The following is a 72,089-nucleotide window of genomic DNA, read 5'->3' as shown; positions in this document are numbered from 1 at the left end:
GGAGCTCAGACATCTGGAGGGAGCTCGGAGTAGAGCTGCTGCTCCTTTGCGTCAAAAGGAGCCAGTTGAGGTGGTTCGGGCATCTGATTAGAATGCCTCCTGGGCGCCTTCCTTTGGAGGTTTACCGGGCATGTCCAACTGGGAGGAGACCCCAAGGTCGACCCAGAACTTGCTGGAGGAACTACATGTCCAATCCGGCCTGAGAACGCCTTGGAATCCCCCAGGAGCTGGAGGGCGTTGCTGGGGAGAGGGACGTCTGGAGTGCCCTACTTAGCTTGCTGCCACCACAACCCAACCCCAGAGAAGCAGCTGATGATGAATGATGAAATGAATGAAGTTAAACATCTTTCCAGTGTGTTGAGGTCATTTCTCTTGTTTTTCAGTAGGTTCACACCTGTTTCGTTGCTCGGCAGAGGCCAATGGGAATATCTTGAAATGGGGCAGAGACAATGATATTAAGATCATTTCTCCCGATTCCAGAAAATGTTTGAAATGTTTTATATTGAAAGTGAAATTCTGACAGCCAACATTACATTAAAAATGTGATAGCTTTTAATATTTTCCACCAGTAGATGTTAAGAAAGATAATATTTCACAATTCTGCGATATTAAACGACTCGTCATGATTGACATTTTTTCAAGGGGTATAGCCAGATGAACAGTTGCTCGATCCAGATTATCAAATCACAGCCACGTGAATTCCATCACCACTCTCAACACGGCCATGCTGACAGCTGCACCCACATCCTGACTGTCAGATGAAATCACAAATGACTTTAGCTAAATCGACCGAATCATATCTGCACAGCTAATATACCGTTTCAAATGATTTTTTATTGCCTCAGTCCCATCACCCCCCCCCCAACACACACACACACACCGTCTCACTTTGTTTCTCTGGCATACTTTAATATATTTGAATTGTCTATCTATCTCTTTTTTTTCCTGGGTTCTTCAAGACATAACGAAGCAACATGCTTTTGATTAGAGTGTATCGGATGATTTTGCTCGAACGAGTGATGACCGTTTATTCCCCCGTAGTCTATCACAACATCAGCGTCAGAGGTTTCCAAGGTGGTAGGGTTCCGTGGGTGGAGAACAGGGGGACTCATGGGAAGGCTTTCATGCACAACTTTCTCACTTTACTTATCCTACTTCTTCCCTGTATGTCATTTTCCTCCCTTTAAATCTCGCTCTCTTCTGTATGTGTGTGAATTTCCACCTCTTTCTTTCTGCCTCTGCTCTTTTAATCTCTCTCTCTCTCTCTCTCTCTCTCTCTCTCTCTCTCTCTCTCTCTCTCTCTCTCTCTCTCTCTCTCTCTCTCTCTCTCTCTCTCTCTCTCTCTCTCTCTCACTAATGTCCTTTGCATTCCTCGAGGCAGACATTTAAGCAATTGGCGGAGAAATGTGACGTCTCTTCCCTGACCCTTATTAGCTAATTAAAATTGGATGTCACCCGAGCTTCAATCTATGACCTGTTGCCATTGTAATTACAGGCTCTGACCCTGTCACCTTACACTTTAACTAAAAAACCCATAATTGTGTAGAACCAGACAAAGGCACCTTGTAGAGAATGTGTAAGAGACAGCGTGGAAGTTTTAACAAGTCGTGATTGTGTGATAATTGGTGTGGTAGAAAGTAAAATATGGTGGGGGGCATACTATATCCTGGCACAGTATGACAAAAAATTGTGGAAGATTGTGTGCTAGGCGGTGGTAAATTGTACTGTAACATGCACTAGTGTTTTGGATAGGTAGTGCATTGCAAATAGAGAGTCCTACAGGTGGCGAGGCACCAGTACAGGTGGGGGGAAAGTGAGCCTCTGCACATTACCTTCTGCCAGAGAAGTCTGCAGGTGGTAGGTGAAAAGAAGTGTTCCATAGGGGCTGTGCAATAATGGGACCTTGAGAGAAATAAGAGTTTGAGAGGGCAAGGAAAAAGAACACATAAAGGTGGAATGTATTCTTCTTGAATTCTGAGAGGGATGAAGGATGCATCCAAACACCAAGAGCCACTGTTGAAGCACAGCTGCAATCTGTTGAAGGACCACCATAGCAGTGCAAAAAAAGGGGGTTGATAACACAAATTCCCTCCTCCATCTGTCCTCCAGCTAACCTCAGCTGGTGCTGAAACAGCCAGCAAAACCAGCTTGTATCACTCAAAATTTCAGTAATCAAAATATCCAGATAAAACTGACCGCCCCCAACCACATTGTAATAAAGACCTCTATTTCAAGACCTCCTTTTGTACGCTGTCATGTCTGCAAAGGGCAGAAAATTTAGAACGAGTTCCTCACATGAGGAAACGGTGTGTCAGGGGTAGTAGGCTACAATAAGCATGCTGTGAACTGCAGGATTTACATCATCCATGTCACATTTAGAATGAATCAATAAAGCATGCCATGAAATGCCGGCTGTCTATAATACACGTCATGTGTCATAATGATAGATAAAGCAAACATGCAGGGGAACAGTACACTTCTCTAATCTGTGTTTACCCTCTCACATCAAATAATTATGACGTTGATTGTTGCTAAAAAGAAGCAACTGTGATCGTTTCACTGGGGATACAGATGAAGGTCACATTTCAGATTGATGAATACAAAGATACTTTGGAGATAAAACTTCTCTTTGGAAAATAGCGATGTGTGCTGATCTGCCTTTATGTTTAGAGGTCATTTGTGGGGCTGGCTGTTTTAGAGGTAACTATTCTATTGAATAAGAAAGGAAAGAAAAAAAAACTATTAGAGCAGCTCAGAGTTTCTGAGTCTTAATAGTTTTTAGTATGGAAACCTGGCCCTCTAAGAACAGCAAACCTCTCAAGAACCCTACATGTTTAAGTTAATAATCTTTCAAAGAACACATAGATTTAGATAAAGGGAAAGGGAAGACAGACATAAAATGAGATTTCCTAACTATTTCAGTCAAGTCAATTTTGTGTGTATAGCCCAATATCACAAATTACAAATTTGCCTCAAGGGGCTTTACGGCAATACAACATCCTGTCCTTAGACCATCACATCGGATAAGGAACAACTCCCTAAAAAAAAAAAAAATCTTTAACAGGGAGAAAAAATGGGAAGAAACCTCAGGGAGAGCAACAGAGGAGGGATCTCTCTCCCAAGACGGACAACATGCAGTGGATGTTGTGTTTACACAATTTACACAATACAACATTGAAAGAGGATAACAGAATTATAAAATACATGACGAATATGATGAGGAGGATGCCAAGCAGTGTCCAGATGCCACCAGAACAGCCCAGGACCCGAGCCAGGTGACCATCGTCACCATGTGAAAAAAAATTAAATACATAAAAAATGGTCACACATCTTAGTGAGAGAAGGATATAACATTAAAACAGGATAACAAAATTGTATGGATTTATAAGATATATAAAAAGAAAATGTGATGAGGGGGATGCCAAACAGGCAGGCACCATCACCATGGAGACCTGGGAGGAGGACAGATTGCACGTGCACACAAGGGAGACTCACATCACACCATTCACACAGAAAAAGAGAAAGAAGGCATCATTCAGAGAGAGAAAAGACGTGAGCGAAGAGAACAGTTTTCAAGTCAATAATTTATTCGCTATAATCTCATCTATAATCTATAATCTATATAATCACATTGCAGATATAATCACAGTGCAGGTTTTTTTTTCTTGGCTATAGAAAAATGTGATTTATAATTTCCCGTTTCATATCAGCCTTATCGTGTTTTCTAAATAACAATAATACCCCTGTCTTTCTCTCATCCTGACTCGTCATCCTGTCAACCTTTTGACCTGGTTTCTTTCTGCATTTTTGTATTTTGATAGTGGATATAGGACCCAACCAAGCATGGTCTATGGTGTTTGCATGTATGCTAAGTGTTTGTGTTTGTGTGAGTGTGTGTTTATGAGTTGTGTTGCTAAAGCTAAAACGTGTGCTTTTTGTGCAACCAAATTCCATTCTGCATGCCAACAGGTGCTACATGCACACAGAGAGTACTCGGTGTATGTGTTGTCAAATCTGTGTGTGCAACTATGTGCATGTGTAAGGGCATGCACTTTACTGTGTCTTTGAAAATAATGTCTATATGAATAAATCATTTACGACAATATAGTACATGAGTGTAAGTGTGTGTGTGTGTGTGTGTCTGTGTGTGTGTGGTAGCATTTTAGCAAGCAAACTATCTAATTATCTGCTGGTGCACATGACAGCTAGGCAATCAATCTGTGTTGGATATGACACCAAACAAACGATGTCAGTCTGTGCATGTGCGTCCATTTATTTTACTATGGTAATTATATGGGAAGCTTATATTTAGGACCCCCCCATAATTCAGCAGCCATGCACAACGCATGGGCTATGCCGCTCACACATACACACAAATTGGCCAATTTCGAGTATTGCTTCTTTTTTTTTTAAGTCTGACCTGCCGCTTCCAATTTTGACCAATTACATTTTTTTCTTTCTTTCTAAGAAGTATAATTGACAGCATAAACAAACAATTTTGTAACTTTTCTTTAATGGAAATTTCAATTGTATGTCCATAATAAAATATTGACTATTAAATAACTTTTGCAGTTTATCTAAAACTACAGCAGGTTACAGGACCCTCTCACACAAACAAATCTCAAAATAAAATAAAAAAAGTCCTCCAGGTTGCTGGGCAGGGCTTTTTTGTACAAATAAAATCCAACTAAAATCAACTGTCATATATCCAACGTTATCTAACCTGTTTTACTTTCCCAAAGTAAACCATCTTGTGGTGCATGCGAGTAAACTTGACTGGCACAGAATCAGATATATCTGAGACTTACCAGCCAGTCAGCGGTCTTGGCTAATCAAGCTGAAAATCAGGCGATTCCGGTCACCGGCCGATCAATCGGTGCATCTCTAACAGAAGTACAAACACATACCAAGCAGTTGTCAAATTCAGACAGATAATCAAAGACTATTACTGCCTCCTCACATGTTCCCCCTACATATTAAGATGAACTTTAATTTTGTGTGTGTGTTTGTGTGTGTGTGTGTGTGTGTGTGTGTGTGTGTGAGTGAGTGAGTGGATATTTTTGTGTCTCTCTCTGTAAAAAGAACAAATACTCCATTAGGGGATCAACCCAAAATGTTCACTTAATTTGGTATCCTACGATATCCTACTTTAAAAGGGTAAAAAACCATCCCCCTCAACTGACTGTTGCTCACCACTTTCTCTTATGTTCTTTTTACCACCCCTTTACAATAATAACCGCTTTTATCTGGCTAGATGTTGTGGTGGTTATGGTCCGGTCCTGTGGTGGGAGCACAGAGTCATGATCCATCAAGGAGTACACAATCCAGAACTTTGTCTTACTATTGTAAAATGTTTTGTTGTTGTTTTGCTTTATTATTTTGTTGTTTGTTTTTTGTTTTTGTGTTTGTTCCATTTTCTTTCTTCCTGTCTACCCAGCTCCATTCAATTTTATCTGATTGAGTTTATCTATTTATATCTAAGAGATTTATTGAAACTCAATATTGAGATGCACTAAGTTACTTTAACAACTCAAAGCAACTCAATCTGTAACTGGCTATTTGATTTCCTGACAGACAGATGCCAGACTTTGAGAATTGGTAAAACATACTCATCTACATTAGTTCTTAGGACCGGCGTGCCCCAGGGCTGCTGTCTCAGTCCCCTATTTTTCAGTCTGTTTCTCCTTGACTGTTGCCAAATATGACAACAACAGCATCGTTAAGTTTGCAGATGACACCACAGTGATTGGACTAATAAGCGACAGTGATTAGAGGGCCTATAGGAGGGAAGTGGAAGATTTAACCATATGGTGTCATGATAACAACCTCTCTCTAAATGTCAGTAAGACAAAAGAAATCAAAGGAAATCACTTTCCTATTTCCATCAATGGGTCATCTGTTGAAATTGTGGACCACTTTAGATTTCTCTGTTTATACATCACAGACACCCTCACATGGTCTCTCAACACCAATTGCATCCTGAAGAAGGCACAGCAGAGACTGTATTTTCTGAGACATCTCAAGAGTTTTGGTATGTGTACCAAAACTGTTGTGAACTTTTATCGCAGTACCATCAAGAGTGTCTTGACAGGCTGTATCACGGCAACCTGCCTGCTCGGGACTGCAGACTGCTTCAAATGACTGTAAAGGCAGAAGCAAAAATTGTTGGCATGGAACTACCACAATTTCATAATATTTCAACACTCGCTGCAAAAGAAAAGCACAAAACATCACTAAGGACATCAGCCACGCCACTCATGCTCACTTCTTCCATCTAAAAAGATTACCGGAGCATCAAATCACATATCATCCATCTCAGTAATAGTGTCTTTCCACAGGCAGTCAGGTTGCTGAACAGCTGATGCACCCATATCCACCTTACATTGTTGTGTTATCGTGTACTGTATATTGTGTATATAATGTGTGAATTGTGTATACATAGTTTATGTAGGTCTGGAGTGTTGTTAGTGTTTTGTTTTTTTTGGGGGGGGGGTGGTGTGTCCTTGTGTCCTTTGTGTTAAGGCTGAGAGTGCCAGAGCACAAGTTCAATATACATTTGAACTTGAATTAATCTTTATACATGCAGCTTGGGTTGTGGGTGGGAAACCTGTTGTGAGGAGAGGGAGGACAAAAAAAAAATTACAAAATGTAAAATCTGGCCACTCTCTACTCTTCACGCTAATGCATGTCATGCTAATGTGTGTCAGAGGTACCGATTACATAGCACTGTGAGCTTGTATGCATCCATGTGTGGAGTGTGTGTGTGTGTGTGGGGGGGGGTTCCCATCTGTATGTGTGTGAATGCATGAGCACCATGTTTATCTATTCTAGGGTTGAGTAAAAGCATGAAAAGAGGAAGCCATCTAAAAAGGTCATATTTCAGTTTGGCACATTTCCACAAATAATAGACCGCTGTTGAGGTGTGTGTGTGTGTGTGTGTGTGTGTGTGAGTGAGAGAGAGAGAGAGAGAGAGAGAGAGAGAGAGAGAGAGAGAGAGAGAGAGAGAGAGAGAGAGAGAGAGAGAGAGAGAGAGAGAGAGAGAGAGAGAGAGAGATCATGTACAAGCGCTGATCATGTGGACATTTAATCTGTAAGTGATGGAATATGATTGATTCACTAGATATATATTCCTCACTTTGACTAACCCTTTACCCAGTTTCACACACACACACACACAGAAATGCATGCACACAAAGACATGGTGAAACAAGAAGTCGCCACGGATTTTCCACATTTTATAATAAACCACTTTTGCGCAGTTTTAGATACACAGTTATCATGGATGGGACATGGGTTTTCCTTGGTAATATCAACACTTTCAACTAAAAAGATGTCTTATCAACTCAAACCTGCTTTAAAAGCAAACTGCTTATCCAGACTGTGGCATTTTGCTCAAAATGCCTGTCATTTCAGTTAGGTACCCAACCGAAATGCCTGGTTTTTGGTTTGCTTTTGATTCACAAAAGGTGTTACTTCATTTTTCCCCCTCTATTAATACCAACATGCTTGCCCATGCTCTACTCAGTAAATGCCTTTATTTTGTTCATTGAACTTCAAATTTGCATTCAGGAATTGGACTAGCACAGCATTATGACCATTGTAGAACTCAGCAGACATGGACAAAATTTTTTTTTAAAAAAACTGTCCAAATAGTAGATTAAAAAAAAATCAATAAAAAGACACATTAAATAAGAGGTGTTAATCTAACGAGAGAACAATAGAATGATTTGGAAATAACAGTTCTTTTTTATGCATTATTCACACCTGGGACATAGACATATTACAATATGATCTGATTATCAGAAAATAATACATATCTAGAAAAGATGACTGCAGGTATACAGACCTGGAGAAAATGGCCTAAATGCTAATGACTCTTTTCAGCCAATGCAATGTTAAGTCAAAAGATTGATTGAATAATAGCTGGATATGGTGGATACCAGCAGTCAGTCATTGGTGTCCGTAGCGGTGCTTTAAGATGGTGGAGGAGGGAAAGAATGAGAGAGGGTTGGTAGACAGTTCAATTACCAATGAGAGATATGGCTTGCGGTAAATAAGCGATTTAAGTGCCTATAGTGGTTTTAGTTTTGATAGTCCAGTATTGCTTCCAGTAAGGGTGAGCTTCAAATATGAGGTAGCCATTTTAAGATGGGTGGGGTCTGAAACTGAATAATCTTGCATACCAGGCCCCCGTGTTCTCATGCTGACGGAGGGTCTGGAGAAAGTCTCATTAACAAAAAAAAAGGGCATTATGAGAGACCTCAGCAAGCTGGAGGCAGCCATTCGGTTGGTTGTGAGTTGAAAATGTGTGCCTCCGGAAATGGCATCCCTAGATTTCCTGTTTGCATAGAAACAAGTTTCCTTCGCTAACAATAACAAATTACTTTCAATTCACAGGTCTACCTTGAAAAAGACTATTTATTTGTCTTTTGTAAAATAAGGCATTCTCATTCCACAGTGTCATATTTTGACACCATTGACAAAGTGTAGCTGTATTGATGTGTATTGATGGGTGGCACCGGTGGCACAGTGGTTAGCGCTGTCACCTCACAGCAAGAAGGTCCTGCATTTGAACCCTGGGGTTGTCCAACCTTGGGGATCATCCCAGATCGTCCTCTGTGTGGAGTTTGCATGTTCTCCCTGTGCCTGTGGTGGGTTTTCTCCGGGTGCGCTGCTTTTCCCCCACCATCAAAAAAGGTCTGCATGTTAAGGTTAGTACTCCTGTCTGTGCCCTTGACCGAGGCATGGCAAGACAAACTGGAGTTGGTCCCCAGTGCTGCACGGCGGCTGCCCACTGCTCCTAGCTATACAGCTAGGATGGGTTAAATGCAGATTATAATTCTCTATGGGGATCAATAGAGTATATCAAAATCAAAAAAAAAAAGTACCCTTTGGTGATTTAACAGAGATGTGGTGGGTGTTCATTGACTCCAATGTGAAATGTAAACCCTGATTCAGGAATATTAAGGTTAGGTAGTGGTTAGCCTGCCATGTCTAAAACAGACTCAGAAGTTGTTGTTAACCTTCCACAGTTCATACAGATGCCGAAAGGTACCTTGCACATCAATATACCAATGCTTTGTTAACGCTGTCAATAAATTATGTCATTGGAGGTGCAGCAAACATCTAATGCTTTAGGTGGGAGTTTTTAAGGTTGTCATCTTGTCCGTGCCACAGTTTTGCTAGCGTGGAAGAAATAAGTTTTCCTTCAGAGGCGTACACAGATAAGCACCAGGTCCAGGCTCAATCCACGGCTCTCCATATCATTATTTTAGTGGTTTTAAGATGACGTCAGCCCACTGTCTCTAATCTTTTCTAAAACAACATTGGTGTTTCAATTTCTCCAGATCTCTGCAGTCTTGACGAAATTAGATCTAGTCATGCGATATTATAGTCTGACTTCGCTTTTCCCAGACCAGGAGTGCAGGAATCCACATGGCATCCATTATAGATCCCTAGAAGGACTGCAGGGGATCCAGCAGAGAGCAGCTTTATCTCCATGGCTACTGAGGTCCATCTCACAAGTCCTGCTGGTTTGTCATATAATGTTTTTGGTTAACATGAACTATGGTAGAGTTTCTGAATTCCTTTCTGAGAACAATCTGTATGATCCGAGTCAGTCTGGCTTTAAGCAGAGTCACGCTACCAAGACTGCACTCCTGTCGGTAATAGAATCACTGCATTTGGCTAGAGCTGCTGCTCAGTCCTCAGCTTTACTGCTGCTAGATCTGTCAGCTGCCTTTGACATGGTTAATCACCAAATCCTCCTCTCCACACTCACTGAGCTTGGTATCTCAGGTTCTGCCTTCTGCTGGTTCAAGTCTTACCTCTCGGGGAGACATTTTAGAGTATCTTGGAGGGGAGAAGTGTCAAAACCACACAGTTTATCAACAGGGGTACCTAAAGAGTCAGTGCTCGGACCCCTTCTCTTCTCAATATGCACCTCCTCACGTGCAATCATCCACTCCCATGGTTTCTCATACCATTTCTATGCTGATGATACCCAGCTCTTCCTATCATTTCCACCACGACCTGACAGTCTCAGCACGGATATCATCATGCCTTGCTGATATCTCTGCATGGATGAACGAACGCCACCTTCAGCTTAACCTATCTAAGACTGAGCTCCTTGTCATCCCAGCCAGTCCATCCTTACAACAACAGATCAATATCCAGCTCTGATAAAACCAATTCATGACCACAAATCTGCCTGAAACCTGGGTGTCATGATTGATGACCAACTAACCTTTAAGGTTCACGTGGCCTTGACTGCTCAGTCGTGCCGATTTGCCCTGTTAAACATCAGGAAAATTACACCCTACCTGTCTGAGCATGCAGCACAACTCAAGTCAAGTCAATTTTATTTTATTTAGCCCAATATCACAAATTACAAATTTGCCTCAGTGGGCTTTACAGCAACACAACATCTTGTACTGGTACAGTCTCTTGTTATATCACACATTGACAACTGCAACGCCTTCCTGGCAGGTCTCCCTGCGTGCACTTTCAAACCTCTGCAAATGATCCAGAATACGGCGGCACATCTGGTCTTCAACCAGCCCAAAAAAGCACATGTCACTCCGCTGTTTATATCCTTCCACTGGCTCCCAGTTGCTGCCCACATCAAATTCAATACCTTAATGCTTGCTTACAAAACAACAAAAAAAATGTCTCCCGCCTACCTGAACTCCCTCATTCAGGTCTACACTCAGTCCCGCTCACTATGCTCTGCCAATGAAAGGCACCTGGCACTTCTGCCACAACAGAGCCCTAAGTCACTAGCCAGACTATTCTCTTCTGTGGTTCCCCCGTGGTGGAACGAGTTACCAAATCCATTCGATCCGCTGAGTCCCTTTCTATCTTTAAGTAGCTAAAGACCCAGCTCTTTCTCGAACACCTTAACACCTGATAGTATTTAAAAAAAAACATACACACACACACACACACACACACACACACACACACACACACACACACAAATTGCTACAATGCACCCTATGCATTGCCTTTGTGCACTTCCTGTTGACACCTATGTCCTATTGGACTTGAACCTAGTTTTTGTGACACTTGCTTGTGTTGTCGTCTCCTGACTAGATCCTTGCTTGTGTTGTACTAACTCTCAGATGTGTTTATTTATCACTTTATCACTTTGGATAAAAGCTGCTAAATGAAGTTGTAAATTGTAAAATTTCTCCCACACTTTATCCAGTACTTTGACTGCCTTGTTTACTGTGCTGACAAGCATGTGCAGTGAAGGAAATCTTAATGCAATTGGGAAAAAATACATATTTTCAAAAGTTACTTTGTTACTCAGAAAAAAATAGTGTAGCAGAGTACTTTGTTGAAGTTGTCACATTTAGTAATACTTTATCATTATTTATATTTGTCCCGGTGTCTCTCCAGAATTTTTAAATATGTAATTAGGTTCTTAATGTCTCATCTTATTTGTTATTTTATACATACGTGTATTGTGCTTTTCTAACATTTTCTGACCATGTTGTATTATCTGAACATTTAACTTCCAACATCTTGTTACCTCAGTAAACTATGCTTTAACTTTGCTTGTTATCTTGATTTTTGCTTTGTACCTTGGTTTTATTTTTATTTGCTTGTTTGCCTATTTGAAAACAATCCAAATTTAAGGAATGCTTTAATAGGCCCCTTGGAGATTTTAAAAACTTGTACTGTGAGTGGAGCAGTGTCAATCATAAAAAATAAAATCAGGGACCCAGTGATGATGAACTATGCAACAGCCCCTGAGGTTTTATAATGTAATTTTGCTGTTTTTGTTTTGTTTTTTATTCATTTATTTATTTTTTTTATTTTTTGCCAGGGTGAGCACTTAGGCTGTGTTCATATGAATGCTAACAACGTTTGTCGCTCCCCGTTTTAGTGCTTAGCCTGGTCAAGTTCACTCAGTTTGGTTATTAATGGGAGTGACAACTAGTCGTAAAGTGTCCTGTTGGAAACAGGCAGTGACAACCAGAGTTGAGTCCAGTTTCTATGCAAATGAGCTTGCATGTATTGACGGGAGTGAGAGTTGACGACTAGTAGTTGATGTGGAGAAATGAACTGCAACGCTCCCTAACGTTTCATTCCTCTTCAAAGCAATGACAGGGGTGGCAGATCAGGTTATGCTTGGGAACAGGATTAAAAAATATTATATTTTGCTGCATTTGCTGCCAGAGAAGATGTGGAAATTCACGTCGAGCCCATCTTCTCTCCACAGAAAGAAGTTAAACTTGAAGGGCCATCTTCAGATGTGTTGACCCTGGAGATCACGTTTACTCCCACACGTTTGAAATGTTAGATTTGCCTTCACAGCTAATACTGCACTATTACAAACTTACTGACAGTGCTGTAAATATGGAAGCAAGTTATGTTATGCGTTCACACATGTTTATTGAATTGAATTTATTGAAGAATAGCCACTTGAGATGTAGCATCCCATTTTCAAGGGGGTCCTATAGACAAATAAAACATCATAAAACACACACAAACAAAACCAGCATTACATAATAAACACACACTGTAAATACAAAGATACAGACAACTCGTTCACCCTCTCCCACCCACACCTCCAGTCCACAGAACAGGAAACATTGGATACAATGACCCGCATAACAAATCAATTACATCAGGATAAAGAACAATTGAAGTGGTTTGTCTTCAAGTAAACACAAATTAAAAGCATAAACAGGTTGTTTTAAGATAAGAAAATAAAGATGTCCTGAAGCAGCGGAAAGAGCTAATAGAGCTTAGAAAAAGATGGAGATTATTCCAGTTGGAAGGAACTTTGTATTGGAATGACCTGCATCCGACTTCTTCGGAAATTATGGGGATAAAAAAAAAAGAAAAACGGAATGTTGCAAAACTGGGTGTGTAGGGGCAACCAGGTGGCTTGGCGGTTGCCTACCAACACGGGGATTGGCGGTTCGAATTCCCGGGTTACCTCCGGATTGGTCGGGCGTCCCTACAGACACAATTGGGCGTGTCTGCGGGTGGGAAGCCAGATGTGGGTATGTGTCCTGGTCGCTGCACTAGCACCTCCTCTGGTCGGTCGGGGCATCTGTTCGGGGGGGGGGGGGACTGGGGGGGATAGCATGATTCTCCCTTGTGCTATGTCCCCCTGGCGAAACTCCTCACTGTCAGGTGAAAAGAAGCGGCCGGCGACTCCACATGTATCGGAGGAGGCATGTGGTAGTCTGCAGCCCTCCCCAGATCGGCAGAGGGGGTGGAGCAGTGACCAGGGTGGCTCGGAAGAGTGGAGTAATTGGCCGGATACAACTGGGGAGGAAAAAAAAAAGGGGGGGGGGAGTGTGTTCAAGGACACAGAACATGAGTTACTCCAGTTTGTCAAGTCCAAAGGTCCAAAGATCCAAATGTGAATGGGGCCTTTGGTAAGCAGGACAACAACAAATACAACGATAGTTTGATCAAGAGACGCAACTTAATGTACTATAGATATGAAAAAAACAAAACAAAAACAAAACAAAACAATGGAAAGTCAAACCCTTCGCCTTGACCTGCACAAAAATGTGAATACCTCTAGGGCCAAAACCCTAGAGAGACTTTAATAATTTAAACTTTTTAAGTAGGTATTTTAGGGTTTCTTTTTTCTCACAGATGTTTAATATACTGCATTTTGTGTATCAATATCAGGACCGCTGCGGGCTATTTAGGTGCCCTAAGCATAATTAATTTGTAGTGCTACCCCCCCAACAAAAAAGAAAACAAACAAAAAACATGCACACAAAGAACAAATGGTACTAATATTAGTACTAGAAGATTACACTCAGTGAAGTGCAGATCCCCACCAGGCATATCTCCCCTTCTCTGATGCTCAGATTTGGTGACAAGCCACCCCTTTTTTAGCCCACTGGGAGAAGGGAAAATATGGAGGCACTGCCTGTGTGTCTTCCCTTCTCCGGTGCTTGGACTTATCTGAAAAACCAGCTGAGATGTCTGGTATTCAAAGGTTTTGAATCACTGCAACCAACCAGAGGTCCTTGATCATACAGTCATAACTGCACAGAAATGATTAGGCTGACAGTTCCAGTAGTATGCGAGATTAGCAGCGGACAGATACATGCACACACAGACAGAAAAACCGGGGTGTTTTTTCTGCCATTGTAAGACTTTTGCACAGTATCCATGTCGATTGAATGGAGGGAGGGGGGTTTAAATATGCAGCAAGTTAAAAAAATCAACCGAATAAAAATGTTTTGCCTGTCAGTCTGCGGATGCATGGCCTCCTCTCCTTGGCAGACCCTCGCACAAATGTGACCAAGTCTAATATAAACTTGCACTTTCCAAAAGGAAAAGGTTTTCTATGCAACTATTTTGGAATAACTCTAACCCTGTCTTTATTTTCCAAATGCAATAAAGCTGGGTTTGGTGACAGGCATGGGCACAAGTCCATGAATCCTGGGATGGCCTCCAGTGCTTTACCTGTGCCCCCATCCATAGGGTTTGTGGTCATGTCAGGAAGGGGATCCAACATAAAATTATGCCAAATCATTATGCAGATTGACAAGACCATACCAGATTGGTCAAGGCCCGGGTCAACAACAGCCGCCATTGGTGCTGTGCCCTCACAGGGTAGTGATGGACAATAAAATTCGCTGTGGTGACCCCTGAAAAACAGGGAACAAGCTGAAAGAAGAGATGATTATCAAAATTATTTTAATAACTTTTGATCATGTCGCTGCCCGATCTGAATCAGTCATAGATGTGAGTTGTGCATGGGTGATCGTAAACAGTTCACACAACTTTATTATAATATGAAAATAAAGACAGAGGTGGCTAATTTTGGTTCATTCAGTGTTCCTCCAGTTATATTGTGCAGAGATCAGCAGTGAATGATTTGCTGACTTGCGAAATACAATCAGTTTCTCATTTACTTTCAAGACACATACACTGACGCTGCCTGATCTAAGTCAGCCTTTCATCTGTACCATAGGAGGAAATCACAGTGTGGGTGGGCAGAGAAAATCAGGTGGGCCTAGCCCGTCTAAGACCAATAATGCTTAACAGGTTCTGAAATGCATATGTTAACCAAAATAGGCCATTACAACTATACTTGCCTGAATGCACCACAGTTTAGTCATAGAAGCCTTATACATCATTAGAGAAAATGTTACAGGCACCAAGATGAACATTAACAGCCACATATTTACACACACAGCTGACAGACGTAACAGCATCATTAATCAAGCATATGGATAGAGGTACACACAGGGCCGCCAACACCGGCGGAACACCAGGTCAGTTGTCCAGGGCCCTGGGTCAAGGGAGGGTCCAATGCCTATAGCTCCCGCCACTGCTGCTACTGCTCCATTAGCCTTCGTAGCACATGATGACCATCAACGTATAGTGCCGCCGGAGCAGCGGCACCCACGCAAGCCCAATCGGGATCGAGGTCGAGGCTAGAAAAGAGGTTTACATGCACACCGCCTGTGTTTGGGATGTTTAAGTTCCCAATATGTATGTTTTTCCATGTAAAGCTAAGATCAGATCATTAAATAAGATCAGATCATTAAATAATGAGTTTTTATCAATTTTCTATGGACAACTTCAAAGCATTAAAGTTGGGATTTGGGAATGATAGCATGTTTAAATTTTGGTGGTGGGGCTACCAGCACACTATTTAATCCAAATATAGGTTAATTTCTTATTTTTGGATTAAATAGATTGCAGGAGAGGAGAGCTCTTTTGCTGTGCACAAATGGAGCATGCCTTGTGTGTGCGTTATGGTCAGTCAGCAACCTGTGCACAGTCGGAACGGGGCTTTGGAGATGATCTTGCCCTGAGCATGAGCAAGACACACTTGAACATAGCCTGGCACGGCAGCCACATAAATCACACACATGTAGCAGGCACACACGTACGCATGCACGTGCACATGTGCATGCGGCAGATGCAGCAACATCAGCATAAAATCCAATTGTACAGCCAACAAAAACTATACCCAATAAAAAATAATAAATAATACTGAAATAGGCAATAGGTTACTACAGTCTGAAATTGTAAATTAGCTTATTTTTGATGATTACAGCAGGTGACAACGGAGTTGTCCTCAGCATAAAAGGAAGCTTTCTGACTGGGTGGGCCTTAGTGCCAAGCAGATGGGACCTACCCATAGCTACATCACAGCCGTGCACATGTAAGACTGACATCTACAATTGACTCAGATTGGGCAGCAACAGCAAGCAGTGTTGGTCAAGCGAGCTAGAGAGCGAATGAAGAATGGGGGCGGGGGTAGCAAAAACAAAATTTTTTTTCAAATGTTTTGAATCACTGCTACCACGGGAGGATCTTGGTCATACCTTCATAACTGCACAAAACATTTTAGGCTGATAGATCCACTAGTATGCAAGATTAGCTGCAAAAATACAGACACACACACAGGCAACCAAACGCATAATCCCCTCCAGGCTACTGCCTAGTGGGGATAATAAATGTATTAATAAAAAAAAAAAGTATGCATGCTTATTATATTATTATTATCATTATTATTAAAATATGATTTGATTAGCAAAACTATATTTTACACTTACATTCATACAGAAAATGAAAAGAAGGTTAATACGCTTCAACTTAATAAGACCTTAAATTCCTTGATCTAAATAAAACATAATACATGATAGATCAACTTAAAATGCTTACAAACCTATAAAAAATTATGAAAAGACAATGTTTAATATGTCTTCTAAACATTGCAACTATATTTTTGTGATCAACAATTTTTATTTTTAAAAACAGGACACAACAAACACACAAACAACAACAACAGGGCGGCCCATTGGTAACAAAGTTTAAAGGACCAAAATAAAGGGGAAAAATAAATTTACAGTAGAAAAAAAAAACATAACATATCAGACATTCCCAAGTGAAAAACAAATAATAGTGGCTTGAAAAGAAAAAAAACAATAAAACAAAACTATATGTAATGGTCATATATACAATGTTTTAAATATGGTTATATATACAAATATTCTATAGTTGTATATATAAACATCTTCCAAAGCTGGCCTGCTCCAGGTCTGATGTTACTGGGTGTGGAGGGGTGCGGGAGGGGGAGAGCCCTTCTTTTAAGGTAGTCCGTTATGGACACAGCGATGCCTGACCATGCCTGCACAGTGGCAGGCTTGGCTCTACTGAGTCGTGCTGTTGTACACTCAAGAGATGCTATGCTCTAGTAGGATGCCATCCAGCACTGAATCGAAGGAAGTTTGGGATTAAACCACAGTGTCAGTATGGTCTTTTTTGCGACAGTTAGGTCTGCCAGCATTAGTGTTCACTGTTTTAAATTGAGAGACAGAGACGTATCATCACTGAACAGACAAAGGCAGGGATCAGGCATTATTGTTGATCCCAATAACTCTGAAAGTGTGGACATAACCTGGGTCCAAAAATCTCTGATCAGTGAGCAGTCCCAAAACACGTCCATTGTTGTGCCTGGCACCTGAGCCCGGTAGTGAGTACAGTTAGGACTGGTAATAAGTTTCATTTTAAAACATTTGATGGGTGTAGCATATGCTTTGTGTATCATTTTATAGTGTATAAATTGATGCACAAGATTTTTAGAGGTACTGCTTACATTAGACCATATAGTTCCCCAATTTGGTTCCAGACCAACAATGTGGAATTCCCTGACCCACACCCCTTCAACTGCCAGTTTCTTAGTAGAGCAATCAAGCAGAGTTATTTATACACGTCACTGTCTCCCAAGAACCCCACCCAGGACCAATCCATTGCTCCATAGGGTGCTCCAGCAAAGGTCCATTCCAGGCCAGGGCACCCCACATGTTTTCATTGCAGAGCTCAGTCTCAAGTAAAAAAAGAAAGAGGTGCCCAGTAAATCATATTCCTCCCTAATATCTTGGAATGAACGGAGTCCAGCATTGTTAAAAATATCGCTGAGAGTGGAAACACCCTTTTGTGGCCATGAGGGAAACTTAAAAGGCTGCCCACCTGATTGAAGGTGATAGTTATTTTATAGCGGCGATGTTTGATAAAATAAATCTATTTTGCCTATCATCAGTTCTGCTTTTTTTCATGCTCAATAAACTTGGTTACATTGCTCCGTATCATAGATTGTTTTTGTGCCCCTTGCCAGTACATAAGTCTTCCAGATAGTGTGGCTTCACACCTGCTGCCTCCATAGCCCGCCAAGAGACCTCAGATTCCTGGTTTCTTCAAACATGCAGTGGCCTAATTTGAAAAGCATAATAATAAAAAGTAAGGTTCGGGACAGCTGAGCCTCCAGTGAGTTTGGTTTTGTAAGATTGTAAGTCTGATTCATGCACGCTTTCCTCCCCAGATGAACTGTGATATGAGGGAGTGCATTTCTGTAATCCGAGGCAAAATGTTCATTTTGATAGTTGTGATTCTGCCTTGTAAAGACACATAAAGAGAGCCCCACCTCTTCATATTATCTGTAATCTTTTTCACACCCAAAAAGTTTTCCTGAACTATTCTACGAAGACTGGGTAAATCTTTACGATGAGGTATGTAAAGGATGTACAGTTAGGGATGCCAGCAGTCAAAATGGTATTTAATGCAGCAGTATTCAATGGAAGAAGAGCAGATTTAGTCCAGTTGATCTTATATCCTGCCATAGTATTTTATATCCTGCAATAGTGACGTCCGAATATTAGATATGAAAAGAAGATAATCATCTGCGTATAATGAAATATAATGTCTAGATCGATCTATGTTTATAGGAGATGTTGTGTCACTCTCTCTGATGGACTGAGCCATGTGTTCTAGGGACAAGGCAAAGAGCAGAGGGGAAAGCAGACAACCCTTTCTGGTTCTGCGATGTAAAGGAAAGGGTTGTGATTGACATGTTCCTGTGAGAACTGATGCTGTAGCATAACTGTATAGCGTTTGTATCATGGAGATGAAGTTAGGCCCAAATCCGAATCTCTCCATGACCAGCCATAGGTAACTCCTATAAAAAGTCTGTAAAAAGCTTTATCAGCATCAAGAGAGAAGAGCACAGTTATCTGGAATGGTATCTAAAACCTCGATAAGATGTAGGCGCCTCCTGACACTATCCGATACTGCTCTCCTTTTCATGAATCCCATCTGATCAAAGTGAATTAACTTCCCAATTACCGCCTCCATGCGAGTAACCAGTACCTTGGCATAAAGCGTCACATCTCCACAAATCAACGAAATTGGGTGATAACTTGAGCATTAAAGTGGCTCTTTACCTGAGTAAGATGGTGACAAGTGAATTTCTCTGGTCCCTATGAAAGGATCCCTATTCAATGGCAAAGTTTATAGAGCCCAATATAAGAGGTCCTACCTGATCCCAAAAGGCTAGATACAGTTCCAGAGGTAGGCCGTCCAAACCAGGACTTTTGCCCTTTTGGAGAGCTTTTGCTACTGTTTCAAGTTCTTCTAAAGAGATGGGACTTTCTAATGTTAAGCTCTCTAAGTGGTCCAGATTAGGCAAAGCTAAATTTTGAAGAAACCTGGTGCACTTTTCCATGTCTACACAGCAGTCTGATGTGTAGAGACTGATGTAGAAATCTTTGAAAACATTGTTGACTGCATTGGGATCTGTAACAACGTCACCTTCTATTGCATGAATAGCATTAATCAGTTTGGAATTTTTTTTTTTTTTAACCGGAGGGCTAATAGTCTACTTGGGCGGTCACCTTCATAATGATATCTCTGTTTGGTTCCATGCAGAATAAACTCGGCCTTGCTTATGGATACATTTCTATATTCTCCCCTTAACGCCTCGAGAATACTACAGTTGGCTTCAGAGTGTGTTTCTCTCTGCGCCTTCTCCACCCTCTCTATCTCCTGCTCAATTTCAGAAAACTGCTTATTGCTCTCAGCTTTTAAACTGGAAGCAAAACTAATACATGTGCCTCTTATAAAACATTTTGCTGCTTCCCATAATGTTTGGGGATTATCACATGACCCAACGTTCTGTTCAATAAATTCACCAAGTTGCGTTTTCATTTGTGATAGAAAATCAGTGTTGCTAAGCAGTCATTAAATCTCCATCTGCGTGCTTTGGGATTACCAATTAAAGGTGTTAAGGTGCATGACACAGGGGCATGATCAGAGATTAAGATAGAGAGCATGTTAATATGGGGTATATTATTTATAAGAGAAGGGCTGACAAATATATAATCAATCCTGGAGGAGGTACCATGACAACCAGAATGAAAGGAATAGGTTTTAATTTTGCCATTACGAATGCGCCAGAGATCCGCTGAGTTCAAGTCAACCAGGAAGGATCTTAGAGCTAAGGATGAGGGAAGAGCTGCATAAAGTGCACCTGTAGATCTGTCAAGCTCTGGGGAGATTGGTATTATAATCGTCAGAAAAACTGCAATGAGGGTCTCGGTAACGTAACAGAGTCACACTGATGGAGGGCAAAAAGTTTTCATCAAAAACATTTGGTGCATAGATACACGCTAATAGACGTTTTGAATAATTAATAGGGAGCAGCACATAGACAAATCTACCATCATTGTCATTACCATTGTCCATAACCACAAGCTGTAATTTCCTTTCCGCTATAACCAGGACACCTCTAGCTTTAGTTGACGTGCATGAATGAGCTATAATGTTGTAGTACTTGTTTTGGAACTGCTGTACGTCCTTCGCTGTCAGGTGTGTCTCTTGAATCTGAGCTATAGAAATGTTTGCGGTGTAAAAATTCCAGGTAACGAGTGCATAATGGGTGAGTTCAGATCTCGAAAGGTTGCAGCTCAAGATATTTAAGTTGGCCATTTAAATGGTGGTGTAGAAGTGTAGCAAAATAACATGTAAACAGTCCACTTTGTATGAGTAGTAAAGAAGACTTAAACTGATAATATGTCTCTTAATAGCTAAGGGTCGCACAATACATTTAACATAGACAAATTGAAAGTTTAACAACAGAACTATATACAAACAGGCAAACCGCCAGGTCCTTGTTACGCCTAAGGTTTCCCTGGAACATGCACTAGCCATTCCGATGGCGCGTGCTAGGTCACTCCTCACAACCCCCCTCCTCTCCTGTCTCGTGATGTTCAACAACCAACAGAAAACAAACAGAAGAAGAAGAAAAATAAAACACACAGAAGAGATGTTGAAATTGGCATAATACACAAAGTACACAAAGAGCTTCAGCACTGTGGGCTATTTAGTACACGATATAAAACGCGAAATAAAACACATAACAAAACATCATTAATATCAACCAACTTATCTAAACAATAGGAAGACTGACCCCCTCTAAAGAATGAACAATACGTGATGTGAGCGATTCAGTCCCTATGGCATAAACTGTCAAGACAACCCGCACAGCGGAACGTCATTCAACCAGCTTAGTTAAGCAATGTGAGGAATAAACAGCACTAAAGAGTGAACCATAGCAACGTCAGTCCAAGTCCCATCACTGCTGAATAGCTACGTTAGCAGGTAGTCACAATCAGTGAAAAGTCAAGACGCTGGAGTGCACAGCGTAACGTCGCAAGATCGTTTAGCTGTGTGGGCAACATTAACTCACGGTGGCGGCGACGCCGTTGTCCGTCTCCCGGAGCAAAGCGGCCCTTTCTTGGCTTTTGTAAGGCTGGTGGAGGTTTAAACGTGTTTTGAAGAAACTTCCCGGCCTATTGTGGCGTCCTAAAGTTGATGGTGTACCCACGATGGGTGATTTTTCAGCTGGGCCGGGTAAAGCAGGAACGGCTGGAGTTCAAGCGAAATCCTCCTCTTGTGGGCCAGGGAGAAGTCCTTCCGTTTGCTCGTCGTTTCTCTGCTGTAATCCTGGAAGAACAGCAAGGTTTGCTTGTTACGCTTAACGGACTGGGCTCCAGCTCCCTTCAGAATGGCTTGACGGTCAGAGTAGTCCAGCAGTCGGAAGCAGCGTGCGAGGTCGATTGGCATCTGCGCTAACTCTGCTGTTAAGTCAACGGGCTATGGGCTCCTTCTACGCCGATAACCCGTTCCCCCAAAGAGGGTATCCACGCCCGACCCTCCATCACTTTCCTTCAGCCCGACCAGTCTGACGTTGGACCTCCGGCTACGGTCCTACATCTGAGTGATATTTGAGGTGGATGAATGGATGTTGAATTTGACGCGTTTGTTTTGTTAACTGTGGGATGAGGATACTGTTGATCGCTTCTTTCACTGCCGAATGGATTAACGTGTCGAGCAACTCTGCTGTTCTAGCGACGCGGTCTTAACAGCGTTAGCAATGGCGTCGTCCAGCTCTTCCTTTGACGTCGTAACCATAGTTTTTTTTTTTTTTTTTAACGGCGACATACTCTCGCCTTTCCGTTTGCCCCTTGAGCTGTCCTTGAGACATTATGCTGCGATGTGTTATCAATGCTGGTCGAAAGACTAAATGGGGAAACAATTAGTTTAGGAGTTGTTGAGGACGAGTTACGCGTGCATCGCAGTCGAGCGCCACCCGAAAGTCTAAACACTACAACTATATATATATATATATATATATATATATATATATATATATATATATATATACTATATATAAATCAGTGAAACTAAATGCGCAGTTGCATTTAACAACTGTTGAAATATATGAAATAAGTGTGCTGTCAATTGTAGAAGTACGTAAATCTATATTTCTTGTATTAACACATAGGCAAACTTAAGGAGTGCATGCGGGTAGTGTATGATGGACAATGGTAACAGCCAATGAAATGCGCTGAGATTGACACGTGGTCTGTGCGTATGTGACAGTGTGCGTTTGTCAATAAAGTTTCGCTTTCTTCGTTAATTCCGGTAAGAGCAGAGCTGACGCCCCACTGTGTATTTATTTCTCCCTAAAGTTAGCATTTATTTTGGTCTAGCACTGGGTATGCACGCTAGAATCGCTGAACAATTCAACTCTGACAACAACAACCATTTACACAGATAAATAGCTCATAGAGCAGAAGCTGCACTCTTTTGTGCAACTCTACTACTACTGCTACTACTACTACTACTACTACTGCAATAACGAGCAGCAAGAACAGTACAATATCAGTATGTCTTGATGCATGCCCAATAATTCAGGTAAGGAAATCACAGAAAACGGGACAATGCTATTGTCAGAATTTTGTACCATAGATTATACCCAGGGTAAGCTACACCTAGTCCGGGTGTACTTTACCCTTAGGTTTAGCTAAGGTACATAAACAGGATGTCATTACAGCCTACTGTTAGTATGATTACTGAGTGACCTATAACATCTCTAGGTTTCTGGCATCTATTCTTAACCTGTTAGTAGGCAGTAATGAACATCACATACAGAACAGTAACAACACAACAACAACAAACTTTATTTATATAGCACTTTTCATACATAGGCAACAAAATGTGCTTTACATAAAATGACAATACGATCGAAACAATTTTAAACATGAAAATGTAGAAAATAGTGTGCACATTGACAGTTGTTAGTGCTGTTATACAGGAATCATAGCAGACTATACACATATCAAAATATGCAAAACACAAACACACTTTCTCACACACACACACACACACACACACACACACACACACACACACACACACACACCAAGAACTTAGCCATAGTCTGTTGTGAAAAATAAGGTTTTTAACCTGCTTTAAAAAAGTGTTCAGTGTGGGGGCCTCTCTCAGGTCCTCAGGCAGGGCGTTCCATCCACTTGGGCATGAATACAAAAGGCAGCTTCCCCTGCTTTAGAATTAGTACGAGGGATGGTTAAAAGACCACTGCCTGTGGACCTCAGAGTTCTTGCTGGTTTGTATCTAATTAGCATGTCTTTTATATACTGAGGTGCAAGGCCATTTAGAGCTTTGTATACAAGCAACAGAGTTTTAAAATCAATTCTAGTTTTGACGAGGAGCCAATGCAGAGATCTAAGAACAGGTGTAATGTGTTCATACTTTTTAGTTCTGGTGAGAACACGTGCTGCCACATTTTGAATTAACTGTAGTTGCTGCACAACTGATTTTGGGAGGCTGATGAATACACCATTACAGTAGTCTAGTCTACTTGTTATAAATTCATGGATCAATTTCTTACAGTTTAATTTTGATAGAAAGCCCCATAGTTTTGAAATGTTTTTAAGATGGTAGAAGACTATTTTGTGGATAAGGTGAGGAACATCATTATGGATGCAGATGAAACAATGGTCTCTTATGATGTCGCATCTCTCTTCACGTGCACTCCTGTTGATAAAGCAGTGGAGGTAGTCTGTATGAAATTACAAAACGACCCCACCCTTAGCAATAGGACCACCCTTAACACTCAACAAGTGTATCTGCACCTGAAGCTGTCTTCAGTCCACGTACTTCACATACAGGGGGCAGTACTAGAGGCAGAGGCATGGGTGTGCTATGGGTTCCCCAGTCTCACCTATAGTAGCCAACTTGTATATGGAAGAAGTGGAAAAGCGGGCTCTGATGTCCTATCCAGGGACACCAACTAGCAAATGTTTAAAGCCCACAAAACACCTACAAATGGATTGAAAAATGGTGCTGATAGAATCCAGCTACGAAATAAAAGTTAAGTTTATTATACATTTGCATGAATAACGTTATTCTTCTTACAACATCAGCTGGTTGAAGACCATTGCCACTGTCTCACCATAAGATATACGTGGCCGCGCACCATTCTTTCCCTAAATTATCACGGCAGTGTTACACTCCATCTTGAGTTTTTGACATCAGGGCAGGTGCAAACCAAAGGGAGATGGGGGAGAGGGGCACCATTATTCATTTTATTTCGATCAATTATGTATATCATGTATTGCCTATAATTGTTTAATGGTTCCTATTTAGGTTGTGCTTCATCTTAATTTTAGATAATTCATCATTCTGATTATTATGATGATTATAATAATCATGTAGTTATTGTGCCCCGATAACTGGAGCACACTGGAGGGTTTGCTGCAATTATTAGGGCATCGCATTGCTCAGCCTCCCTGGGAAAGTCTATTCTAGGGTGCTGGAAAGGAGGCTCCGACCGATTGTCAAACCTCAGATCCAGGAGGAACAATTCAGATTCCATCCTGTCCATAGAACAACAGATCAACTCTTTACCCTTGTGGAAGTGCTGAGGGAGGCATGGGAGTTTGACCAGCCAGTTTATATGTGTTTTGTAGACTTGGAGAAGGCTTACGATCGTGTACCCTGTGGCACACTGTGGAGGGTACTGCGGAAGTATGGGGTACTGGGGCAGTTGCTACAAGCCATCCGGACCTCGTATAACAAAAATGAGAGCTGTGTCCGCATTCTCGGCACAAAGTCAAACACGTTTTTGGTGGGTGTCGGACTCCGCCAAGGTTTTTCCTTGTCTCCTATTCAGTTTACGATATTCATGGACAGGACCTCAACGCACAGTGAGGAGTGTGTCCATTTTGGGAACCTCAGAATTGCATCTCTGCTCTTCGCAGATGATGTGGTTTTGTTGGTTTCATCAGAACATGACCTCCAGCGTGCACTGGGGTGGTTTGCAGCTGAGTGTGAAATGGCCGGAATGAGAGTCAGCACCTCCACTCTGAGGCCATGGTTATCTGCCGGGAAATGGTGGATTCCTCCCTTCGGGTTGGGGATGAGTTTTGCCTCAAGTGAAGGAGTTCAAGTATCTCGGGTTCTTGTTCACGAGTGAGGGTAGGATGGAGCGGGAGATTGACAGGTGGATTGGTGCAGCATCAGCAGTAATGCAGACGTTGTACTGGACCATTGTGGTGAAAAGGAAGCTGAGCTGGAAGGCAAAGCTCTCAATTTACCAGTAAGTCTTTGTTACAACCCTCACCTGTGGTCATGAGCTGTGGGTAGTGACCAAAAGGGGGCGATCGTGGTTACAAGTGGCTGAAATGAGTTTCCTTCGTAGGGTGTCTGGGCTCACCTTAGAGATAGGGTGAGGAGCTCAGACATCTGGAGGGAGCTCGGAGTAGAGCCGCTGCTCCGGAGCCAGTTGAGGTGGTTTGGACATCTGATTAGGATTCCTCCTGGGCACCTTCCTTTAGAGGTTTTCTGGGCACGTCCAACTGGGAGGAGACCCTGGGGTAGACCCAGAACTCGCTGGGAGGACTACATGTCCAATCTGGCCTGGGAGTGCCTTGGGATCCCCCAGGAGAAGCTGGAGAGGATTGCTGGGGAGAGGAACATCTAGAGTGCCCTACTTAGCTAGCTGCCACCATGACCAGACCTCGGAGAAGCAGCCGATGATGAGATGATGATCATTAGGCTGTTTTGGTGCCCCTGCCGGCACTTGGTGCCCCTGCCGGCACTTGGTGCCCTACGCGCAGTATATGATGCATGTATAAGTAGTGGCAGTGCTGATCAATAAATGTATTGAAGAGCAAGTAAAGACTTGTTTTTAGGCTTTCGCCACCTACTCATATTTATAAAAAGGGGTGTAGATGTAGAGTACAGTGATGGTGGTGTCCATGTATAAAGGATATAAAGGGGTGTATATGTAGAGGACAATGATGGGGGTGCCCATGTATTAAGGATGTAAAGGGGTGTAGATGTAGAGGACAGTGATGGTGGTATCCATGTATAAAGGTTATAAGGGGGTGTAGATGTAGAGGACAGTGATGGAGGTGTCCATGCATAAAGGATATGAAGGGGTGTATATATAGAGGACATTGATGGTGGTGTCCATGTTGTTGTTATTTCGTCCATCGCAGCGACGAGGACCATCAGTCATCCATCCTGACACTGATGACTTGCGCAATGATTAAAGTGAGGAAGAGTTGCGCGTCATCAACCTTACTCTCTCGTACGAGACCACCGACTATCAGTGGCAAGACTAGTGAGACGACTGGCAATGGAGACAGATGCAGATTTTTCCTCAGGGTTTCTTCCCGAAGCCTTTCCCGTAGACGAGTATACCCGTAAAGTAGTGGACATTTTAAATCAGAGTTTGTCTTCTCCTAGATGAACTACCCGACAGGCTAATGAGCGTCATCTACCCGGGTTTGAAATCAGAGTTGTCTTTCTCCTAGATTGGCTGCCAACCAAGGCTACCAAGTCCAATCGACCCGCCCGGTTATACCGCCGGGAACCTGGTCGCCCCTACAGCAGACTTTGTGAAAACAGGAGGTATCACGAGAAGGTGCTGCTGTGGACTAATTTCAGTAGGAGCGGCCATATGCTAAAGTCCTGATGGACCCGCGGCAATCACTACACCAGGAAGCGAGAGGCCACCGCACCGCTTCACATTTCTTTTGGCAAGTAGGACATCTGGCTCAATACTCGCCAACTCCCAAATATTTTTACGTGTTAACACGTAGAGTTTGGTTGTGTTAATGTAGCGAATTCGGGGGGCAGCCCAGGAACCGCCACAGCCGGGACACGAACCTGGATGTCCTGCACCACGGGCAACTGTGTTAACCAGTCGACTAAAGGGTCCGAACCAAGTATAAAGGATATAAAGGGGTTTATATGTAGAGGATAGTGATGGTGGTGTCCATGTATAAATGGGTGTAGATGTAGAGGACAGTGATGGAAGTCTCCATGTATAAAGGATATAAAGGGGTAAAGATGTAGAGGACAGTGATGGTGGTGTGGGTTAGACTGAAGGTGACGGTGTTGTAGTCATCCCAACTTCTCACAAATCTACCCAGAGAGTTTAGTTGGTTAACACTGGCTTGTTGCCTTTCTACACACCACACATTTCATTGGTTTATAACGTACTTGACACCACGTGTCACCAGTCACATGCATCTCAGCATCTTTGATACCTCCATATTATATAGGCAAGCCGGGGGGGGGGGGTGATCATAATGTATGATTTTCCCCCATTGGTAAGAAAATGCATAGATTTTCTCCCTCAACGCAGCTGTGTGATGTATCTTGTTTTTTGTTAAATTTAGCATGGATGCAATCAGTTCTGCCATCCCAGGCCCTTACCAACATGTTTTTAGCTCAAACTAATGTATAAGGTTTTACTACTGCTTTGGAAACTAGGTTGTGAGATACTAAAAAAAAAAGAAAAAAAAGAAAAGAAAAGGAGAGTGAAATGATATTGAGGTTCTCACAGAATGGGTGGATGAGATTTCTGAGGTAAACTCAAGGACCTGTGGTGGTGGAAATAAAAAGAGTAATTGAGGCAGTAAGTGAAATCCCACCATCCCTAACTCCTGGTGTAAAATTATAAAATCTATCATTTGGGATAATGACTATCTATCTATCTATCTATCTATCTATCTATCTATCTATCTATCTATCTATCTATCTATCTATCTATCTATCTATCTATCTATCTATCTATCTATCTATCTATCTATCTATCTATCTATCTATCTATCTATCTATCTATCTGTCTCTGTCTGTCTGTCTCTAATCACACACTTTCTTCTCTGCTCTCTTCTTTCTCTTCTCTTGAGTTTTCTGTTTTTCTATTTCCCTTTCTGTGCCTCTCTTAATGTCATGTGATGGCGCATACGTCTGTGCACTGTTTAAGGCCACATGATATATATTGCAGGGAAACGGGTAACAGAGCGAGAGGGAGAAGAGAGAGGGGTAGAGAACAGATTTACTTAACAGTTGGAGCCAGTGTTTCAAATTCAGATACTTCACCATCATATTTTTTGGATCCTTTCCCATCAACAAGACTACATTTCAGCCTCTGACTCTTTGTATTAACAGGTTTAAGGTCCCCAGCTCTTTAGCTAAAAGTAAATGAAGATTTAAGACATTTTAATCATGATGGAAAAATAACCTTTTGCCATGACAGAATAGTCTTTTAACCCTAAAGGACATGTTCATATTGGATATGATAAATGGGTATTTCAGCTATGAGATGTTTGTCTTCTCAGGTGTGAGGAAAAACTGTCTAGTCCGTCATTAGAAATAGATCAAATGGAGTAGTTTCAGCCATGAGCATTAGACATAGATCAAATGGAGTCGTTTCAGCCATGAGCAATTTTAATTTTAACACTAGTGCTTTCTGACATGTGAAACAAATATTTGTTTTGTTTTTTTGTTTTTGTTTTTTAAATCATAAACACCTGAAAGTACTGTGCATTTTGGTAATAATGGATATGCCAGTGTTTTGCAGGATATGAAACTGAAAGGAGCATAAATATAAATCATAGCTTGACGACTAGAACTTGACTAATCTAATATACAAACAAATAAAAACAAAAAAGAACCTTTACTGAGATGGAATGATAGTTCTGAGAGAGAGAGAGAGAGAGAGAGAGAGAGAGAGAGAGAGAGATGACATAATACCACTTATCTTAATTTGTCACATTTCTTCATCTATTGAGGTGTCCTCTACATTCTGAATTTCAACTCGTCTCATCCTAAAGTTATATTAATTTCTTAACCTCGTCCCCACTATCATCTTCTCCCCTCCTCTTTACTCTCTTTTTTAATATAAAACTACTTTTTTGAAAAATTTTTTTAGTGAGAGCAAGATAGAAGTGACAGACATACATAGTGTATGTTTGTATATATATATACACTACCGTTCAAAAGTTTGGGATCACCCAAACAATTTCGTGTTTTCCATGAAAAGTCACACTTATTCACCACCATATGTTGTGAAATGAATAGAAAATAGAGTCAAGACATTGACAAGGTTAGAAATAATGATTTGTATTTGAAATAAGATTTTTTTTACATCAAACTTTGCTTTCGTCAAAGAATCCTCCATTTGCAGCAATTACAGCATTGCAGACCTTTGGCATTCTAGCTGTTAATTTGTTGAGGTAATCTGGAGAAATTGCACCCCACGCTTCCAGAAGCAGCTCCCACAAGTTGGATTGGTTGGATGGGCACTTCTTTGAGCAGATTGAGTTTCTGGAGCATCACATTTGTGGGGTCAATTTAACGCTCAAAATGGCCAGAAAAAGAGAACTTTCATCTGAAACTCGACAGTCTATTCTTGTTCTTAGAAATGAAGGCTATTCCATGCGAGAAATTGCTAAGAAATTGAAGATTTCCTACTCCGGTGTGTACTACTCCCTTCGGAGGACAGCACAAACAGGCTCTAACAGGTACTATTTAATGAAGATGCCAGTTGGGGACCTGTGAGGCGTCTGTTTCTCAAACTAGAGACTCTAATGTACTTATCTTCTTGCTCAGTTGTGCAACGCGGCCTCCCACTTCTTTTTCTACTCTGGTTAGAGCCTGTTTGTGCTGTCCTTCGAAGGGAGTAGTACACACCGGTGTAGGAAATCTTCAATTTCTTAGCAATTTCTCGCATGGAATAGCCTTCATTTCTAAGAACAAGAATAGACTGTCGAGTTTCAGATGAAAGTTCTCTTTTTCTGGCCATTTTGAGCGTTTAATTGACCCCACAAATGTGATGCTCCAGAAACTCAATCTGCTCAAAGAAGTGCCCATCCAACCAATCCAACTTGTGGGAGCTGCTTCTGGAAGCGTGGGGTGCAATTTCTCCAGATTACCTCAACAAATTAACAGCTAGAATGCCAAAGGTCTGCAATGCTGTAATTGCTGCAAATGGAGGATTCTTTGACGAAAGCAAAGTTTGATGTAAAAAAAATCTTATTTCAAATACAAATCATTATTTCTAACCTTGTCAATGTCTTGACTCTATTTTCTATTCATTTCACAACATATGGTGGTGAATAAGTGTGACTTTTCATGGAAAACACAAAATTGTTTGGGTGATCCCAAACTTTTGAACGGTAGTGTATATATATATATATATATATATATATATATACATACATATACATACATACATACATACATATAGTATATACATATTAAAAACAAAAACAAAACATGTTTTTCAATTTCTTCAGAGAACATAGATACAAACCCCATCCCATACTACCATCCTCCCATCCCACCAATTCCCGGATCGTGCATACCAATCTGGGAAAATAATAAATAACTAAGTAAATTAATAAATTATATGTAATAGTAATAATAAACAGATAAGTAAATATTTAAACAAAAATAAAATGGAGTTTGTGTCTGGGTACTACTATAGAATAGATGAAATGGTTATGTTGTACTGTCATCGCATGTCATGCTCGTCAATATTTAACACTCATGAGTTCTAAGGGAGGGATTTTAGTCTGTTTAGATAAGACATCACTGGGTTCCAGGTGGAGTAGAAGTGGTCTTTGGACCCCCTAAGTGTGTAGTTTTTTTTTCAAGTCTTAAGTGGAGCATAAGATCACTCATCCATAGTGCTGTGTTCAGTGGTTTGGGGGATTTCCAATGCAAAGAATCTTCCTACAGGCAAGTAGACTGGTGAATACTATAACATATTTATACCTATCACTAATCTGTTGGTCAGTTTGTTCAGTGGTTTGGGGGATTTCCAGTGCAAAAGAATCTTCCTATGGGCAAGTAGATTGGTGAATACTATAATGTCTTTATGCCTATCACTAATCTGTTGGTCAATTGGCACTGTGCCTAAGATACCTGAGTGGGCATTAGATTGTTGATTTAAGCCTAATGCCTGTGACAGTGTCCTGAAAACTGTTGATTAATGATCAGATAAGGAGGGGCATGACAAAAACATATATGGTAGGGTTGCTGGAGCACAATCTGCTACAATTCTCATCTATGTTGGAATAGATTCTAACGAGCCTAGTGCTGGAGAAGTGGGTACGATGCAAGACCTTAAATTGAATTACACTAAATTTAACACATAATGTGCTCCTATTAATTCCCGTCAGGGCCTCATTCCACGATTCATTTTATTGAGGGTAGAGTCTCTGAGGGATGATATATAGATTCTTGAAATGAAGCCTTTTTGATTGGAAGACATTTTGAATATGGCATCTGTAGCAGAGGGTTGTGGTTTATTTGGTTTAGTGGGGGAAGTTTGGATCAAGATCTATCCATCCATTATCCAAGCTGCTTATCCTGAGTAGGGTTGCGGGATGCTGGAGCCTATCCCAGCGGTCATTTGGCGGCAGGCAGGGAGACACCCTGGACAGGCCTCCAGTCGTTGATCAAGATTTCGTATGAAATGTTGAGCCTGGCGGTATCAAAAATGACTTGAGTGGGGGAGGTTGAATTGAAAGGTAGAGAAGATATTTTCAGTGTAGAGATCTTTAAATTTGGAGAGACCAAACCTTTTCCATAGGGCAAAGCTGTGTTGTCTATTCTAACAGGGACAAAAAGATGATGGTTACAGATAGGGGCAATATTAAGTCAAGTCAAGTCAATTTTATTTGCACAGCCCAATATCACAAATTACAAATTTGCCTCAAGGGATTTTACAGCAACACAACAGCATGTCCTTAGACTCTCGCATTGGATACATAAAAACTCCCTAAAAAAATACCTTTAACAGGGAGAAAAACTAGGAAGAAATCTCAGGGAGAGCAACAGAGGAGGGATCTCTCTCCCAAGATGGACAACATAACCACTGAAAGAGGATAACAGAATTATAATGGAATTATAAAATTTATGAAGAATATGATAAGTAGGATGCCAAGCAGTGTCTAGATGCACCAGAACAGCCCAGGACCTAAGCCATGCGACCAGCATCACCATGTAAAAAATTAAAAAATAAAAATAGTCACGCATCTTAGAGAAGGATATAACATTGAAACAGGATAGCAAAATTAGATGGATTCATAAGATATATAAAAAGAATTGTGATGAAGGGGATGCCAAGCAGGGGGATGCCACCATCACCACAGAGACCTAGGAGGAGGACCGACTACACATGCAAACAAGGGAGACTCACATGACACCATTCACACACAGAAAAAGAGAAAGGAGAATACATCATTCAGAGAGAGAGAAAAGACATGTGAGTGAAGAGAACAGTTTGCAAATCTTTACGCTATAATCTCACTTGCAGAACAGTGCTTGGTAAATTTGTTGAGACAGAAACTGACCCACCATGCAGTACAGGTTGTGAAGCACTCAACTTAAAGGCAACTAATTGTAGGCAAAGGGAAAAGATGAGTTTAAGTTTGGATTTAAAGGACTCAACAGACTCTAATTGTCTGATGGCAGCAGGCAGGTTATTCCACAAGAACGGAGCCTGACAGGAAAAGGCCCTGCCACCAGCTGACTTCTTTTCAACTTTGGGTACACACAGGAGCCCTGATTTTGATAGCAAAGAGCCCAAGATGGAATGTACGGTTTAAGGAGATCAGACAGGTAAGATGGGGTAAGCCCATTTAAGATTTTATGAATCAGCAGAAGCACCTTGAATTCTGATCTAACATGGATAGGAAGCCAATGAAGGGAGGCAAGAATTGGTGTAATATGGTCAAATTTCCTAGTTTTAGTTAGGATTCTAGCTGCAGCATTCTGACCCATCTGAAGATTTTAGTACTAGAATGTGGCAGACCTGAAAACAGAACATTATAGTAATCGAGTCTGGATGAAACAGATGCATGTATTAGAGCCTCTGCATCAGCCATAGACAGAAAAGACTAAATTTTAGCTATGTTACGTCAGTTAAAAAAATGCAGTCTTGGTGATTTATTTTATGTGCTTATCAAAGGAAAGGCAGGGATCAAACGTAACACCAAGAGTTTTGGCTGACACACTTTGTGAAACCAAAGAGTTGTCGATTGTTATCATTACTTGATCAAATTGGTGTCTGTGTCTAGCAGGGCCAATGACCAGCATCTTGGTTTTATCCGAATTTAAAAGCAGAAAGTTTAGCGACATCCAATTTTTCACAGCAGCTAAGCAGACCTTTAAATTAGTCGTTCGAGGACGATCATCAGCCCTTACAGGTACATACAGCTGAGTATCATCAGCATAGCATTGGACATTTATTCCATAACTGCGTATAATTTGGCCGAGAGGTGAAATATAAGAGAGAAAAGTAGAGGGCCAAGAACTGAGCCCTCAGGTACACCATATTTAACGTCATAGAATTTTTATGTAATATTACTATAGCAGACACAATGTATTCTTCCAGATAAATAGGAATTAAGCCAAGAGAGAGCTAAGCCAGAGACACCAAAATTACAATTTAATCTGTCAAATAGTATACAGTGATCAATGGTGTCAAAGGCTGCACTGAGGTCCGGTAGTAGAAGCACAGAAGTGGAATCAGAGTCCATAGCTAGTAAAAGATCATTCACCTCTCCAGTCAGAGCAGTTTCAGTGGAGTGACAGGCCCTGAAAGGTGATTGAAAAGGTTCTTATAGATCGGTTTCTTCTACATGGGTCAAAAGTTGTTGATACAAAACTCTCTCTAGTACTTTAGAAAATAATGGAAAATTAGAGACTGGTCAAAAGTTATTAAGAGGCCCTGGATCCAGGTGTGTTTTTTTTTTTAAGTAGAGGTTTAACCATAGCTGTCTTAAAACTGCTGGGAACAATGCCAGTAGTAGGTGACAAATTAACAATGTTTTACATTTACAAAATTAACAACATTGTAGGTCCCAGAAAAGACCAGATGTCTTTAACAAGTTTTGCTGGTAAGGGGTTAACTAGGCAAGTAGCTGGTTTAGAAGCTGACACAAGCTTAATCAAAGTATTGAGAGATAGTCTCAAAAACTGTAATAACAGGTACTGTCAGTGACTCATTGTGTCAATATGAATTTGATAAGACATTATTAGATTAGAGAAATCCTTTAAACCGAAGTGGTATCAAATTTTTACCAAATTTGTAGGGTATTAACAACAGGGTTGGAGGTGTAGTGTTGTGTAGACAGAGGGAGATTGGAGGTAATCAGGGTGGAGAGGGATATTAAAAGGTACGATTAATTTTCAGTTTTGTACGAGCTTAGCTTTGGTGTTTGGACCTGGTATGTTTTTTTTTTCAATATTGGCAGCCAGTGATTATAAAGCACATTTGGTAGACCCAGTCCGCCCTGGGACCGATGTCGCGGCAGTAGTCTTTTTTTTTTTTATTCTATGGACTTCAACCCCACCCCCAACCCCCATCCCCAGATGAAAGACGATATAGACTTATCAGTAGGGATGGGTATTGTTAGGATTTTATCGATACTACTACTCGTATCGGTACTGCTTATTGGTTCGGTACTTTATCGATACTCTTATCGGTTCTTTTTGATTATTATGCAAGAAAAAAGATACTTAATTAAGAACAGAATCGACATTACTTTATTATTCTATTATATAACTTTATATAAATATAAACAAATATTATTTATTCAGCAGCAACAGCAGCAGCAATGTTTTAAATGCGTCTGAATTATAGACTTTATAATCAACATTCAACAACAACAAATAAGATAAAAAATAAAAGTAGATAAAGATAAAGAAAAAAAAATATTAAAAATAAATTATTACAGCAAAAGGCTAACGGAAGTTCAAACAAACAAGAACCTAGAACATTATCCTAACAGTTCTTCTGCAGAAAAATCAACATATCTGCCTTCTCCGGCAGGAGTCGTGATCTCTCCTGACTTATAGTGTCCCCGGCTATTAGCCTAGCTAACTCCGTATCTATGGCTTATATATTTGTAGCTAAACAATTAGCTAAGCAATTATATTTTATTTATTGACCTATTCGTAATAGTTCGTTATTAGCCTAGCTAACTCCGTATCTATGGCTCATACGGCTTACCTGCAGTGGACGTGGATGGAACACTACGAGCAAAGCAGTGGAAAACGCCGCATTTCTGCAGATTAATACCATGTTTCGACAAAAGATGTTTCGACAGATTGCTTGTATTGCCACCCTTACTGGCAAATGATTTGTTGCACTTGTGGCAACGAGCGTTGTTGTCATCGACTTTTGAAAAATATACCCAAACTTTTGAACGTTTAGTTCTCTCCGCCATGATGAGCCCTTGAGCAGAGCTGTTTGTGCGTGTGTGAGCGAGTGTGTGGAGCACAGCACAGCCCCGCCCCTCGTGCAGTAAGAGAGCGAGACAGAGAGATGGAGAAAATGGCGAACAAGATTATGTTCGCGACGTTTAAATTCCTCGAAAAACACAATTGCCACAATAGAAATCTCACTCCATGATTTCTCGAGTACCTACCGACTACCGATAGCAGAACCGAAAACGTCGGATCTTAAAAATGCTCCGGTTTTTACTAATTTAGAACCGGTTCCCGTTTAGAACCGGGTTTCGGGGGGCATCCCTACTTATCAGTGGACTGAAAATTCGACTTTGGGGGAAATATTAATTGATACAGAAAAAGGTAAAGGAATCTGGATAGGACATTCATATTGATACATTTGACCTTTCCAGCCAATGACAGACCTCCCATTTTTGAAAATCATTTTTTTGTTTGTTAATGAAGGATGTGGACTTTTTTTTAGTTTTTTTTTTTTTTAGGTATAGTGTAGAATAGGTTCATGTCATATTAATGCCCAAATACCTGAAGCCAGATTTAGACAGATGTAAGGGCAGATCACTTCGTGGGTTTGCACGAGCTAGGTTGTTCACTGGAAAGCACACACTTTTAGTGAGGTTGATCTTATATCCATCTGTCCAGGGTGTCTCCCCACCTGCTGCCCAATGACTGCTGGGGTAGACTCCAGCATCCCCACGACCCTGAGTAGTAAGTGGTTTGGATAATGAATGAATGAATGATCTTATATCCAGAAAAGACACTAAATCTATGCAACACATGAACTATATGGGGAATGCACCACACCAGGTCAGACACATACAACAATCATTTGTCTGCATACAGAGGCAGCTTGTGTTTTCTCCCCATCTGGAAATTCCATTTATTGCCAGAGATTATTTTAACATGATAGACAGGGGCTTGAGAGGAAATTCAAATAGGAGTAGACTTAATGGGCACCATTTACGTATTCCTCTGGACAATGAGAATATTTTTTCTTTTTTGGGATTTTTTTCCCCCTTTTTTGCCCCAGTTGTACCTGTTCAATTACCCTGCATTTGCGAGCCGTTCCCATCACTGATCCCCCCCCCCCGGCTGATCCAGGGAGGGCTGCAGACTACCACATGCCTCCTCCGATACATGTGGCGTCACCAGCTGGTTCTTTTCACCTGACAGTGAGGCGTTTTGCCAGGGGGATGTAGCACGTGGGAGGATCACGCTATTCCCCCCCAGTTCCCCCTCCTCCCCAAACAGGCACCCTGACCGACCAGAGGAGGTGCTAGTGCAGTGACCAGGACACATACCCACATCCAGCATCCAAGCCACAGACACAGCCAAATGTGTCTGTGGGGATGTCTGATCAAGCTGTAGGTAACATGGGGATTTGAACCGGTGATCCCCGTGTTTGTAGGCAATGGAATAGGCCACCATTCTACTCGGACACCAATAATGAGAAAAATTTGGAGCACTTCCTATTTGGAACCACTGATGCCTTAGGTGAAGTGTGTAAGAGTTTGATCCATGCAATGAACAGGGGTCCAAATCCAAAGACTTACAAACATTAAAATAAATACTTCTGCTCCACTCTTTCAAAAGCCTTCTCTGCATCCGGGGAGATGGCCACCTCTGGTATCTCCCCGGGTGCTGGAGAGTGTATGACATTGAGAAGGCTTTGGATATTAATGAATGGGTGACGACCTGTTATAAAGCCAGTTTGATCAGGGGAAATCACATCATCTGCATGAGACTACACAATAGGCTAATATTTTCTATTTAATAAGGAGATGGGGTGATACAATACACACACTACTCTATCCTACTCTATTCTATCCAGCTTCGTGTTAAATATGCGTCTGTTAGTGTCTGGCAAGGCACCATTGCCCATTGAGTCATTGAACATTTCTAAGATAAGAGGAGTTAATTTGGCAGAGGATTTTTTTGTAGAATTCGATGGGGTATCCATCTGGGCCCGGAGCCTTACTGCTTGGCTTTGCCATTTTGCCATGATTACATTTGACATTTTTGTGTGTTTGTAAGGCAGTTCTAGCTTTGTTTTATGAACAGTGTTGATAATAGGGACATTTAGATTTGTGAATAATTTTTGCATATCAATATCTTCATTGGGTGCCTCAGAAGTGTACAGTTTTGAATAAAATGCCCTAAAAGTCAATTGATTTCGAGGGGGTCAGTTGTAAGCTCCCAATTTTCTTTTTTTATTTGTGAAATCTGTTGTTCAGAAAATTTGCATTTTAATTAATGTGCCAAGAGTTGACCAGCCTTTTACTTCTGCTCATAGACGAAGCCTCGTGATTTCAGTAACATACGTTCTGTCTTTTCAGAATATAATAATTTATATTTGGCTTGAAAATCCATCTGACTTTTTAAAGCTCTGGGGCGGGATAGGCAGAGTATTGATGATCTATGGCAATTATTGGATTGAGAAGTTGTTCTTGTTCTTGCCTCCTAGCTTTATTTACCATAGATGTGTAAGAGATAATATCCCCCTTATTACCACTTTAAAGGTCTGCCTAAGCAGGGAGGGAAAAACAGTATCTTTCTTGTTGGTTTCCAAGAAATTATTGATGGCTATTGAAATCATGTGGCAGAATCCTTTGTCTGTCAATAGTGTGGTATCAAGTCTCGATGGAGCATGCTCAGATTGGTTAAGTGGAAGGAAAGATCTAGTATTACTGGGGCATGGTTGGGTTGATTCATGGTTAAATACTCTATTTTTTGACATAGAGAAGTAAAGCACTCTCAGTGAAAAAGTAATCGATTCTGCTATATAAATGATGCATGTGGGGGAAAAAAAGAGAATTCTTTAACATACGGGAAGCGAAAACGCCATGGGTCGACACATCCAATTTGGTCCATGAAGGCTGACATTTTAGCCATTTTGAGGGGATTTTTGACTTTGGGCTGAAACGGTCTGGGGAAGGGTTAATTGTGCAGTTTAGATCTCCTCCAAAAATTAGGCGGCGTGAGTTCATATCAGGTATAGATGAAATTATTTTTTCCATCAATTTCTCATCATCCCAATTGGGTGCATTAACATTAACCAATAAGACAGGTTTGTGGTAAAGAGATCCAGAGGCAATGATAAAACGACCATGAGGGTCAGATATTATGTTTGTGGCATTAAACAGTATTTTTTTATATAGTATGATTACTTGCCACATGACCAGGAATTAAAATTTGAATGAAAGATTTGGCCAACCCATGATTATTTTTGTCTGCTGTGATCTTTAACCATTAAATATATTTCTTGCAAGAAAGCAATGCCCTACTAACCAAACAGAATGCAAAATTATACAAGATAACAACAGAACATAATAAAACATAGCATGAACATTGCCTATGTTTGCATCTCCAACTGAGGCAAACTGCAGGCTCACCGTCAGGAAGGAATCAACCAGACATGTCTCTGTTCTCTGCTGATAGATTTGGCCAACCCATGATTATTTTTGGCTACTGTGATCTTTAACCATTAAATGTGTTTCTTGCAAGAAAGCAATTTTGCATTTTAGAAGTTTATGATGAGCAAATACTCTAGTTCGTTTTACAGGTCCATTCACACCCCTCACTTTCCATGAGATGGATCTTGCACTCGCCCCTCCTACATCCAGAATACTATTCTGTGTTCTGTTCATAATCTATAAAATCTATCGGTAATGCTTGTGTGGGCCTACATGCTCTGCCACACCACAGTCCAACACTTGCATACTGTGAAAAGCATATAAAGATACCTCCACTTATAGATACAGAGTAAAATGGTGAAAACAAACAACGAAATCTGGCAAAATGGATTTAAAACCCGAGAATTCATACATCCAATGCCCTACTAACCAAACAGAATGCAAAATTACACAAGATAACAATAGAACATAATAAAACATAGCATGAACATTGCCTATGTTTGCATCTCCAACTGAGGCAAACTGCAGGCTCACCGTCAGGAAGGAATCAACCACACGTCTCTGTTCTCTGCTGATATGGACAGCATAGCACTGCAAAACATGTCTTTTGGTTTACTTAAAGGCATCAATTTTTAAGGATTCTGTTATTCTACAGTATTGTTGTTTGTATTGTTATTTGTTAATAATAATATATAAAAAAAGTCCAAAAGGTTTGGTATGTGTTTTATGCATGTTTTATGCATGTTTTTATGTGTAATGTTACTGTTTAAACTGTATAAAAACAGCTTCATCATGGCAGCTGGACAACAGACATTAGCTAAACTAAGTTTGCTAGCTAGTATGGTCTCGGTTTTTTACACCTTCAAACAACAGCCTACTACTTACAGCATTCAGCTGATTTTTCATGCTTGTGCCATCGTGGTAGGCCAGTTTCAAATTGCATAATTGGCACACTGCCTTGTCATCGCTCAATTTAGAGTTTTCCACATAGCTGAGGTCTTTGGCATTTTGGCTTCCCTTTAGTGGCCAAGATGAACTAAAGAATGACATTCATTGCTGTGAGTAAGAGGGATGTCATGCACCCAAGCTGAGATGGTATATATTTTCACATTTTGACAGTGCAATTAAAAAGTATAAAAACAAGTATAAGAATGTGTAACAAAACGTGTTTTGCAGTTTGCCTGAAAAAAAAAAAGAAAACCCGAATCCCAAAATTGAAAATTGAAATATCGGAATAGTTGAATATTGGGGCCCAGCCCTAGTAATTGGAAGGTTCCTGGTTCGATCCCCGCTTCCTCCAGAGAGTGTTTTGAAGTGTCTTTGAGAAAGACACTGAATCCCTCACTGCTCCTGATGAGCAGGTAACCTCCGCCATCAATAGGTGAATGTGAGGTATATATTGTAAAGCGCTTTTAGTGGTCAGAAGACTGCAATAGTGCTATGCAGTCCATTTACCATTTATCATTTGGATGGAGTAAACGGGTTCCTATGTCAAATGATGAAAACTGATTAAATGGTACCGTAATAAATCCATATTCAGCCGTTGGCGTTATCAAGAAAAGTCTTTTTTTTATGTAAGGCCAGGATCATTAATTACTATTCTTGTTGTAGAGTTTGAAGGTTTCCTTTTTTGCTCTCTGCTGGATGGAGTTTGTAGGGATCGGCGCTGCCCGTTGACTACAATACACATAACTCCGTGCTCAACCTCACAGGTGATCTTCACCCACTGACTCACCTGAACGTGTGGTATTATTGGTTACAGTAATACTCTATTCTGGTGATACAATTTCCCCCATAAACCCTTGGTGGATTTGAAATTCGCTGTCTCTCGCTGTGGACTGTGCACGCACAGCACTCATACAATTTCTGCAGAAAGACAAAAGAACAAAGGGTCACGTTGCCACTGGCCACGATTTTAGGCGTTACATAGGCCCATTGTTTATATGTTTCCCTGTTTATATTTTCCCCTTTAATTTTTCTTTCATTGGACTCTTCCCTTGTTACTTGACAAAAGTGCTGTTGGTTGAATTCATTCGCTATTCAGTTGCGCACAGTGATCCATGTAGCGTTTGCTAGAGGCACCGTCTACGTTTCTTTTGTTCATTTGCTACTTTAATTTTCGGTTCTTTTGTTTACTACCTTGGTAAATAGATCTTGCATGCGATCTCTATCTCTGCCTCTCTCTCTCTCGACTAACCCTTTTTTGCCTCAGTCTTATCGCGCAGCCTTTCGCTTACAAACACGTTCCCTTTCCGGTGCCCATACGCCACGCGTGCACACACACCTCTCTACAGTGCATGGCAGCATGTGCACGCGCGCGCACTCACACACACCATCATTATCGTCATCATCGGCAGTCACTCGGGGTTGAGTATGACCGTCCTGCGTCCCTCTGGGTCTTCAGGTGCGTGTAGAGGCTGATCCTGGAGCTAGATGATGGGAGGACGCCTGCACGTGACAGCTTTTTACATGGAGTGGCTGATGTGCCTGCAGCCACCTCACGGTCCTTGGCAGGGGGTGGCCAGAGTCCAATGGTATGGACAACCAAGACGATTGGGGACCACCCTCTGTTGCAGCCTTCATCCACCTTCACTGCCGTTGTGACCCGGAGACATCTTCCACCAGTTCCACCGTTGAGGTCTTTGTCGGACCGCGCTTTGTCGGGAACCTCCCCCTTGACCTGTCCATCTTGGGTGACCCTACCAGGAGCCAAGTTCCAGACGGCATAGCTCTTGGGATCATTGGTACACACAAGCTTCTCCACCACGGCAAGGTGGCGATCCAGGAGAACACACACACACACACACACACACACACACACATGAAACCTTTCTTTATCATTTTGGCGCCATTTCCTCGCTGCGTACAATAACGTACGCGCGTGCGCGCACACACACACTCCAACATGCACCCCCCTTTCAGTACACACACACACACACACACACACAATATTTGCACAGCCTCACTACCTCATATCACCCTTTATGCCGTGATCATTACATTGCTGTTTATCATTGATTTTACCTGGGCAGTATTCATTAGATAATTGGTGTTGATTAGCATTCGTCAATTTCCTAAGTCATTGTCCTGCCTGTTTTGTGACATTATTGAAGCCTTCCCCTGTCAGTCAAAGTACTCCAATTAGTGCAAATTGGTAATAATGGATGGACTAATTGGTTATTATTCCATCAATTCTAGTAGTTTACTTATAAAATATTAAACACCAGAATTAATACTTAGTAATTTTATGAGACTGATTCATGAGACTGGTTTTCTGATACTGATACTATGAGAATGATTTGATTGTTCCATCAATTTTAGTAGTTTAATTCTAAAATATTAAATGCCAAAATTAATGGTTAGTAAATTTATGAGACTGATTTTATCAGACTGATTTGATAACCCTGTTGCACCCACAAGTTACATCTACTGAACTTTGAGTACCCTCCTCCTCCCCTCCTTCCCTCTCCCACACCATCCCTCTTTCTGCTCGATTCCTCTCCTTCAACAACCTACTCCCATCCCACCTCCACCCTCTCCTGAAGGTTGTCTCAGCAAGAATTGCCAGACATGTGTCCCCACTGTGTTTACAATTCACCCACCCCAGTATCCTTCATCTCTCTCTCTCTCGCTCTCTCTCTCCACTCGATCTTTAGGCCTCTGCTCTTATTGCTACTAGAACCATATTAGTCTGTCTGAATGAGTAAGGGTGGGGGCGTCAAAGCCTGATGAGCAGCCACGGCTCGGGAGGACGGCAAAAGGATGAGTGACCCTGGAGGAATATGGAAGAGACGATGAAAATAAGATGAAAGTGGACATCCTCTTGTGACAGATAATGTATATTACAGTATTCATTATATGTATCTCATTCTCTCCTGTCCCCCTTTGACCAATCAACCTGGTTGGGATTTAACTGAAAGTGTGTGTGTGTGTGTGTGTGTGTGGAGGGCGGGGTGACATCGCTGTATTGTTAAGTCCTTATTAAAGTGACTGCTTCATTACACCGGAGCATTCCCAGCTAGATATGCACACAGACATATATATGCATGAGTCACCAAAGAACATAAGGCATGCATGACTACATCTGTGCATAGCTGTACATGTGTAAATTTGCCTTTTCTTTCTGAATATGGTGCAACGGCCATATTCTCTCCTCTCACCATTTCATACAAATAATATTTAGTAAGTGTATATAGTATAGTAAGTAATAGTAAAAAGTAAGGGTTTACAGCCAACCAAGTGTTTCATTTAAACAGCTTTAACAAATAGGAGTAAGAATTTCACCCAAAAACCATGGGTACAAATTTTGGGACAGACCCAGCTATTTTCAGTCTGGCAACTGCAAAGTGGGCTTTTTGTATACAATTAGGCCGGCCATTGATACATCTTTGGGCTTTGATGAAATGCCCTTGAGCAAGGCACGGGATCCTGATAAACTGCTACAGGGGTGTCACATTACAGGTGATCCTGCAATCTGTCTTTAGCATGTCAGTGTATGTGTGTGTGTGTGTGTGTGTGTGTGTGTGTGTGTGTGTGTTTTAGGTGGGAAAGTTAGTGAAAACAACAAAATAATAATAGTACATTTGCTGTGTGTACTGTATGAGTTCCTATGCATGTATTGGCCTTCACAATGGTTCTTCTATTCAGCAAAGCAATTAGCCAGCAAGTTAGTTGGCAAGGCAGATAGTAAGCAAGCCATCTGAGCAGTTAGTCAGCCAACGAGACAGCCAAACAGGCTGTCAGAAAGCTAACTAGCCATTTGAACATCACATCATATAAACAGCCCAGCAATGGAGAAACAACAAGTATCTAAATCTAAAAATATTGAAATGGCAGTTTGCTAGTTTGTCAGCCAGTTGGTTTGCCAAACACAGGAACTTTTTTCAGCAGGGACACTGGAATGTGCTATTTATATCTATTACTTTTTTTTTTGTCTAATAAGGTCATGTAAAAGTTTAAAGCCACTACGCGAGACTAGAATAAGTTACACAAACTACTAAAAACTATTTTGTGATACCAAGCACGATCTGTACAACAGCAAAAGAAAAAGGTGACTGCAAAAACTACATTTATAATGGGTATATATATATTTTTAGGCCAGATCAAGATGTGCTGACCTTATTTTAAAACAAAGATGGCTCAGATGAGTGGACATTAAAGCCTCACGCTCCCGACTGAACTAACAGCTCAAGCATGACTCTAGTTAAACTCAGTTAAGGGTATACTCAATTATACAGGATTCCTGCAATTTAAAGGAGGAAAAAAATGCAGTCCAAATCGTAGCAAATAGCAAATGACAACAAATGTCACCTGATAGAGGCCTTTGGTTTACCATTACATTCTGTACCACAGCGAACTAAGCGAGAATCACATTGCTTACACCAGCCACATACATTTCTGGCTCTACCCTTTGAATTAAACATAATAACATTAATAACAATGAACTTTATTTGTATAGCGCCTTTTATACATGAAATGCATCTCAAAGTGCTTTACATTGAATCAATAAAACAATAACAAATAGATATAGCAAGAACAAATAACTACAACCGCTCAGATGAAAAATAAATTAAAACAAAGTTTTATAAGTAAAGGAAATAAAAACACATTTAGCGGATAAATCGCTAGATAATAATTGCATTGGATTAGCTAAAAGCCTTAGGTATTTTTTAAGCTAGTTTTAAGCCTGTTTAATGTACTTGGGCAGGACGTTTCAAAGTTTTGGAGCATAGAACATAAAAGCAACCTCCCCACTCTGTTTATGGACTTTACGCACGAGTAAAAAACTGCATCGGAGGATCTAAGAGCTTTTTGTGGTTCATAGCACAAAAAAAAAATCAAGAGATGTATGACTTAGAGATAACATGGAATTAAAGCCTTGACCCTGGCATCCCACTCTTACCTTGATCTCAATCCCCGGCAGACCCCAACTCTTCCCACTGAGATGAATGGGGGAGATCCCAGTAAAGTTGTTCAAAACGTATGACATGGGCTCCTTACAGCAGAAGCTGGATGATGCCACGAGATGTGTTTTGTTTTGTTTTTGTTTTTTTCTCTGTTTCTGATCTATTCATTTATTCCAGCCGCCCAACAGGGAGAATTTAGACCTGAAAAAATGGGTAAATCTAATAAACTACCTAACAAAATAGAAAACCAGCAATACTGATAGTACCCGAGGACCTGATTGAGAACCACTCCCTTAGCCAGCATTTATGAAAGAGATGTTTCACACTGGACTCAGCGCATTTGAATGGAATTGTTGTTATCAATCGATTCACTTCTGATAGCAAAGTAAACTCAGGTGATGCCTTCATGCAGGGTTCAACTTTGGTTAATTTTGAAAAGCAAATTCACGCCGTCAGCCAGTAGAAAAACTGCTTTGACTGTGTTAATTTCTGACAGGATTGTTGCGCTGAAGAGTCCAAAATGGGGGGGAAGCTATAATTTCATCAGTGTCACACCATCCAATTTTATGCAGTTGTGCTCTGCCAGAATATAAATTCCTACACAAAAGATAGGCAGCATGGATTGCAGTGGGTCAAGAAGCAGGAGAAGATGTTATTACTGTTTCATTAAGTTAATTTGTTAATGTTTTTTTTATTTTTATTTTTATTTTTTTGTCGCCAACCTTCTGGTGCCCTAAAGACAAAAAAATAAAAAATGCTTGCATTGCCAACATCTGGCGAGTTCGAAGCCTTACAGTATCAGAACAGGTTGACCGAATGCATCTGTGGCATTAGGTTTGGTTAGTGTTTCGACCGGAGGCGGAGAGCCTGATGTTGCTGTCGCATCAGCAGCACAACAGGGAGTCGGTAATCAGACGCAGCTGAGTTATGCCAGTGATTAACCCACTTCATGTATTTCTCCCTGAAGAGAGACTGAGAAACTGTAATATATCGGATGCCCCTGAACTGAGAACAACAACTCAACGAAAAAGAACTGGAGTCAAGTTAGTTTTGAAGCAGAAGTATGGTGATTAACTCTGACAGCAATGTTGCTAATAATACCACACTGTATAATCTCTTGCTGCTACGTACAGCTCTCTTTGTTTCTATAAACAATATTGGAGAGGGAGGGATGTATTCCCACAAACATGTAGTCTGCTATTATTAACCCAAAAGTTATTTTTATGAATTGCAACAAAAAAAAGTCAAAAGTCATATCTTTTCAGATTATAAAAAATTACCCCTTGTTGTTTGTTAATAATACCAGAGTCCCAATTACCGAATTTCCAGACTACAAGCTGATCCGGCATGTAAGTCGCACTAAGCAAAAAATGTGTTGTTACAAGGGAAAAAACACGCACACATAAATTGCATTTATATGGTGGTACTCCAAATGGTGTATTTTTGATACTGTCCTTGGAATGATACGTTACAGTTGATCTAATGCTTCATCTGTACAATATCACACAAGTAAAATCTGAAGACCAATGCCCTCCTCACCTCAGTCTTCTCCCAAATGAAAAGAAGTAAAGACAAAATTAGATAAGGATGGCAATCTCGTCATTATATTTCACACAGAAGGAAAGTGGATTCTTTGTTTAAAGTGTCTCAGTGCCCAAGACATTGAAATAAAGCCAAGGTTTTCAATTTCTTAGAGCAGAAATGTGATAAAAGGCTACTTTCCTATAGGTTAAATGCCAAATGAGGACAGTCTCTTGCTGAATGATGAAGTGATGTTCACAGCCTGCAGTCAGCTAGAATCACCCACACAACAACCACAACTTCCAAGGGCTGGAGAATTCTCAGCATTTCGGTCCATTAAAAATACATTCTGCATTTCTTGAAAAAAAAATCTGCATCTTTGGGAATATTAAGAGTGGTTGTACTACACATGCAAGATGGCCTATAGTCTACGGTTAATTTGTTCTACTCACCAGTATCACAGTTCATGACAATGGATCATATTAAATCACTCACATTATCTATGCACACATTTTGTTGCATCATTGTGCAGACTGACCCACAAATCAGCGTAGAAATTAATATATTGATCATTTACCTGTATCTAATAGGCCCCAGCATCCCCGCAACCCTGAGAACAGGATAAGCAGTTTGGATAATGGATGGATGGATGATCCTGCCCCCCCCCCTCTCTCTCAATTCAATTCAATATTTGCTTTATTGGCATGACATACCTTTGTGTACTTATTGCCAAAGCATATAAAACAACAACAACACAACACAACAATGATTATAATGATAACAACAGCAACAGCAACGATTATGATATCAAACAACAACAGTAGCAATAGGTACCGTCACCCACTGTCTCTCAGGTTGTGGCAGGAAAATATAAATCTTGCTGCAATGCTCGCTGCTGAACCCCCTCCCAGGACCACCCCCAGCTTACCTGCGTCATCCATTTCCTGGTACTCTGGAATCACATGTTCCAGCTCCTTGACAAAAGCCCGTCGCTGTTTTTCAAATTTTTCACATTTAAGGAGGAAGTGCCCCTCTGTCTCCACCTTATCTGTCAAGCACTGACCACATGTTCGTTGCTCTTTTGGCAGCCACATATTTTTATGTCTCCCCTTTTCAATGGCTAGACTGTGGTCACTGAGCCTGTATTTGGTAAGGATCTGTCGCTGCTTCCTGTCTCTGACAGTTAAGAGGTATTCTTCCAAATCATAGTTTGTTTTTAGGGCCCGATAGACTTCTAGTTTGTTTTGAGTTTTGATTTACGCATTCCAATGTTTCAGATAATTGTTTTCAGAATCATTCTACAGAATTCAGCATGTAGGGTTTCTGCTGGATGCTTGTCCCATCTAGTGTAGCTGGAAAGACTGAGTGGACCCCATACCTCACTTCCATATAGCGCAATGGGCAGAATTACACTATCAAACAGTTTGTACCAGATGGAGATTGGTATATCAATGTTAAAGAATTTATTTTTAATTGCATATAGAGCTCTGCGAGCTTTTTTTTAGGTTATTCACTGCCCTACTGAAACTCCCCGATGCTGTAATAATTAGACCAAGGTAAGTATACAGCATCGTATGCTCTAAGGGGATGCTACCTAGAGTTAACTGATATCTATTTTCCTGACATCTGGGCTTCTTCTGGAAGATCATTACTTTTGTCTTTTTTTGATTTATTGTCAGGGCCCAGTGCTGGCAATAGTCCTCGGGCAGGTCTAGTAGTTGTTGCAGCCCACCTGCGATTGGTGACAACAAAACTAGATCATCTGCATAAAGCAAAAAATTTTACTTCCATGTCATATAGGGGGAGACCTGGGGCTGCCGACTGTTCCAGCTGCACCGCCAGTTCATTAATATATACGTATATATAAGTCCACCGCCCTGTCTCACCCCTCTATTCTGAGTGAAGAACTCAGTGTGTTTGTCTCCAATCTTAACTGCACATTTGTTGTCTGAATACATTGACTTTATTACATCATACACTTTACCCCCTTCACCACTTTGTAAAAGTTTATAGTGTAGTCCTTCATGCCAAATAGAGTCGAAAGCTTTGTTGAAGTCAATAAAACAAGCAAATATTTTTCCATGTTTGGCTTGATTTCACATCTTCATTTATGAGGGTGTGTAGTGTGTAAATATCGTCCGTAGTCCGGTGATTTGGAAGGAAGCCAATTTGACCTTTGCTCAGGACATTGTGTTTGTTAAGGAGGGTTAGAATTCTATTGTTCAAAATGCTATTAAACCTTCCCCAGACTACTGCTCACACAAATGCCTTTGAAATTATTAGGATCAAAATTGTCTCCATTTGTATGAATAGGAGTTATAAGCCCTTTGCTCCAGATGTCAGGAAAATATCCCGAACTTAGAACAATGTTGAATAATTTGAATACTGCCCTTTGCAGCCCAGGTGTGCTGTTTTTAAGCATATCGCTTCTGATGCTGTCAAGGCCACAAGCTTTATTGGGTTTTAAGGATTTGAGCTTCTGTGCCAATTCTTCTTGTGTTATTGGAAAATCAAGTGGGTTTTGGTTGTCTTTTATGGTGCATTCGAGCAACTGTAATTTTTGTTTGAGCAGATTGTAATTGGAATTTGAGTGTTCTCATTGGATTTCCGAATAGATATGTTCAAAATGATTTTTCCAAAGTTCTCCATTTGGATAGGCAGGTCTTGTGGTTTTGTAGAGCTCAAATTATTCCACATTTCCCAAAATTGGTTTTGATTCAGGGAATTTTCTATTTCCTGTAGGGTTCTATCTACATGGCTTTGTTTTTTCATTCTTGATATATGTTTATATTGTTTTAATTTTTCACTATATTTCTTTCTTATATCCATTTCTTGAGGTTGGTAGTGTTTCAGGTTTGACAGTTTACGCAGTTCCTTTCTTATATTTTTACAGTCGTTGTCAAACCATTTTTCATTTTTAGGTTGTTTTTTTTTTTGGCTGCCGTCAGAAAGATATAATTGATTTCATTGACAGCTTGGTTGGTATTGTCCTTATTAGTTTCAAACGGTTTGTTAATGAAGTTAGTAATCATATTAAGTAATTTGGATGAATTTAGGATATTGATAAATTTTCTCTCTCTCTCTCTCTCTCTCTCTCTGAAAATACTGGGAAAGTTGAGGAATGCCCAAAAAACACCTGTTTGGAACATTCCACAGGTGAACAAGTTAACTGGAAACAGGTGAGTGTCATGATTAGGTATAAAAGGAGCATCCCCGAAAGGCTCAGTGGTTCACAGGCAAGGATGGGGCGAGGTGCACCACTTTGTGAACAACTGCGTGAGCAAATAGTCCAACAGTTTAAGAACAAAACTTCTCAACATACAATTGCAAGGAATTTAGGGATTTCATCATCTACAGTCCATAATATCATCAAAAGATTCAGAGAATCCAGAGAAATCTCTGCACGTAAGCGGCAAGGCCGAAAATCCACATTGAATGCCCGTGACCTTCGACCCCTCAGGCGGCACTGCATTAAAAGCCGACATCATTCTGTAAAGGATATTACCACGTGGGCTTAGGAACAATTCGGGAAAAAACCATTGTCAGTTAACACAGTTCGTCGCTACATCTACAAGTGCAAGTTAAAACTCTACCATGCAAAGCGAAAGCCATATATCAACACCCAGAAACGCTGCCGGCTTCTCTGGGCCCGAGCTCATCTGAGATGGACTGACACAAAGTGGAAAAGTGTGCTGTGGTCTGACGAGTCCACATTTCAAATTGTTTTTGGAAATCATGGACGTCGTGTCCTCCGGGCTAAAGAGGAAAAGGACCATCCAGATTGTTATCAGCGCAAAGTCCAAAAGCCAGCATGTGTGATGGTATGGGGGTGTGTTAGTGCCCATGGCATCATGGGTAACTTGCACATCTGTGAAGGTACCATTAATGCTGAAAGGTACATACAGGTTTTGGAGCAACGTATGCTGCCATCCAAGCGACGTCTTTTTCAGGGACGTCCCTGCTTATTTCAGCAAGACAATGCCAAGCCACATTCTGCACGTGTTACAACAGCGTGGCTTTGTAGTAAAAGAGTGCGGGTACTAGACTGGCCTGCCTGCAGTCCAGACCTGTCTCCCATTGAAATTGTGTGGTCGCATTATGAAGCGCAAAATGCCACAACGGAGACCCCGGACTGTTGAGCAACTGAAGTCGTACATCAAGCAAGAATGGGAAATAATTCCACCTACCAAGGTTCAACAATTAGTGTCCTCAGTTCCCAAACGCTTATTGAGTGTTGTTAAAAGGAAAGGTGGTGTAACACAGTGGTGAACATGCCCCTGTCCCAGCTTTTTTGGAACATGTTGCAGGCATCAAATTCAAAATCGACACCTGTATTTTCACAATGTGTGTCTGGTGTGTGTCTGTGTGGGAGTCTATAAACGGCCAAACTAAAGCACTTGGGGCCTTGATTATTTTTGGAGGTTATTGGGGATGATCAGGGGCACCTATAAAAAATAGCAGAACATTAAAATTATGCATAATATGCGGAATATGCATAAAATATGTGGAATCCCTTCATAATCCTGAGCAGTTTAACAAGATGGCGGGCTCTGGCTACGTCACGCCTCGGCTCTTTCCGCCGTTCGCACAAACCTCGCGTTCTTAACGGGTTGCTGGATGGCGGTCGGAGACAGCGAGCAGCGTTGCAAATAGAAAGCGTCCGTGAAATACGCCACAACGTCAGAGTCGCGTCTGCATGGGTCGAGCACGGGCGTATATGGCGGCTGTCACCTTAAGTGAACTCAATAAAGTTTTCTGTTTTGAATGTAAATCAGCGCGTGCGGGCGGCTCGGGTTTTGGCGGGTCTGACGAACAATAAAGTTGTCCGCTTTTGCGCGCGTGGAAGTGTCCGAGTGTCTTATCTGATGAATCACATCTAAAGGCCCAAACATACCCGGGCGGAACGCACGCGGAGCGGACTCCACGAGGAATGTCCGCAGTCATCTGGGCTTCCATAGTCGAGCGCACTTCCGCGTTGTAGTTTCCTGTAAAACCGTCCGTGAAACACTACATTACCCACAATGCTTGCGTGTTTGCACTCTTCTGTCATGGCGTCCGACACTGACGACGAGGAAGAGATGCTCTTGCCTGCTGGCTCTACAAGACAATAAACTGAAGAGACGGTGGTATGTGTCCTCTCTGTGACGTGTCGTACAGGTGTGGGTACTTTCGCACCTTCTACTCATATATTTTCGGAATGTGTGTGTGTGTGTTAGTGTAGATAGCGGGACCGAAAACTAAAGCATTTTTGATCCTAATTTCTTTTGGAGGCGGTAGGTATTGTTCCAGAGAGGACCAGAAAGATAGCAGAAAATTAAAATATAATTATAATAATTATGCGTAATTATGCATTTTCTAAAAATGGCTAAAAACCGCTTTTCTCGGCATTTCAAGTGATTCTGAGCATTTGGGGGAGGGAGTTGGAGAGGGGGGGTTAGGGGCAGGGGGAAGGCGGTTAGCTGGCAGGATGAAGAGGAGGGAGATTTAGACGGGTGGATAGCTAATAAACGTCATGATCACCGCAATTTGGTTGCGGGTCACTTACTAGTAAGTGAATATTTGCAAAAAAACAATAAAGTTAATCAGTTTGAACATTAAATATCTTGTCTTTGTAGTGTATTCAATTGAATATAGGTCGAAAAAGATTTGCAAATCATTGTATTCTGTTATTATTTATGTTTTACGTCCCAACTTCATTGGAATTGGGGTTTGTAGGACAGGTGAATTGGCCATACTAAATTGTCCCTATGTGTGAATGTGTGTGTGTGTGTGTGTGTGTGTGTGTGTGTGTGTGTGTGTGTGTGTGTGTCGGCCCTATGATGGCCTGGCGGCCTGTCCAGGGTGTCTCCCCAGCTGCCGCCCAGTGCCTGCCGGGATAGGCTTTAGCACCCATCCCTGAGAGCAGGATAAGCGGTTTGTATAATGGATGGATATTTCTGAGTTGTGTAGGCAAAGAACTAAGGTAACGTGCTCTCATTTGTAAGTTATAATCCACAGATAACAGCTCAGTTTTCGCTCACGAGCCGCATCGCTCAGTGCTTGTCTCTGATGTTGAGTGGATGAAACTTGAACATTAACAAACAAAAAAACCTCAAAAAAACAGGATTCTTCCTCTCATACAAAGAGATAAGTGGTCTCATCCTTTTCACTTGTTTTAGCTCAAACACAGCATCCATGAGGACACGCTCTTGTCGCACTGCAGTTGCTATTGGTGCAGAGGACACCTGATGCTGCTGGTGGTACAAAGCTACTCTCTTCCCTTCAAGCCCCCATTATATTGTCTTGGTCTGTAAATTAATAAATGTTTATGTACAGCCTGCTGTTTATAAATTCTGTCAGGGCATGGTCAAACATCTTGAAGTTCAGTTTGGTAAATGCACTGTAAAATTTTGAAAAATAAAAATGTCAGTGACTCACCATCAACACTTGTCCACAGTCATAATAGAGTCCCTTTCACATAGTTGCAGAACACCACTGGCAGTGATTTCTCCCATCATGGCTTTTCTAAGGGAGATGGCCTTGGTGCCCCCTCATCCTTGGCAGTGGCAGATAGACTTTGCTGGTTCACAGTCACATGCTTCCTGCCCTCTGCCTTTATGTCTGACCATTTTTTTTAAATCTCATTAATTGTGTGGAAAATGTTAGAGCTGACTACATTTATGGCCTCTGCGACATTTTGCTACTCAACATTTTTTTTTTGAAAATTCCACTTGATGGATCACTAAATATTTTCTGGCCTGTACCTCATCATCCGGTGTCTTTACTTCACAGTGTGTGAAATTGTATCTGTTTTGTGTTCAGTGCTATTACGTTCACCAAGAAAGAGTTGACTGAGAAATGCGAGCATGTTTATCTGCATATGAGTTGTCCAAAATGGTGTTTCAACAACCATTTGTGGCTATTTTTGGTAGATAACTATGTGGAATGAGAGACGTGGGTACAAACTTGCTGTTTGAGCTTTATAAATGTGAAAATGGCTCAGGTTTTGGCTCACAGATTCATGAATCAGATTATTTTTGACTACAAGTATTATTTTTTTGCACATTTTGACTTTTAGTGTCGGATCTCCATAAACTTTTATGCACAAGGCCCCAATTTCCATTCTGCTATTACAGGAAGCAATCACTCACTCAAAGGTTACAGGAGATTTAACAGTTGTCTTTGTCACATCTTTTTTAAGCTCTATCAAATACCACAATCAGTGGATAAGCTCTATCAATGGGAAATGTCTAGTAACATCCATAAGATAAGAGCACAAGTTGGTGCATACCAAATCGAGATTTAGCTTGATAAGATCCCTACCTCAGTGATATATGATTCTACAAAGCCTGGATAGACAGGTGTGTGTGTGTGTGTGTGTGTGTGTGTGTGTGTGCGCGCGTACGTGCGTGCGTGCATGCGTGTGTGTGTGCGCGCACGTGCTGTGGTACCTTTACCATGCTAGTTGGAGAGAGAAGTGATATGGGGACAGAGAAAGAGATCAGGGGAGATACGGAGAGAGATAGGGAGCAAACAAATGAGGGCTCTTTATTCTCCGTATAGTACCTTTAAATCTCTCTTTCCTCTCTTCCCTGCTGGTAAATTATTCAGTACTGCTGATTTATTATGGAGAAGAACTAAAACACAGATATAATAGTTGTGTCTTAATAGGAGCTCTGCCATACAGTAAGTTCCCCTGCAGAGGAGACCCTGAGAGTGAAAGGCTCTTGCAGCAGCATTACAGAGGCAGGGCTCCAGCCAAACGGCCGGGTGAGCTTTCCTGCAGATAAAGTGGGTCTGTCTGGCTGTTTGCAGGGTACAGCTAAAACGCTCACGTTGTTACCAGTGGCCATTAATGTCTGTCAGAGTTACAGTGGCATTGACTCTTACAGCCCTTTAACATCCTGTTTACAGAGAAGATAATAATTCCATGGAGATCATACTTGGCTATGAAAAATTAAGAAGAAAATAAAAAGAAAGATAACATGCCAGTCCCTTCGCAGTCCTGAGCGTTTTATCTGTTGGGAATTGGTTTGGTCAGGTGGATGGACAGCATTGTGGGGGCGGCCATTTTGACAAGAGGATTAGCTGTGAACTGAAGCCAACTTTTAAGCCTCTTTGCTTTATCCTATCTGTGTTGTGCCCTAAAAAAGGTAATCACTTAATTAAATATTGATGATATTTCAAACCGGAAACTGGCCATCTGACTTATGGAAGGGCAAAATGATTATAACATTGTTTACTGAGTCAAAGCTGTGTGCTTTATAGAGAGAAAAAGTTAGAGAGGTGGAGAGACAGAGATCAGAAGGAGAGAGAGGGTAACAGAGAGACACAAGAAGAAACAAACACATTTGAAAAGTGACAAATATAGAGGAAGAAAGTGAAAAACACATATATCTGTTATTTCTAATGTTTACATTGAAAGGTCAGCGGAACAGCGAGAGATACTCTTGCATAACCACCACAAAGTTAACTAGCTAAAGAGAATCACAGAAACGTGAATCAGTTCATCTGGATACAATGTTTACTGACAGAAATAACGCCTGAAACCAATGACTGAAACCAACAATCAGTTTCATATGCAAATATGGGCGTGACTATTAACTAGAGTTTCAATGGCCATGTGTACTAGTCACAGAGGATTGGGGAATAGTTGCAATCCCAGCATTGTAAGATGGTGACAGATGTACTTTTAGGCCCCCTCCTCGGTTCAGGGATGGTCATTCCCTCTTAACATAGATGGCCTCTTTGACTCCCCGTTCAAGCCAGCGGTCCTCCCTATCAAGGATGTGCACATCCTCATCCTTGAAAGAGTGGCCACTGGCCTGTAGAAGGGTGTCGACTGCGGAGTCTTGGCCTGATGTGTTAGCTCTTCTGTGTTGTACCATTCTTTTGGCCAGTGTCTGTTTGGTTTCCCCAATGTACAAGTCACTTCAATCCTCGTAGCACTTAACAGCGTACACTATATTGCTCTGTTTGTGCCAGGGGACCCGATCCCTGGGGTGGACTAATTTATGGTGCAGCGTGTTTTGGAGTTTGAAAGCAACTGGGACGCGGTGTTTGTGTGACACTCACAATCGTGTTGTCACAATTTAAGTTATTGTATTTGATATATTGTTAGTAGGAGCTAGATTTATTTCATTGTTATGTAGACTAAGTATTTCTAATGTATTGCAGCTGCAATATGTCTCCACGCCACAAGGGGGCGCGCTGGTCTGGCAGAGTTTTGTGTTTCTATAAGTGTGTTGCAGTGGGCTCGTGCCTTCAGACGTCAAGTCAACCACGTCTCCTGTTTTATACTTTCTTTCTGTTTAAAACAGGTATGCACTGTCACCAAGCATGATTGAATGATATAGGAACCAAATGTATACATGTTTGACTTACAAACTACGAAGTTCTGGGTCTTTATGTCCAGTAAAAAGTTTATTTTGTCGAACTAGAAAAGTTCGCTAGCTACTTAGTTAGCCGGTTAGCTAACTTGCCTCGTCATGCCCGTAGCTGCGTGCCAGTTTGTGTTGAGGAATAAGATGGGGATTCTTGCCATTATTGAGTGTTGTTTTGTTTAGTTTTTGGCTCCTGGGCTCATTTGGTTTCTTTTGTGGTTTAACTGAATGTAGAAACATGTACAAACGTTATGATATTGTCTTTAATGAACGGTTTTATGAGCTACGGTGAAAACAAGCGTAGCCAAGGTTACCATGGTAACATGTGGTCGGTTCATGAGCCAGTTAAGGTGGCTTCTGTGTAACGTTAGTTGTACACAGGTTATTCTAAGTCTTATTTGTGTTTTTTATATAAAGATGTAATTTGTTTGTTGACATATAGGCTGATCTATCTTTTTTGGAATAAATGTAGAATACAGATAATCTGTTAAGCAGCAATGAAACTATTGAACTGTATCAGAAACAGTATTATTGTAACAGCTAGTGTTACTAGGGGACCTATAGCATACTGTAGCTATTGTAGCTTCTGTTGGTCAAATCAGTTAGTTGATTTATTGCATTAGTGCAAGTGGAATGTTTGTGTCACAATGTGTGTATATGTCAGATAATTGAGATATTGATGTAAGAGATTATTGTTGATATAAAAAAGAAAAGAAATAAGAAGATGAGCTGAATAAAGAAAAGATTATTTTATGAGTTTTTGAGTAAATAAAGACGTCACCAGCCTGCTGAACAAGTCAACCACGTCTCCTGTTTTACTTTCTTTCTGTTTAAAACAGACCCACTTTCCTGTTACTGGCCCCGCCCCTTACCTGGGACCTGTAACATTTGGAAAATACGCATCTCAACTTCCCAAAACTCCCGCCACATATGGAGTCGCCACTGGTTTACATTTAGACAGCTGTTGTCCTTCTCCTCCTGCAGTGTCCTCCTGACCTGCAGTCAGTTGAGACTGAAGAGGTCACTTAGAGGTGTGATGAAACGTTTCTTTCTCAATAAACCTGTCCAGATGAACTGATTCAACTGTGATTTTCTTAATGAGCATGCTTAAAGACATAACTAAAAAAAAAGGACAAACATTGCTTTTCAAACCCCTGGAATTCATATTGAGTCGTTTAGAAAAAAAACAACAAATGATTAATTCACCACTGTGTTGGTATAAGAATTCTGCCTTGTGTTATATCCAGTCGTGCATCTTTCATACAGCAGCAACACGGCGATCCCATGGTTGGCTTTTCGGACTCGGACACATGGGAGCCATTTGGTCCATTAAAGTGTGTGTGAATATGTTTGTGTTGAGAAGGGATATTTGCTTTTACGAAATAAATCCAAAGGGAGGGAGGGACAGAGAGAGAGAGAGAGAGTGAGAGTGGATGAGCGCATGGTACAGAATAAGTAAAAACATACACAAGACAAAGAAAACTATACGCGCGCACACACACACACAGAATAAGTCCATTTCCATCTGGTGATGTTTACTTTAGAAAGCGAGAGCGTCTGCTCTTAGACGCGAGGAGGCGGAAGGAGAGGAGGAAGAGAGGAATAAACAAAAGAGTGCTAGAGATAAAAGAGGGCTGTAGTGACAGACTGATGGAGAGGGGAAGTGAGTACTCCTCTGGTAGAAATCTGTCGATTACATGCCTGGTTAGACTTCATCGGTCCCTTAGGTATTCTTCTGCATGCGCGCGTGGGTGCACATGTTTCTGCGCATGTCATCCTGTCTTTGCGAATGCGATCTAATGCGATCTAAACTCAAGACAGGTGCCAAGTGCTGCTGCCTTTACACAACACGTACTGGTTTGACCAAATTTGAGTTCAAGTTCTTGAGGGAAAGAAAAAAAAAGGGAACAAAATATAAATTAAATGCTGTTTATTCATGGGAGAGTGTTTGAGCATACATGAACTTTTGTAAACATCATCCTGTTTCAAATTCATAAAAGTTCATATGCGGGGAGCTGCTTGGTGCAACCTCTATGTCACATTGTTAGGCTCTCACAGTTTGTTGGTGAAGCCTCTTGGTTGTTTAGAGGGGGATAACTTTGCTCCTTCAAATTTCTGTGCATGCTCAATAATCCAGATAAGGAAATCCCAGAAGTTGAATCAGTTCATCTGGACACAATGTTTGTGTCCAGAAGAATTGATTCACCGTCTGGGATTTCTGTGCAGATCCAGGATTTGATCCCCCAGTCACACGCTTCCTTCTCTGATCTTTCAATGACAATTCTGTTTTGTCTGTTTTTTTAACAACCTGTTTTTGCCATTGTGCATATTGATTGTGATATTTTATTCACCGGCATCATTTTGGAGATTTTGGATATGGGACCACTGCTGTACCCAGCTTCACACACAGCAGCGAGGTAAGTGAACACAAGCACCAAACATGTTTCATTAAATACAGTTTTCCTCGGTTATCTAAACCACATATTTGGAAGTGAAAACAGAAGTGCAAGTTTAAAAATTATTTCTCAAAATGTCCAGTCGTATGAATACTCGATCACACTGCTGAGCTACTTCCTGGTTTCAATTTGCAGGAATGACCAGCCTGTACTTATCATAACCAGTAATAGTAGTCATCGATAAACTACTTGTCCAGTGCAATTTATAAGTCATAGGAAACATATACACAGTCTAACTGAAGCACTAGGGGTTTTCTTGTTGTTTAAAGGGCAGGTTTAAAGATTATTTTCAGTTGCCCCATACAATGCTGTTTTAGTATTATAGTGATATCTAGTGTTGATCCCATGTCCAAGATCTCCAAAATAAAGCTGGTGAGTAAAATTATATCATAACCAATATGCATGATGGCAAAAACTAAAAAAATAAGACCCAGGTTGTAAAAAAAAAAAACAGAACTAGAAGAGTGCATTCAATATAGTGCAGATCCCCACCAGGTGTATCTCCCCTTCTCCAGTGCTCGGACTCAGGCGAAAAACCAGCTGTGGAGTTAGCACTCATTTGCAGTATAAAACAGGTTTTCCAAAGATTTTGAATCAGCGCAACCATTTGAGATCTTTGATGATAGTTATTACTGTGCACAAAAGTTACTAGGCTGACAGGCCCAGTAGTATGCGAGATTAGCAGCGGACAGATTCACGCACACACGGACAGAAAAAACAGTGTTCCTGCCATTATAAGACTTTTATTCAGTGCCCAAGTCGATTGAACAGGAAATATGGGGGGAACGGTTTTTAATATGCAGCACTCGCACTAAAAAATCTGCCTAATGAAAACATATTGCCTGTCAGTCTGTGGATGTGCAGCCTCCTAGGTGGACCCTCACAAGAATGCGACCAAGTCTAATATGAACCTGCAATGTCCAAAAATAAATTGTTTGTTATGTGACTATTTTGGTCTAACCCTACCCCTGTCTTTATTGCCATAATATAATATAGCTGGGTAAACCATTTATGCTCGCATATGTGTGACTCACATCTCAGGTTGACTCAGATCAGGCAGCGACAAGAATATGCAACACTTCCTGTTTTGACTGCAACCTAGAGGAAGTTGTTCCTTCATAACTTGCGCATTTTTTAAATTATCAAAATTATTTTAATAACTTCTGATCATGTCGCCGCCCACTACGAGTCAATCATAGATGTGAGTCGCATATACGTGAGCGTAAACAGTTTACCCAGCTTTATTATATAATGAAATTAAAAACCGAGGTTATTATTTTTGGTCCATCCAGTGTTCCTCCAGTTCTCCTGTGCTGAGATCAGCAGTGAATGATTTGCTGTCTTGTGAAATACGATTGACTTCTCGTTTACTTTCAAGACTCATACCTGAATATGTAATGTTTTGACACTGTCACTGTTGGATCTAAGTCCACCATGCACATGCGTGACTCACATCTAGGTTTGACTCAGATCGGGCAGCGACAGAGCAGCGTTGGTCGAGCGAGCTAGAGAGTGAATGAAGAGAGGGAGCAGCGGTTACGAGAGCAAAAGTTTTTCAGAGGTTTTGAATCACCGCAACCATGAGAGGTTCTTCATCATGCAGTCATAACTGTACGAGATGCTTCATAACTCCAGACGATACAATGTTCAACAGAGTTGCCATTGGATTGTTTACCCCAAAGGTGCCTTTTACCCCACACTGACACTCTTGCATTTCTTCAAAGAAAGTTGAATCAGTTCATCTACAACGTTGTATCCAGATGAACTGATTCAACCTTCTTTGATTTTCTTACCTGGATTATTGAGCATGCATCAAGACAACTCTTAGTTTTAAAACATTCATCGCCATTGAAAACCAATGGAAAAAAGAGATATAAGTATCCACATCCAGTGTAGGCGCTAGGTAGAGTGTGAATAGAAAGTTTTACAATAACTGGCACTTTTACATAAAGTGCCACTTTTATTGTAACAAAACACACAAAGAGCCACGTGTTTCCATCACACATTTTCATCCACACATTTTTCACAATAAAATTGTGCAAAGGCAGTTAGGTGCGCATTGGGCTTCATTGACTCTCTGCTGATTCACCTGCATTCATACCAGCCACATGACCGTTTCTTGAACGTCATTAGACATGGAGCGTTAGTCTCGAGTAAAGACAGAATAAGACTTTTTTCATGGTCATAAAACAGCTTTACAGGAGCACTTCTTTGCTGTATGAAACGTAGAAGTGTCACCAAAAGGCAACTAAAGATTGAGGTTATGATGGATATAAGTGGGAAAAATTTTAAGATTACATTTGAGAAAATCTTTGCCTTTGTTAGACAGGATGTTAAAGTTGCAAAGCAGGTATAACATTGGTAGATAGAGAGGGGATGACATGCTGGACTTGCCAAACAAACCTAGAGCAGGCCTCAGCCTCCAGGACGGCCTGGGGCACATTTCAAAATTTAAGTATTAGCATAATTTTCAGGAAGTCCGGCCAGCACTGCATTGTTCCTTTAATTTTTTTCCTTGTATCCCACTGCACTATCTCCATTGACTTATTATATTATTTAATTGTGGTTTAACATTTCTACTTTTACATTTAAGGCATTTTATCTTGCAGTCTCAATTTATTCTTGACATAAGGGTTTGCAGCTGTGTAAACCTGCATTGGTCTTGTATTGCTTAAACTGGAGGAACATTACACTAACACTGCTAAAATTAGGCCCACCCATGTTACAAACACATATAAACTCAAACTAATGTGAGCTGCTCCGTAAAAAGAAGACTCCATCCCATGGCATACAATCTGTTTGCTCACTTGAGATTATGGCCAGTGTTTGTGGCATTGGATTAGAGTGCTGAGAAGCTAATACATTTTGTAAATAGGGGGAATAAGTCAGAATATTTATCTGCAACATCATTACAAATAGCCGTGCGTAAAAGGCAACAAGAAGACTGCTAAGGGTAAGGAATATGATTATGGAGGCCATCAGGGCAGCACTATAAGCGAGGATAAAAACGTGTTCTACTGAAAGATAAGAGGAGGTTGCTAATGGCACAACATGACTGGCAATGGCATTTAACCAACGCACAGTGCTGAACTGTACTGTCCTCTATGCTGTTGACTGTGATGAGAATTAATATTGAGTCCTACTTTAGATGTTTTAGGAATGCCCTCACCCCAAGCACAGCGCTGTGAGCAAGACACTAGATAAAAACTTGCTCTTATAGTGATAAGGGAGGCCTGCTGAGAGCACAATCAGATAAAAGGCAATGACAGATAATAGCTTTGTAATATGGGACTGTTTCTGAAGGGAAATGGTGACTCATCAATTTTAGGAAGTGAGGGATTACTTGTAACAGGATTAAAGTAATCTGATTATGTTGAACCAAAGTTGTAATCGGTTACAGTCAACACAAGTAAGAATCAGATTACAAATATGTGGAGAGATTGACAGATTGTTTGTACCATGATATCTAAGTAATATGGGTGACATTTTTTTCATATTGAAGGTGATTTCCCTGTAATGTGCTTGCATTAATACAATGATGGATATTTTGTAACTATAAGTACTATGATTACATAAAATAAATTGTAACAGTAATAACAGATGAATAAGTACTTGAACAAATCATGGCCTCCAGTTATTTGATCATCACTGAAACATGGCTTAAAAGTCAGACTCTATCTTCATGCAACATCATATGCATCCTTCTTGTTATGAAATCATGTCAGTAGGATTTACACTCTGCCATGCTAAGAAAGGAGGGTAAATTACAATATATTTCACAATCACTGTGGATTTACCCTGTACTGCAACCCTGGTAGATTTTGTCTGTGACGCACAATGGTTTACAAAAAAATGGGTTATTATTTGCTTAACTGCTTGTTTCCAACTTAAAAGATGTTTTCTTTTTTTTAATTTGAAACACCCCCCCTTTTTTTTTTCTTCTCCCTATTGTACTTGGCCAATTAACCTACTCTTCCGAGTGGTCCCAGTCACTGAAACACCCCCTCTACTGATCCGGGGAGGGCTGCAGACTACCACATGCCTCGCTGATACATGTGGAGTCGACAGCCGCTTCTTTTCACCTGACAGTGAGAAGTTTTGCCAGGGGGATGTAGCTCATGGGAGGATCATGCTATCCCTCTCAGTTCTCCTTCTTCCTCAAACAGGCGCCCCGACCGACCAAAGGAGGCGCTAGTGCAGCGACCAAGACACATACCTACATCTGGCTTCCCACACGCAGAGATTGCAAATACAAGCAGCTGAAATGAGTTTCCTCCGCAGGGTGTCTGGGCTCAGCCTTAGAGATAGGGTAAGGAGCTCGGACATCCGGAGGGAGCTCGGAATGGAGCTGCGGCTCCTTCATGTCGAAAGGAGCAAGTTGAGCTGGTTCGGGCATCTGATTAGTATGCCTCCTGGGCGCCTTTCTTTGGAGGTTTTCCAGGCATGTCCAAGTGGGAGGAGACCCCGGGGTAGACCCAGAACTCGCTGGAGGGACTACATTTTCAATCTAGCCTGGGAACATCTTGGGATCCTCCAAGAGAAGCTGGAGGGCATTGCTGGGAAGAGGGATTTCTGGAGTGTCCTACTTAGCTTTCTGCCACTGCAACCTGACCCCGGAGAAGCAGCTGATGATGAAATGAGATGAGATGAGATAATGGGAAAGCAAATCAAACAAAAAAAATAAAAAAAATAATTTCCAGCAGGCATTACGTTAGTGCTAGTTCTCAAACAAGTGGCCTGTGAAAGTAGCAATCTGATTGTTTGTCCTCATCTGGTGTTAGCAGATTGAGGGACACATCGATATATACAGTGACAAGAAATATCATGTACACCTGAAACAGAGACGTGAGGATGAAAGGATGAGCAAGAGATCATAGAGATCGAAAGAGGGAGAGAAAATTGGACTCACAGTATTGGACTTCACTTAATTCCCATCATGAGTTAATATCACTGTAATGGTGTTGTGCTCTGCAATTACCTCCCACTCATACATCTCACAGACAGACAGGGACAAGAGCAGATGTTGCAGCTATGAAGACAGATACACTGGGCTTAATATGGATTCCCCATGCAATACAGAGCACTGTGCTGGAGAAGGGACTCTTGTGGATCTGTTCCTTTGCCTTTATCCATGGATACATGCCTTGTAATATGTCTCTGTGTCAAAGATTATTTGTTATGTGCACAATTTCATTAATATTGGTGTAGTCATATATTGTATGCATGTCTGTATGCTTGATTACATTAGTGCCTGCACCTATTAGCATATGTGCATATATATATATATATATATATATATATATGTGTGTGTGTGTGTGTGTGTGGTGTGTGTGTGTGTGTGTGTGTACGTACATACATGCCTGTTTGTGTGTGTGTATGTGTAGACATGGCTGGCCCATTGATTGACAAAGCTACGTATGTATGGTGAAGGCTCAGGATCTGATATTGCAGCCCTGAGATGCTGAAAATCTTGAAAATGGATTTTTTTATTTTATTTTTTTAACTTTACAGCTTCACCCTTTTTAAAAAAAGGAGTTTGGATTTCTACTTGAATAAGACCAAACATTGGCCACAGATACATATAAAATAAGACCACAACTGGTAAACATAATGTTATGAACAGTGAACTATATTGACATTTAAATAGTGTGTTTTTTTTTAAGTTTAACTCAAAGCCCAATAATGGCCCATAGCAAAAAACTGAAAATATTTCAACATATGCCACCCAGGATGCAAGGATACCTTTTCTTCCAAATAACCTTATAATTATGGTACCTTGGCAATATGAACCAAACCACTTACCCTTGGAGTGCATTGCTAACATTGTGTTGAGACATTTACAGCACACTTTTTAGTGGAGTCAATAGTGTATTAGCCATTAATGATGCTTGACCTATAATTTCTTTATAATTCATATAATGGTCCTGCTTGGTTTTCTTAGCCAACCCTTTCACCATTTGAGACCAGTGTTTCTAACACTGTGTCCGTTTTTTTCCATAATATGTTTCATAATCTCACACCCTTCACCTGAGTGGCTTAATGCTTTTAATTTACTATAGTCACTTTTTTTTAATGATCTTTACCCCCTTTTTCTCCCTAATTGTATCCGGCCACTTACCCCACTCTTCCGAGCCATCCTGGTCACTGCTCCATCCCCTCTGCCAATCCAGGGAGGGCTGCAGACTACCACATGCCTCCTCCGATACATGTGGAGTCGCCAGCCGCTTCTTTTCACCTTACAGTGAGGAGTTTCACCAGGGGGACCATAGCACGTGGGAGGATCATGCTAGTCCCCCCCCCCAAGTTCCCCCTCCCCCCTGAACAGGTGCCCTGACCGACTAGAGGAGGCGCTAGTGCAGCGACCAGGGCACATACCCACATCCAGCTCCCCACCCATAGACACGGCGAATTGTGTCTGTAGGGACACTCGACCAAGCTGGAGGCAACACATAGATTGGAACCGGCGATCCCCATGATGGTAGGCAACGGAATAGACCGCCATACTACCCGGACGCCCTAACTATAGACACTCTTGTCTTATTCCTTTTTTCTCTCACATTTATTTTCTCCCCTCACCTCACCTCATCTTAATTCAGTTTGTTTCCTTATTTGCCTCCCTCACTTCCATTCGAGCCATATCCATACTTATTACGCCCAGTCTTACCCTCCTGCCCTGGTTTCAGCCTCAAACTCCTTCTTCTCCTCTTGCCCCTACCACCCTCCACAAGTGAAACTTTACCCCAGGTTAAAGTATATTACATTTTGAGTTTTTTTCACTACGATTTACATTTATTGTATTACCCTCCCATTTAATTCAAGTCTGTTCATTTTTATATTTCGATTACAAAGAGTGTTTTCAAATATAGCACCAGTATAGGCTGGCTTCTTTCTTTATTGTAATGTTTTCTATCTTGGTATCAATTCACCAGCAAGGTCAAGTGTTTATTTTTCTATAAAAAAAGTATTTCTTTATTCTGTATTAGTAAGTGCAACTAAATACAATGGTAGCTGTGTTATTTTTCAAGGAAACTTTCTTCTCGAGGAGTTGCTTCAGTTTGGCTCTTACTCTACCTCTCTTTGTCTCTCCATCACAAACACCAGCCTTAATATTTTTGTCCTGTATTGCCTCCTGACACACAACCAACATGTCAACTAAGAGAAAGTGGAAAAAAAATAGAAGCATTTCAGGGCAGTATAACATTGTGAGTATTTTCAGGTCAAAAATATGTTCTTGAAATGATGTCTCCTGTTGCCTGGCACTAACCCTGGATTATGGATTATTGAAGCTCCAGATAGGCCTTGATGTATGTATACATATATATTGGCCATAAAATGGGTCATACTAAAGAGCTCAGTGGCTTTCAATGTGGCACTGCCATAGGATGGCATCTTTCCAATAAGTCCTTTAGTCAAAATTCTGCCCTGCTAGATCTGCCCAGGTCAACTGTAAGTCTGTTATTAGGAAGTGGAAACGTCGCGGAGCAACAACGGCTCAGTCATGAAGCAGCAGGACACACAAGACCACAGAATGGGGCCGTCAAGTGATCAAAGTAATGAAGCGCGTAGCGCGTAAAATCACCTGTCCTTGGTTACAACACTCACTACCGAGTTCCAAACTGCCTCAGGAAGCAATGACAGCACAAAAACTGTTCGTTGGCAGCTTCATGAAATTGGTTTGCATGGCTGAGCAATGGCACACAAGCCTAGATTCACCATCCTCGATGCCAAGTGTCGGCTGGAGTGGTGTAAAGCACACTGCAGTTGGACTCTGGAGCAGTGGAAACACATTCCGTGGAGTGGTCAATCACGCTTCATTATCTGGCAGTCTGATGGACCAATTTGGGTTTGGCAGATGCCAGGAGAAGGCTAACTGCCTAGATGCATAGTGCCAACTGTAAAGTTTGGTGGAGGAGGAATAATGGCCTGGAACTGTTTTTCATGGTTTGGGCTAGGCCCTTACTTACTTCCAGTGAAATTGAATTTTAAATCTGTACCATACAATGACATTCTAAAGAACTGTGTACTTCCAACTTTGCAGCAACTGTTTGGGGGAAGACCCTCTCCTGTTTCAGCATGACGATGCTCCGGTGACCAAAGTGAGGTTCATAGAGACGTGTTTTGCAGAGTTTGGTGTAGAAAAACTTGGCTGGTTTGCACAGAGCCCCGGCCTCGACCCCATCCAGCACGTTTGAATTGGAATGGGTGAATTGGAACGCCGACTCTGAGACAGGCCTTCTCCCCAACATCAGTGCCCAACCTCAATGGTGCTGTGATAGCTGAAGGGGAGCAAATCCCTGCAGCCACATTCCAAAATCTCATGGAAAGCCTTCCCAGAAGATTGGTGGATGTTTTAGCAGCAACGGTGAGACCAACTCCATATTATTGCCCATGGTTTTGCAATGTGATGTTGAAAAAGCATATATATGAGTGATGTTTGGGTGTCCACATACTTTTGGCTATAACTATAAATATAACTATATATATAACTATATATATATATATATATTGTGTGTGTGTGTGTGTGTGTGTGTGTGTGTGTGTGTGTGTGTGTGTGTACATACACACAGAGTGTTGTGATGCGTCTAGTGCAGCAGTGTGTAGTTGGAGGGAAGGTGCACGTGTTCTTCCAACCCACTTGTGTCCTTCCTGCCCTTAGCTTGCTGCCGCTGGCTAGCCTTTGTGGCGAATAGGGAAGCATCCTAGCGTGTAACCCTTCCCTTGCCAGTACATAGCCTCTCCTTCACCAAGACTCCTGCCAGGCCTCCCCGTGACCACACATGGTAACCGGGGTCTTGCAGCCCCAGGCTAACTTGGCAGGGGATCTCGGAGCAGCAGTGGGCCCCAGAGATATGGTGTGCAGGCCCACCCTGGTGGACACACCCTGGCACCTATCAACCACTGCCCCGCTGCCTTGTGGGTGAGTCTGGAAGACATAAGGCTAAGGGAACTTACCCCAACAGAAAAGCAAGCTGTGGCGGCACGCTTCGAGGCGGTTTCCGAAAAACTGGATTTCCAGCAGCCCCCTGCAGTTGTGTGGAGGTGCCGGTCATCTAGGGATCCCCCTTGCCATCGGAACCATCTCCTCTATAATCAAGTCATGTGGTGTTGGGAGAAGCGCACCCCCCATGCCACTTTAAAAACCATCTCTGCGCAGGTATCTTCTGCTATCTGAGTCCTCAAAGACCCACAAATAGAAGAAGATGGTCATCATCGGGCACGATGGACAACCAGCAAGCAAGCAAGTATACAGCCTGTTCTCTACAATATAAAGAACTTCTTATCTGAAAAAAAAGACTGATACCATTTTTTATATGAATAAGTCATAAACTAAATCCTCAGTAGACAAACAGGTAAATCTGCTGTGATATGACCAATTTTTCTGCAAGCATCGTTGGTACCGTTGAGATTCATTCCTCCTTCATAGCAAACCCCATGGCTGTGGAAGGACACAAAACACCCTTTTTTGTATTTTTCATTTAAATGTCTTCAGTGCAAGTAAGAAATGGTGGGCAACAGTTTTACAGGCAGCAGAAAGGGTTACTGGCAACAGCTGTAAACAGCTTTTTTGTTGCTTGATATGTAGTGTTTTTTAAGCGATGGAGGGGCAAAGAAGATTGCCAATAGTTATGAGGCCTCAATATCAAGCGATCAATAGTGAACACAGATGGGAAATATTGTGAATGGTGATAACAATGCTTCAGTCTATTTTTATTGTGTATTTGTTCCCTAAGGCAATCAGTCAGGTGCAATTGAGAATGTGACATTGTGTGCTTGCTGGAATAGTTATAAGAATAGAACAAAAATGTATTAAAATCAATGATATTAGTCATAACTGTTGATAAATCAATCCATCCATATTTTCTCAAAACATTGCTGATGTTGGTATTGTTGCTTGTGGCATTGGATAGTTATGGTCAGCCAACTTGGCTGCAGCAGATGTCATTAGCATTTAATGTGTACTGTTTCACTGGAGCGTCACATGGTCCAGTTGCTGCTCACTGATTTCAGTGGAGTGTTTTATTGTGTAGTGGATTAACTGCTGTTTCAGAGAAGGACTTTGATATCTGTTTCCCACAGCAGAAATGCTGTTTTGAAGAATATCTAGAATAATTTTAGATTTGCAAGAAATTATTGAGTCCAGTGGGGAATTGATCTACTTTGAAAGCTGTTAAAAAATATTCCACAGCTACAGTAATCATTACTACAGTATTACGGCATATAATGCCAATATTTTTTACTCTGGTTTTGTGCCCTTGACAATAACGTTTTTCGTCTTAGTACAGTAACTATCACCCCCAAGGCTCTAGTATTGTGATGACTGCTTTAGCCAGCCACCCAAGAATGCAGAATATGACATGAGAGCAAAGAAAGAAAGATATGTTTTTGTTTTTGTTTTTTTCTCCATGTATCATTTTGTTCTTTGTAGAATTGTACTGAATACCCATTTGAAGAGCTGCCAAATTGCTTCTGTTAAATGGCCTCAGATAGGATGGAGGGCAATGAATGGAGGGCTCTGAGTCAGCTAGTGAAATATTTTCATGAGCTGGCTTTTACCACATGGAATCGTAATACACAGATTTCCCCTGGAATTGAATCGTAATAAACACATTTGCCACGTGCTGAAGTGACTGAGTTGAAATGAACTGAACTGATTTCAATCTACACCTTGGCTACTGTATGGGGAGTCAAGTGCAGCCATTAACTATATGCAGCCCATGTCCCTCTTTGGCAGTGGAGAGAGAGAGAGAGAGAGAGTAAAAGAGCAAATGAGAGAAAGTAAAAGAGCAAATGAGAGAGATGGAAAAAGGGCGCGAGAGAGAGTAACAGAGCAAATGAGAGAGAGACAGAATAAAAGAGCTAATGAGAGAAAGTAAAAGAGCAAATGAGAGTGAGAGAGACAGAGAGAGTAAAAAGAGCAAATGAGAGCGGTGAGAAAGGGAGAGAGGAAGAGAGAGTAAACGCAAAGGAGAGATAGACATAGAGTATCCCACACATGTGGCTCCCATGGCATGTGGGTCTCATGAATCATACATACCGCACATACCCACAAGGTCAAATGTATGTCTAAGTGTACTATAAATGTATGTTTGTGTACGAGGAGTGGGGAAGGCAAATGGGAGGGGGCGGTGCAGAGAAGGGGTGAAAGGGAGAAGGCGGTACAATGCTTCATTGTACATTCAATATCTAGAAAGAAAGAAAGAAAGAAGCTAAGCATTTAATTCCGAGGGAATACAGTCCAGATCGATAGATGAGGCTGAGATTGCTGAGTGAGGGAGGAAGGAAGGAGAGAGGGAGAGATGGAAGGAGAAAAAAGAGGAAAGAAGGAAGAGCAGGAGCAGAAAGACTGGGAATAACGGGTGAGAGGCACAGGACGGGACAAGCGGAGGATGAAGGATGGAGAGAGGGACTGGAGAGCAGGATGAGAAGAGAGGGAAGAATCAGAAATAAAGAGTGGGTGGGAGTGGGACTGAGAATGTGGGAGAGATGGAGGGGAGGAGAATGCACAGGACGCAGGAGACGATGTGTGAAGGAGAGCAGGATGTGTGAGGAAGGTGGGGTGCAAAGGAGAAGGAGGGGTTAAAGTAGGGGGTAAGACAGGATGGTAGAGGAGAAGGTTAGCAAAAAGCAAGGTCAAAAGAGAAGGCATAAGAAAGATGACGACCTGTATTTATTCATATTTTCATGTTTATAAATGAATGGGCAGGGCGGTTTAGCAGCGTGCGAGGTCATCCCACAATCTAAGCGCCTGTGCTGCCAGGTCTGTTGAAACATTCTTGACAGAGATACTTAACATCCACCTGCCCCTCTAGTCCTGCATGAATTAAAAAATACATCCACACAAATGAAGAGATGCTCCATAAAGCAGTACTCGATGACCTCTTTCTGGTTTTTTACCTTTAATGGAGGTGTCAAAGCGAAGTAAGAGTAGACATTGGGCTGTCATTGTAGATTCGAAAACATTTCGCCACTCATCCATTTGGCTTCTTCGGTTGTGATGTCATGTGGGGAAAGCCAGCTTTCATTTTGCGGAGAAGCTGTTCCCTTGGTGAATAAGGACGCAGATGAGGACATTGGCGGCATGGTGGCACAGTGGTTAGCGCTGTCACAGCAAGAAGGTCCTGTCGGCGGTGTGTTTTCTCCAGGTGCTCCGGTTTCCCCCACCATCAAAAAGACATGCATGTTGGGGTAATCCTGTCTGCCCCTGACCGAGGCATGGCAAGACGAACTGGAGTTGGTCCCCGGGTGCTGCATGGTGGCTGCCCACTGCTCCTAGCTATACAGCTAGGATGGGTTAAATGCAGAGCGTAATTTTCTGACAGGGATCAATAAAGTAAATCAAAATAAAAAAATTAAAAAAAACAAATCAGAAAAATCCATTGCATGATGCCTTTTGCGTATGTCAATCAGATGTGCTTCTTTTTGACATGGTTTATCCCTGGATGACTGACATGAATCTACAGAGACTTAAAATGGAGTTGTTCATGTTCATACATCGATTAAACACCACAAGGTTAATGTTTGTAAAGTGGATTGAATTGAATTGCATTAGATTAGGTTAGAATATGTTATATAAGATAAGATGTGCTTTATTAATCCCCGTGGGGAAATTCATCCTCTTCATTTAACCCATCCCAACTCCAGGATTACTTTAGGTTATATTAGATTAGATTGGATTACATTGGAATTTTACAGATCCCTGTGGGGAGAAAATAAATGATTGTTGCAGCAGCATAAAGGTCAGTGAGATAAACATAAAACTAGATTAATGGGTGGAGAACAGGGATCAGGATAAGAATGGGAATACTCTCCCTACTGTAAGTGAAGTTTATCCTAGTGCTACGGTGTATGACCACAGATGTGTAGACTTGCTAGCCCTTGGCTAACGTGTCGGACCCTTTAGTTGACTGGTTAGCTAAGGGCTAGCGAGTCACCAATTTTTTTTTTTTTTTGGTGCCACCAAATATAGTGCGAATTCACAAGACAGGCATTAATCAAACCTGGGTTCCCCGCACCACAGGCAACTATGCTAACCAGTCAACTAAAGGGTCCGACACGTTAGCCAATGGCTAGTGAGTCTACACATCTGTGGTCGTACACTGTTACACTAAGTTTGTGCTTAGGATCTTGCACAAAATGAAGCCAAGGTAGTTCAAAAATATCGCTGACCAGTAGATAGGCGGATTGGCAAAACAGACATGAATTGCCTGAGATGTTCAGTAACCACAGTTTGAGTTAGATTTTGTGTCCCTACGACCCATCCGTTGCCACATTCGTCAGTCTGTGTGTCTGCCTGCCGGTGTCGGTAGTTGATCTACTTGCCCTACCGGATGTGCTTGACTACTTCACGCATTATGATTGGGTAGGGGCTTGGGTAGGGGCTAGTTCAGTTTAGGAACAGCGGGAAACAGTAGATGGAACAGCAGGAAACAGTAGATTGACATTAGTCACAGCTCGGGCCTTCGGCCCTCGCATGCGTTCACTCGTCCAGGACCCCAGCCTTCGGCCCCGCACCTTTACTAACCAGCTCTATGTTAGTTTGACAAATAGCCCCCGCTGACTGAAGGGGATTTTGTTGATGACTGTTATTCAGCTATTATTGTGTTCTTGTTTTATTTATTTTTTATTATTTATTACACACAAACACACACACCTACCTCTATATGCTGAGTTATTGTCTCACAAACACGTAAGGAAGACATACACAACAGTCGCCCAATCTACCTTCCC

The sequence above is a fragment of the Lampris incognitus genome, chromosome 13 (assembly GCF_029633865.1).
Source record: "Lampris incognitus isolate fLamInc1 chromosome 13, fLamInc1.hap2, whole genome shotgun sequence".
Taxonomy (NCBI): Eukaryota; Metazoa; Chordata; class Actinopteri; order Lampriformes; family Lampridae; genus Lampris; species Lampris incognitus.
Note: the sequence above shows the minus strand (reverse complement) of the source record.